Source organism: Drosophila montana, unplaced genomic scaffold (genome assembly GCF_035044405.1).
Source record: "Drosophila montana isolate Dmon_TW-CO22-7 unplaced genomic scaffold, ASM3504440v1 contig_2438_1, whole genome shotgun sequence".
Taxonomy (NCBI): domain Eukaryota; kingdom Metazoa; phylum Arthropoda; class Insecta; order Diptera; family Drosophilidae; genus Drosophila; species Drosophila montana.
The window spans coordinates 2,341,141-2,413,229 of NW_026997315.1; the positions used below are offsets into that span (position 1 = coordinate 2,341,141).

Consider the following 72,089-nt stretch of genomic DNA (forward strand, 5'->3'; position numbering starts at 1 on the left):
TCCTTCTTATATAGAGTATGTATATACCAAGTTTCCAGACTCACTAGAGCATGGCACAAAACCAAATAAGCTTGCTCTTACACTCTGTGAACAGTGTATGCAAATTTTTGGTGTGCCGACCATTTTTTTTGGACTGCAGATTTCTCGCGCGACTGCTGCAGTTGAAATCCTTTAGCACTCAGGATAATTAGCGGCAATTTACTGAGTTTTGACGTTTTGCAATTTATGGTACACTTTAAGGACATTCGTCAGAGCCAGGGACTTGGCGGAAATTGAATTCAACTTAAACTGCAAACAGTTTGTGGCAATTTGCCTGACCGAATCATTCATAATGCAAGCTGTGCGGCAAAGCTGTGTGGCAAAGCTGTGATGGCACATGTGGCATGTGGCATGTGGCATGTGGCAAGTGGCATGACGCTAGCTTGACGCTGGCCAATTGACATGCTGCAGGTGCGCCCCGTTGCACGTCTCGCCCAGCTGTTATTCATCTAAGCCGCAAAACTTTGGCCGCTGTCGCTGTCGCTGGGTAAAAATTCATTGAATTTCAAATGTGCACTTGGACACTGGGTGCATCCCCCCCTGCCACCCTTCCGCCCTGCCCCCCTTCCGCAGTCGGGCGCTTGAAGTGCTCGTCAATTGGGCAGCCACGTTGGCCACTTGGCCACTTGCAATTTGCATTGATATCGTGTCCCGAGTCCTGTGTGTGTTGGCCATGTCCTGGCTATTCATGATTCATTGGCCAAAGTTGGCAGCTGGTTTAAATTTAACTCTCGCAACTGCCACACAATTTCGCAACACAATGCGCCGCACTTGACAACAAAGTCAGACGACAGCGTCAAGTGTGAAGACTCAACACAATTTTTATTTATTTCTTGTGCAACAACAATCACACACACACAAACACACACACACGAGCAGATATTCACACAAAACACACACAACAACAGCAATTAATTATTTTCAAGCCTGCGGCTGAATTTCAACACATCAAAGTTAATTGAAGGCAAACTTTTTCGCTTTTTCACCTTTTCTAATACCCTGGCAAACAGCCAGCGAGCTTATGGGCTAGTTTGCAGTTGAGCTGAGGCATGTAACAAGTGGAATTTAAGGCTAAGCTAAACATTGCCTCTTGTTGCATTTAAGTATACACAACGTATAACCAACAGAATCTCCCTTTTCTCTATTTTAAAGAAATTAAATTAAAGGATTTAAAATTTCTTTAACATTTTTTTAAAGTTTATGGCTTATATTTTAATATATGCTGCCATACTCTAGAGCTTACTTGATAATATGCTAGTAACATTTTTGTCCTGGCACTTAACTCGAATCTTTTTCTTGGGCATATTATTCCGCGAAAGAGAGGCTTAAAGGTTATATTGAGCTAAATAAGAATGACTGCAATTAAATTTAAGCTCAAGCAACAGCAAAATTAAAGCGAGCGTAGCAGAGTCTTAATCGGCAGTTGACGCTTGTAATTCTCAACTGGTTAAAGCTTTGCAAGGCAGACAAAGCGGTTGCCATTCGAAAGTCAATAGAAAAGTCTGCATTTCAATTTGTTGCTAATTATTGATTAAATAAATGTTTCACTCTTTATAGACCTTTAATTGACCCTCGCTTATAAATGGTAACGGATTTTTGCGTACAGCCAAAAGGTGCAGTGCATAAGAAGCTGACGTGCAGCCCAATTACAGTTAAGTGTTGCCACATCTAATTACAGGGTAACTGCTAGTCGCGCAGCCATGCCAAAGGCAGCTTGACTTGCTTGCTTTGAGTTTTGTTTGAGTGCTCGAAGGTGTCCTCTCACGGGCTGAGTATCCCAGGTTGCCAGCATCCTCGCAGCTCGCTCTCCCTCTCCCACTCTCTTTCTCTCTCTCTCTCTCTCTCTCTCTCTCTGCCTGTCTCTCGTCGTGTCTCTGTCTATCTCAGTTGCTTTAGCTGTGAGTCCCATTGCCAGTTGTCATGAAATATCGCATGTTACGTATACGCAGCGTAGGCCCCGCACATGTCCTCAGACACACAGCTCGAGCGCAGCTGGTGATGAAGACTAATGATGTTAGGCCTGTTGTCAGTTCTTTGTTGTTGTTCTTGTTGTTGTTGTTGTTGTTAGGTGGCATCTTCTGCTTTTGGCTCGCCCTCGCATCCCACTCTCTGTCCATCTCAAATATGCATGCCACACCTGCGGCATCTATTAGCTGCAGGGGCATCAAGTCAGCTGCCTTTTATGAGCGCGTGTGTGTGTGTGTGTTACTGACCTCATTTGCAGCCCTAATGCCACAAAATGTTGCGCTTTAATCAAGACACGCAGCACGCGCCGCACTCACGCTTGCAACATTCTTTCATATATCAAACTTCAGTTGTTTTTGCTCTTTCTGAAGCAGAAAATATGCGTCAGAAATTTTTGAAATATGATGCACAACATTTTTCATGGACAACAGGCAGAAGCAGAGCAGCGACAGCGACAGCAACAACAATGCGAACTTCCGCATTTGGCATTCAATAATTTAAGCTCAGAGCCGTCACTTGTTAACAATTAAAGTCAAGAGTTGTAACCTTTGGCCCGAGCAGCGCTCAACAATAAATAAAACATGCAAAAGCCAGCGAAATATGAAACTATGGCACACAGCTTCTGCTTCTGCTTCTGCCTCAGCAACAGCTCCTGGGCCAGCAGCTTCTCCTGCTCCTGCCACAGCCTTAGGTCTTGGGCTAGTTGCTCCTCCTGCTCCCGCCTCCCGCCTCAGCAACAGCTCCTTGGCCCGCGACTCCTTCTGCTACTTGCCAGCTACTTGTCGTCCTTGCCTTCAGCTGCTGCTGCTTGTATTATGAGCGATGATGATGCTGGCTCCTTTGCTGACGGCTGCCGCTGCTTCTTGTTGCCACATCTCAACCTGCTGCTGCTGCTGCTTCTTAGCCCACTCGTCGCATCTTCTTCTGTTCCTGCAGCCGTTGACAGCGTTCAGTTGAATTGTTTATTTGACTTTTAGTTGTTTTTTTCCGCTGCTAAAATGCGACACAGCCTCAACGCGGCATAAGTTTTGTGTTTTAATACCCTGCTGTCAGACGGATGCGGGGCTTCTTAAAACCTTTCTCAAAGTTGAAAATGTATTTAATTATGTTATATGTGAATATTAGGCTTAAGAAAGACATCAATCCCATTAGGCACACTTAATCTCATTTGTATTACCTACTCGAACTCGGCTGTTAAGACTTCCTACTCATTCTAGTCTTTTTTTATCGCCTTAATAGAGAGTATCTAGCAGTCGAGCACTCGCTTCACTTGCTTTTATTTTGTTTGGCCCCCGTCAACTTGGCCGGGTTCAAAATTCAAAGGGCTGCGGCAACTTTTCTCGCTGTTCTTTTCAAAACAAATATGCAAAAGTATTTCCCAGGCATCAGTTGCCGGGGCCAACTTGCGAGTTGCCCCCTTCCCCCCCGGAACATGCCGCAAAAATGCAACTGTTGCTTCGGGGCACAAGCAAACGTGCCGCGCACAGAGTTTATCACACATCATCAGAAGAATTGAGTTTCATAAATTTTATTGAATTGTTGTGGTTTTTTACTTGGCATACAAATCGATCAAAGCAGCTGAAACTGTAACGATTTTTGGCTTTATTTCTGTTCTTTTTAAATATAAAATATTTAGATTTTATTTTAAAACAGTTTTATTTTGTTTTAATATTAAGTTTATAAAACTAAACTTCCTTTTAATTTCTGGAATAATTATGTTTCATTTATACATTTTTTTCATTATTAATTGTTTAAATTAATTTATTTTATGCGGAAAACACAAATTTAAAGAAATTTGTGTTTCTTTTTGTATTAAATAAAACACCGAACCTCGAGCCAGCTAAATAAATGTTTATAAAATGGAAAGGTCGCCAAAACCAGCATTTAAAATTTAATATTTATTATTTTATTAGATATATAAATTATATAGAATGTTAACTTTTTAATTGATATTGAATATATTTTGCGCACATTTTTCTTTATTTATTTATTTGTTTCATTAATTGTTTTTTAATGGATATTTAAATTATATAGTATGTTAACTATTTAATTGAGATTGAATTGATAGCTTGCCTTAATCTAGTCACTCTTTACTGCCTTAAACTATAGAACTTGAGCTGGTATATTTTTGTCTTTATTTAATTAATTTTTTTTTTTAGATATTTAAATTATATAGTATGTTAACTATTTAATTGATATTGAAAATTTCTTATATATATATTTTTCTTTATTAATAAAAGATTTTGTTGTGTGTTATTTTTTGTTATTATTCTTTATTTGATCAATAATATAAATTTTGTAGTGTGTTCACTTTTGAATTGATTCTTAATCTAATTTGAATTTATTACTAGCTGATATTACTCTGCACCCAACTCCACCAACTTCTCGCTCTGTTAAGGGCATTTTTATTCTTACGTAGGATTTCTTCTAGTTATGTGTTCCACTCATAAAATTTTGGTAATGAAGCATAGTTTTTGTGTTATTTGTTGTTAGGCAACACTTGCCGCAGTTGCAGATGCACATACACCTACACGCACACACTCACACTAAGCAGCCAAAACCTGAACCGTGTGTCGCTTATTGCTTTCGGCATGCCTCCAAGTGCTGCAGGCTCTCTGGCAGCCAGGTCGCAGATGCCAGCGAAAGTATCCTGAACCGCACACACATAAGGTTCCCCGCAGCGCCCTCTAGCAACCGCAACCCCCTCCCCTCCTTCTGCTTTGGGGTCTTGCAGGTAATTGATTTGCATATAAGCAAGTAAAATTTTTTAATTAACAAAAAGAAAACAGAAAAAAAACAGAATGGCAGCACTGGCTGTTTGCATGGGCGGCAGGGCGTGTGGGCGTGGCTATGCGGCTGAGTGGCAACTGAAACTTTAGACAGTGGCATATTTTCATTGCATAAATCTGCGGGCGGCCGTGTGGGCGTGGCAGGATGAGGGAGGCAGGGCTCAAAATGGCGACCACTAAACGCGCGCTAAATGCGGTTTAGCTTCTGGAAGCTGCATGAAGTGTGGTTAAGGGGGTGTGTGGGGTTGCCACCTGGTTAGATAGTTACCTGTGTTTAGTTAGCTGCGCAGCTGGTCGAATTGTGGGCGTGGCAGCAGCTGCTGTGCCGCATTTTGTGTATCCTTTTTTTTATTCGGTTTAGTTTTTGCCTGTTTTTATTTTTGCGTGCGACGCAGCATATGAAAACACGTGCAGCACTAAAGTGTGCCGCAAGTGTGTGTGTTCGTGTGTGTGTGCGCTTGTGGCAGCCACGTCTGCGGCAAGCCGTGCAAACAACGGTTTAAGATGATTAAGTGCTTTTCTGGCCGCACTTGTGTGGCTAGCACAGAGCTCAGGCAACAAGCTACAACACGAACCCCTCCCCCACAGCCCCCCTCCCCCTTTTCTACCATCCCACGTTATTGCTCCTGTTGCTGCTGTTGTTGTTGTTGTTGTTGTTGCAAGTTTTCATTTTCTAAAACCCCACAGAAAATGCCTACGAAAACTTTACCCAAAAAATGCTGCAACGAATATTTTTGGGCGCTTTTCTTTTCCTATTGTTGTTTTTCTCTCACAGTTGTTGTTGTTGTTGTTGTTGTTGTTGCTGTGTAAATGTAATTTCCATATGTTTTGCATGCTGCCAGCTGGCGGCAACTAAACATTTTCTGCTGATCTGCAGCGTTTTTTGAAGCAACAACGGGCCAAGCGAGCAGCAGAGGCAGCAGCTAAACTAGGGCCAGAGCGAATGCACTGAGAGAAAAAAGCCACGAGATAGAAAATTCAATGCAAATACAAATTTCTTAAATTTCTTAATCTGCGAAGCTAGCTCTCGTTTTAAGTTCTTAGTTAAATTATTAAATCACGAAGCAAATTCTATATTGAGAACTGTTTTAGGTTAAAGACTTAAGGACTTCGTTACGCCGAAGATTTAATACCCTTGCAGACATTTGCCTTACGTTTTCGCAGATTTGTGAGAATAATGAAGCTCGTAAATACTGAGTTTGATCAAAAAATCTTTTTTAGGTAAAATAGAAAACTATAGTAATCATAAAATAATCCAATATAATAGACTCAAACACTGAATTCAACCTCAGAAATGGTTTAAATTAAATTTAATAATATTCACACTTAATTAAAATATACAAATTCTTTCATATATACTCTGCATTCAATTAATTTTTTATTGAAAATATCAAAGAATAGAACAAATATGAAAGGCAGTAAAAAAAACGTGAAAAACCATTAATAATTAATAGATTGAACCATAGTTGAAAAGTTTATAGTTTTATTTATTACTATATTATTAATATCAAAGAAAGAGCACATTCAAGCTAAGCTGAGAACATCTAAAATAATTATTAAGAGAGATTGTTCTGCATGCTTTTCTTATTTACTTAAATTATTCATTCTGCAAGACAAAAAAGCTGGTGCTCGCGTTAGCGAGCTTTCACTGTTCTTTCCAAGCCAATCAGCTTAGAGTTAGCAATAGCTTTTTTCTCTCAGTGTGTGCATACAAACCGTCCCCCCGTCCACTGCTCCTACCTCTCTTCAAAACATTGTGCTGAGTTTGTCAACCCGTCTGTCCTCCCCACTCCCCCCCTCCCACACCACAGTCCATGCCCGCCTCCCTCGCCTGATTTGTTTATATTTGCATTGAATCTTCAGCGCTTTTCAGTGTGTCAAGTTTTTTGCGGTTGCCTGTTAACCCATTTGATGTGCTGCCCGACATTGAAGTACACAGGCCAACAGGAGAACTATACACACACACACACACACACGCACATCCGCTGTCTGTTTGTCTGAAGATTAAGTATACGTCAAGTTGCACGGCGTGCAACGCTTTTCAATTAGCTCCAAATGTCTGCCGCCTGCCGGAGTCCCGCAGTCCGCCGGAACAGCCAGAAAGTTGCGTATGACACCTGTCAGCCCCCATTTGACACTTGACATTGGTTTTGCGGCCAACTGCTCTGTCATTAAGTCAACACTTTGGCATTGTGTTTTAGCCAAAAAGCCACACGCAGTATTTATTTCCAAACATCCTCGAAAGTGAGTCTCAACTAATTCGATTCCGACAAGCAAGGATTTAATTAAATCAAGCCAAATATGGCATTGTTCATTAAAGTTTGGCAGCTACTTTAAAGTTTTTAATTAATTGAATTATTTGAAAGCATACGTGAAAGTTAAGCCGGACTAAGTTGAAGTAGAGGTGGATATATAGGTGAGAGGTTTCCAAAAGATTTAACACTATCAAAAATATTGTCAACAATTATAAGGAACTATCAAAAAGTTGCTGAGGATACTCTTGTAGAGGGTATTATAGTTCTGTCATGAAATGTGTATCGCATAGAAGGAGACATCTCTGACTCCATAAAGTACATATATTCTATATTCGAGTTGATATAGCCATGTCCATTCGTCCGTCTCTCAGTCTTAAAACTATCGTCTTGAAACTGTGCATAGGTCCGTCTGCCTGCTGCAGGCAGTACATGGATCGGGCCACTATATCATATAAATTTCATAGGAACGATCCGTCGAAAAGTAGGTTTGTATGCCAAATATTCTGTTCTCCCAGTTATTTTCATCAAGCTCAGAAAATTCGTGCTTCAATATTCTCACATGTCTGCAAACCATAAGGCAAATGTCTACAAGGGTATTCAATCTTTAACAGATTATATGCTTACCTTCTCGTTTTTAACTAAGATTAACCCAGCATTTATTAGTTAAGGTATGCTGCGTACATATGAGCTAAATTTATTCAATACCTTCTCATTATAATATATAAGTCTATGGAAAAATCGGTCGATGAATGAGTTTGTCTATGTCAAAATATTCTGTTTTCCAACGCACGAGTCTAACGTATCTGTGAAAGTACATATATGATATACTAATAGGGCTCTGAAAAGATTTAGCTATGAAGTTGGGTATTGATGAGCTTTGAAAAAGAAACACAAGAATTGTGATTTCAAACAATATTCAGGGGTTCGATCCAGCTCGGCTTTATCTTATCCCTTGAATCTGTTAATTTCTAAAGAAAATATAAGATCTGTTAAAAAGGGTAATTCTAATAAGGCTTGGATGAGGAATTAGTGTTTCGAAATGTGGAAGCAAGAAGAAAAATCTTAATGAGAATGGACTCGAGCAAAATGTAATAGGAGTTTCTAGTTTAGCGTGGGGCTTATTCCCAGAAACAAGGAGCTCAAGGAGTCAAGTTTTTTGTTAATTTGAAAATAAAGCAAATGCTAAAAACGGCAACCCCACAAAATATAAATACATATATGATATCTGATAGAGCTCTGAGGACTAACTCAACTATAAAGATTACCAAGCACTTGTAAGCTCTTCAACTACCAACCACTGCCCCGCCCCCCGCTGCCATAGATCCCTTTTAGCCCCATCGTGTGCATAATTGAAGTCAATTTGTGAACTTGCGTTGAGCATTGAGTGAATGGTCATGTCAATCAACTGACTACTGTCAGATTGGGTCCTGCTCCAGACTAAATGTCTGATATTGCAATTTGGGGTTTTTACCAGTTAACTGAGGGGTGCTTGGCTGTTGGGGGGGTGGGGTGGAGGGCGGTTGGGAAGTGAGCTGGCGATTGTCACTCTGTTGCTGGTCCTCGGAGAGGCTGACAATGCCAGCGCACTTTATGCTAATGCGGCTATTAATGTGCGTGTCCTTTTGCAGCCCCCCTCCCCGGCTATACTAAGCCCCCTTCCCCCTGCCCCTTCGCTGCATCACTCTCCCTCTCATTGTATATCTAGTGTGCAATTAGCTCAATTTGTGCCCCAGCCGCGTCCCTGGGCGCAGCCCCCCCTCCCTCAACCCACCCTTTCTGCTCCTCATTTGCATCTGATCAAAGTTAATCCATTTGAATATTACGAGTGCGTGTCGCGCGAGAACGAACGCTTCGAATGATATTTTTGGACACCCTGTATAAGCGGAAAATGTCTGGTTTGGTTTGAGACTAAGCTGTGAAATAGAGTTGAGGTAAAAAGACATTTGATAGCCTAAACATATGTAAGCGATATGAAATTAAACTAACATAACTTATTATCTGAATATATCCAACTGTTTGTCTTGACTGACTGACTGACTGACGGACTGAATGACTAACTGATCGACTGACGAACTGACTGACTGATTGGCGCTACGAATGTGAATTGTTCAGTGCAGTTACCTTATGTGATGCAGGTACACGTATAGACGGGGCTTGGCAAATTCCATTTTTTATATATTGGTAACCTCAACGAACTCAGAAGCTATAGGAGCTATAGGCTACATACACCTAATTTGGGTTGTGTTATAACCAGCATCAAGTGCTGTAACAAAGATATAAATAAAAATAGCACTATGAAATTTACTCTACGTTTATTTAGGCAGCTATATAGCTATGTATATTCAAATTTTTCGAAAGATCGGATGATATATACTCAGAATAAACTTTTATAAATCCTTGTTGCGTATAGTTATATATAGTTAAGTATTTGCTTTATCTATTCGAAGAATGTTTCCCAGTGCTTCTATAAAATTTATGCACTATGGGGGGTATCTCTCAGTCGTCCACTTGCATCTCCCACATTCTTATTGGCTTTATTGCTTTGTTTGCATTCGGTATTTTTCCAAGTGTTTTCAAGTGCAAGTAAAAATATTCTATACAGGGTATCTTTCAGTCGTCGACTTGCAGGTTAAACATTCTTATTAGATTTGGTAATATTTTTGTTGGCGGATATCTTTCCAAGTATATTGAATCTATAAACTATACAGGGTATCTAACAGTCTTCGACTTGCATCTCCAGCATTCTTATTAGCTTTGCTGTTTTGTTTGCATTCGGTATTTTTGTTGTCGCATATCTTTTTGTGCATTTTTGCCCGGTTATACTATAAAATGCTCATATTTATTTAGAATACATTTGAATATTTTGCGCATATTTTGCACATCTAATGGCCGCGCCGCATAACTTTAATGCAGGCTTTTAGTATAGTTTTTAGCATAGAATATTGCCAGGGGATCGTCTGATTAGCATCGTTTTAATGTTTAATTTAGGCTCTGGTGGCCGTTGCGCCATGTTGCCGCCATTAGTTGCAAATGAAATATTTTATGCCCCATACACAAATAAATACAAAATATTTTTCAATATTTTTGCCCCCGTTTTTTCTTCCGTATTTTTTTTTTTCTGTGTCTGTTTCTGTTTCTGTTGCTGTTTCTGTTTCTGCTGCTGTTGTTGTAATTTATTTGCGCCCGGCAATTGCTCGGCTTTGTGGTAATGGCGTTGCCAAAAATTGTAAATAATTTATATTTCATTGCTAATTGCTGCCAACTTCTTGTTACTCGCGGCGGTGCGGGCTGTCGCTGCTTTCAATTTTGGCAACATAATTTTTGGTTTAATTGCGAGCAATTTTCCGGCGCGCGCTCAGCGCAAATATGCCCGAATATTAACATAAACAAGTACAACAAAAATATGCTCCAAGAGTCTAATTGATTGGCATATACCCTGTAAAAACAAATCGGAAGCATTACAATTCATTTTGAATTGTTTAAATGTTGTTGCACTTTCCTTAGAAATTTGTGTATCTAGGAAATGAAGTATAAAATTGGTTTATGTGCTTAAGTTTTAATAATTATATCTTAAATGTGCTGCAAAAAATGATATTATTTTAGATAAATTACTTACGCGCAGCCACATACCAAGTTTGTCGTCTCTAGCTCTTTAAGATCTCGAGTTTGTTTGGTTTATATATAGAAAAAATTCGATCTAGAGGGTAATACATTCTTTATAGACATCAATTTGACTAGCTCATATAGATCCTGAGATTCAACAGATCTTAGGGCTTAAGTTCAGGATCTATTAGAGGGCATATATATAGAGAATCCTATATAAAATGTGTTCTTATGTACCAAATAGTATTCAAGCTATATCTATATCCATTGGCAATACAAATTTCGTTGTCCATAAAATAAACAACCAAATGCAGCACAGAAATCTGCGTGCTGCTGGCCAAAAAACCTACACAAAAGCCAACATTAAACCGGAACTCAATTTAGATACAAAATACCTAAAATGCTGTTTGGCAAAATCGCCAATCTAATGTACAAATACACGAACACAGATACGATGATGCACACATTTACACCTACAGACAGAAAAATGTCTAGTTTGAAAAATAAATATAAATTGGAAAGTCATGTAAACATCTCTGAAAAGGTGAAATAAATAAGATTATAGAAACTTATATAATTATCTTCCCTTTTTTATTTTTTCTATATATGTATATGGAGCAGTATACTTCAACTGAACAAAAAACTAAAACTATTGATTAACTTCAACCAATTTAAGAAAAGCGTCATATAGGAACTAATATTTGTGATTATTATAATTTTAAAGCCGTTTTTGCTCGTTCTAAGATACAAATTTAATTACACGATATTTTTATTTTTACATTTAAATCGGTTCTTAGGTTTTGTATTGGCTCAAACCGAAACTTAATACAAATATGTAGAAAATCGTATACCAAATTTGGTGGGTAACTGTAGCTCTATTGTAGCTCTATGTAGCATTAGATCCAGAGATTGAACCCTACGAACTGTTCTAACTCAGGATCTATTGGAGATAGAGTTAGGATATTTGGTATAGGATTTCCTATATGTCTACTGTAGGTCTACTAGATCCTGAGACGTAACCATATAATCTGCTTAATCTTATTAAAGTTTAAAAATATACTCTGAGATTAAACCCTGTGATCTGTTCAAACTCAGGATCTGTTAAAAGAATATCCTGTAGTTTGGTAAGGTATTTTCTATATGCCTAACAAATTAAAATTTGTTTAAGGTTTTGTCTAGATAATTGGAGAACAATCTTTAGTTTGGCATAAATTTGTAAGAAATTCCTCCACAACATTCTGCTTGATAAAGTTGAAAAGATTTGCGTGCAGTGTAAATTTTTGTTTGCATATTTTCGTGCATATCGAATATTTTGCAAATTTGGCATATGAAAATTGTGCGCGGTTAAAAGGCGACACAAAAGCTGTCAATGTGTGTGTGTGGGTGTCAGTTACACACACGAGTGTGTGTAATTGTGTGTGTGCGTTTAGTTTGTGCTTTTATTTTGTTGGCAAATTTAATAACAATTTGCAGTCAGACAAAGTTGGGCAACACTCGAAATTGGCTTCTAATTTAATTGTTGTTGTCTGGCGTTGCCACTAAAATTAAAGTAGCCAGAAACAGATGAAATTCGCAGGCCCTGCTGAAAGGGGCTTGAATTAATCAAGCGTCAAGTGTGGCAACAGCTTGATGCAGCCACATTCGGCTGGCTAATTAAATATTTGCATGCCAATTGCACACACACACACAAACACACGCACACTTGCATATCTACCGTTAAGTAGCTGTTCAGCTCAAGATGTGCTAATAATAATAATGAAAAGTCAGCGCCGAACATAAACTGCAGCAGGACTAAGGAAACAAACAAAAAGAAATAAAACAAAAAAAAAGAAGAGCACAAAATTCGGGGCGCAAATAATGATGAGGAAAGAGCCCGCAGCAGCAGCGGTGGCGGCGGCGACGACGGCGGTAGCGACAGCAGCAGTCATAAAATGTGCCCAGTTCCACTTTATGGTCAGCGGCAGCGCAGGCAGTGCGGCCAGCGGGAAGCGCAGGCATCTGCTTAAGCGCTAAAACACGATAAATCTAATAAGGCTAGTAAAACAAAGAGTGCGTGAGCGGGAGCCTAAGAGAGCGGGGAGCTGCTCCTGTCGGCAACTGCTGCTGCTCGTTATGCTGCCTGCCTGTCTGCTGTCTGTCGCACGCTGAGCGCCGCATGGCGAACGCGTCGCAACGTCAGCTCGCGTTACTGACCTGCCCCACGTGCCCAGTGAAGAGCATCGCCTTGACGCGCTCTTAAGTCCTGTGCGCTCTTCGCGCTCTTTGCAGTGACCACCCCCAAAGGAGCTGGGTTGCGTCGCCTCGGTCGCTGCTCAGCCGAACGGATGCACTGCAAAATGCCGGCTAAATTGAAGCTTTCCGTTTACTTCCGCTGATGGCGCCAGCCGACGCCGCTGCCGACGCTGCGCTCACACACAAGTGGCCTCTCTTTCGCGCTCTTCGTCTGGCTTTCTGTATATATACTATATATATTTTTTATATTTTTAAAATATTTTTAATTATTAGCTGTTCATTTAACATATGTATGATTTATGTGCCGCTGGTTGCGCTGGCCGCAGTAATAGTCCCAAAGTTGGAGGCAGCGCTGCCAATTTTGGGGGAATTCCTTTGTTGTAACTAACGTTAACGTCGCAGTCGCCGTCGTCGTCGCCGCCGCAGTCGCTGACTTGTTGATGAGCAACGAGCGTCAAGTGCGGCGCATCTAACGGCATTCGTTTACAACTACAATGCAAATGAGAGTTCGTCTGGCACTCTCTCTCTCTCTCTCTCTCTCTCTTTTTCTCTCCCTCTCTCTATTTCTCTATCTCTCTCTCTCTCTTTCTCCTTGTCTCGCGCGCGCACTGCTTGTAACTTAGTAACTGCAGGCGACGTCGGCGCCTCGTGCAAAGTTTACTATGCCAATGCACTCAACGGTACGTCGACGTCGTCGCCATCGTCGTCATCGTCTGGCGCCCAATGCTCGGCCTCGCCACTTGGCACTGCAGCAGCAGTAGCAGCAGCGCGCCGACGCAGCACTGTGCTCTCTCTCGCTCTCATTGATTGGCGTCACGGTTGTTCGTTTGTCTGCGCTGCGGCCCACCTTCACCTTCACCAGCTGTTGGGCGGACGTCGCTGCTGCGTCGCTGATTTTGCTTGCACACAGCAGTTCTCGTTGGGCAAGTCCCCGACTAGTTGGCATTCAGTCGAAACGCAACATTCGCCAGCTGCGGTTGCCCAGCGGCGACAAGTGCAGTTCAACCAGTTCAACGCAGCAGAGTCAGCAGCAGCCGCAGCAGTAGCAGAGGCAGCCACAGTCGCAGACGCTGTCGCACTTTCCTAGCAGTCGAGTTTGGCCGCTCAGCCGCAACGGTCGACAGCTGGGCAACTCTGCGTTGCGTTTTTATTGCGAAACGTTGCGCATACGCACACTGCACGCCACATCTAACGGTACAAACACGCACACACACAGTTAGACGTTTCTCGAGTGTTGCCAACTCAGCGCAAAAAGTTGACAAAAGTAATTTTCAAATTTTTGGTGATCAGCAAAATTGCGAGGCGAGTGAACAGAAATTAAATCAATATTATTAAATACTATATAAAAATATGTATGCATACATACATACATGTATAGAATCTATGTACTTATGTATGTATATGACTCCTCACAAGCCGTGTAACGCGAGGTCTTGTTATCAATTCGCCGTAAATCCATTTTCCACTTTTACGTCGCGTCGTTTTGCCTTATAAACAAAATATATAACGAAATGATAGACTGGAAAACAACAAAAACATTAAAGTAATGAAACTGCAATCGTTGGAAATGCCTGCATGTAATACACTTCATATGGATGGCCCCCGACAGGTGAGCATTGCGAATACGATATTTGCATTCAACATGATCTGTTTCTGTTTTGTTATGATATGTTACCGCTATGCGACCGTGAATGGGCGCCGCGAATCGAATGATTGAAACTTGAAGTTTTGGGCAATAGGAAACGGGAATAATGTTATATGCATGTGTTTTATAGGGATTTCATATGACATGTATCGGACAAACGGTCCCGTGACATAGGATTAAGACATTTATGGTTATTTTCATGGTATAAGTTAAATATTTGTTAAAAAAAAAGCAGACGAAACTATGTTTAGTGTTAGTAAAGCTTCGATCTAAAGTTGCCAGAATTCCACTTCACTTAAGAACTAAGTGAGACTTACTTCTATAAATATATATATCACATTGCTTGAAAATGAGGTTCCTTTCTCCCGGCTAGTGGTGCGCTTCTAGATGTTGTTCATGATAAAATAAATTTAACTCGGTTCAAGTCCGGTATGTTATATATATATATATATATATATATATATATTCATATAGTTATCCACAAATTGTCATTGATAAAGCTTCAAAATTGTGTCCATCTCTTCAAGTAAATGGTTCGCTTCTAGAATTGGTTCGCACAGGCATAAGAAATTTAAAGTTCCGGGATCGAACTTACTCAAGTCCGGCTTGCTGTCCTGCTTCTTCTAATATGTAAAAAAAATCCTCTTTTTCCAGACTCTCCAAAATCAAGATAAAATGAGGATTTTAGAAACAGTTTTCTGTCTCACAGAAATGTTTTTTGGACTTTAAGCCTCGGTCAAAAACCTAAGTTTATGGTTTCTATTACAGAGTTGTCTTTATCAATATTCCATTATTTAAAAATTTGAAGAACCAAACATTTTCTATTTAATGTTTTTGACTAAAATAACACTTTTATGAATTAGTTTGCATAATATTTACGATTAAGAGCAATACTCGATCGCAAATTTCTCGAGGCAGGCAACACTCTTTTCGTAATATCCGCTAAAAGGTCAAAGACCACAAGCAACTATTATTTATTTTATTATTATTCCATTTTTTGTGCCTAATCATGCTGTACCCCCTTTATTTTCTGCCTATTGTTTGCATCGAACGATAAATGGTGTTAAATAGTTCGACTGGAACTGGGAGCTACGATTTGGATGAATATTTCGCATCCAGTTTTGAACCCTTTTCCCCCATTCTACACGAGAATGATTTGCACTTATTTTTTTTTGGCAAGTCGAAACTAATTTAAAGTTTTTTTTTGCAAAATGTAAAAGATAGAGAAATAGCCTGTGTGTGTGTGTGTGTGTGTGTGGAGAGGAAGAGAGAGTGTGTGTGTGTGTGTGAAATGGTGTTAGAGGAGAGTATGGTTAGAGGGGAGACGCTCTTATCAGCGGCTGTTGCAAAATGACAATTTTATTTGGCGCGCATTTTACGTGCCCCTCTCCCCTTTGACCCCCATGGGGGGCGCTTTTCGCGCAATTGCATTTGCTGATAAGCAAATTAGCTTGCCAACTGGCCTAATAATTGACTTGCTGGTGGGCTCTTGCGGGCTGGTGTGCGGGAGGAATGGAGGGGAGCGGTGGTTGCTTACCTCTAAGGTGAGTGTGTGTGTGTTGGTGTGTTGGTGTGTTGGTGTGTGGGGGGCGTTAACCAGTCGAGCAAACTTCTAAGCCACCGCCTCAGCGAAGCTTTTTAGCCAAAAGCGGTTCTCACATTTGTCATGGAACAGCAGCACGCAAGGGGGGGGGGGGGTATCATAATAAAGAAAAGTGGCCGCAAAGAGTGCTTAAAAAATGGAAATAGATGAGTGTGCCAAGACCAAGAGAGGGGAAGGGTCGCAGGTGAGTCCGAGAAAAAAAATAGAAATAAAAACATGAGAGCTAAAAAGAGCGCAAAAAAATGAGCTAAAGAATTTCTACTTATAACGAGTTTTTATTACAAACGCGCGAAAGCGGCGCACAAACAAACCAAAAAAAAAAACAAGACAGCCCGCAAACCGTTAGCCGAAAATGTATTAAAAAAGAAGTAAAAAAAAATAAGTTAGCAAAAAAAAAACGTCTAGCAAAATTCCAAAAGGAGTGCCTGGCTGGTTGGGAACATCGGAATGGGGTGGGGAAGGTTGTGAGGCAGAGTGAGAGAGTGCACATAAAAAGTAACAGCATTTTTGCCTAGCAGACAAATGCACAGACAGACGACGAACAGAGAGACAGAGAGGCGTACGAACGAACGAACGGACGGACGGACGGGCGGGCGGACGGACGGAGGCAGATGAAGAACAAGACTGCGAAAGCATGAAGCAACATTATTCAAAAGAAAGTCAAGTTAAGGCATGCCGAGCATACAATCACACATATATAGAGAAAGAGAGAGAGAGAGAGAGAGAAAGCACACACACCCACAGACAAAAGCAGCATAATGCAGCAGAACTGCATGAGGCAGGCACAGTTACAACAACAATGGCGGATCGCAGCAAGCATTAAACATCAAAGCAGCAGCAGAGGTATCGGCAGCGGCATCGGCATCGGCAGCGACGCCGGCAGCAACAGCAGCAGCGACGCGAGCAGCGCGCCTGTAACCGCTACAACAACAAGCACATGCCGACATTCTTTCATTCGTACAACGACCTCGACTTTGATTTGCAGTTAAACGGCAAGAGTAAAGTAATTTTTGCTAGCGTGAGAGCGCAATGTTGCCTACAGAGAAACAAGGCAAACAGATGGCAGCCCCAACGGCCTCTAGACGACCTACACGCGTGAGCGAGAGCGCGTGAGAGAGCGCCAAACGTGCTCGTTTGCTCGTGCCGCGTCGTGTCTTGTCATTCGTACGCCGCCGTCGCCGACGCCGCTGCCGCTGCTGCTGCTGCTGCTGCTGTTACTGCTACTGCTCGCAGCGACAGCGACAGCGACAGAGGCTGCTGTATGCTATGCCATGTCGTTGGTTCGCCAACTTCATTCATTCGTGCTGCGCGTCTCGTCTGTGCCGGTCGTCTAAAGCTGCCAGCTCATACTTAACTGCGTTTCAAATGTCATAGAATGCCATAGACATACACACACACACACATATACAGTTAGTTAGACAGTGTTAAGCAACAAAGACAAAGCAGTGCTCCAAAGTGCCTAAGTGAACATTTGTAGCAATAAAGTAAAAAAAAAACACAAAGATGCCAAAATAAAGCTAACGCGTTGCTTGTGCAAAAAAAATAAAAATAAAATAAACTTGACTATCGCCAGACGCACACACACACACACACGCACACTCAAATATGAAGAGAGACAACAAACAGCAGCAGGCCGGCCAGACAACTCACACACACAACAACACACACACAGACACGCGGCTTCAGCTAGCAGTTAGCAGCTACAGTTATCAAATGCGGCCGCCGCCGGCCTGTTAACTTGCCCAGACAACGAGAGGGAGAGGGAGAAAGACAGAGAGGGCGAGAGTGAGAGCGACGAAGAGAAAGAGTGGGCAAGAGCCAGCGAGCGAGCGAGAGCGGGCACAGTATAAATTTCATATGTGCAATGTTTGTGCCTGGCTGCTGTGCGTCGTATCAGCTAACCGGATGTTGATTTGTTGGCCGCAGCAAACACACAACATGGCCCAAGCCAGCAGCAGCCATCTTAACACACGTACACACACCCTCTTGCAACACTGGCTCATCCTTTAAACCCGATGAAAAAGAATGCAAAATGATGCCAGATAAAAGACTTGCAACACGCATGAATGGGGCCAGAAAACAAAGCCCGCAAACTTCCGATGTACCCTCTCTATACTCCATTTATAAACAGTTAAAAGCAATAAGAAAAGCCCATAACAAAACGTACAAACGGAGCTGACAACACACGCTTCAAATAGGTAAGCCAGAAGCTAAGCTAAGATTCAGAAAAAATATGTATAATATAATTGGGACAAAAACTGAAAATCCCCTAGAATCATTCATTAAATTATGCTAAATATTATTATTAACCAGTACACTATAAGAGCTTAGTCTTTTGCATGCCATGCACTCTTTGATTCCAGATTAGTTCGAAAATCACATAAAAAATAGACAAATATAACAGTGATATGAGCCTATTTTTCTTAAACCCAAATCTTACAAATTTCATTCATAATCTTCAAATTGACTGAAATATACAAACGTAATTTTCATGTGCTTAAGACGTCTAGAATGTAATTCTATATTTAAACAGCTCTGAAAAAGAACAATTAAAATACTCATGTATATTTTACAAAAAAAACCATGTAATTATTTAAAAATTCCACAAAATATTACATTAAAATTTAGTTATTGAATATAAATTTGATTAAATTAATTTCTGGAAAAAAGAGGTTTACAGAAATCTTCATTATTTGCAAGTTGAGAACTAAAACCCATTAAAATCGTTTGAATTTGGAAGCTGAGTACAAAATCTGAGAACTAATATGGGAATAGACAATTTCTGTTCATTATCCCATTTTGCGGAAGTTCAAACTAAAAATATAATGCAAAAACTTTTTAATTGCTTTTAACTCAAATTATAAGAAATTCCATATATTTTAATTATTTTTTTTTTAAAAGAGATTACGACGATTCTTGAGAATTATAACGAGTATATTCAGTAGAAACTCAGATTATTCTCGGCTGAAGGCAAAGAAAAATACGATAGTAGCTAACATTAAATACGCACTTGAGTATGAACTAAATGAAGTTCAGTAGAATATCAGTTCTTGGTAGATGCGGTTGACCAAGTGACCCAGTATTTCAGGTAATTGAAGAATCACAATCCTGATTCCAATCCCATTCGATTGTTAGGATTTTTAAAGTAAGATTCTCTATACTTTACTCTCTTCAAAAATAATAATATAAGAAATAATGAGAGCTAGTTGCTCAGCTTTTTAGATGTTTTTCTTCAAATGCCCATAAAAACACACATATTATAGCTCTATATAGCATATTTTTTCCATTAGTCATGATTGATTAAGATGCTCAACTAATTTGCTATGCAAAATAAATCCATTTTTACTCAAGCAGAGTTTTTATGATCTGGTACCTTTTTTTCGGCATTTTGGAATCTCTGACAATGTTCTACACACACTTAAGCTTCTAAATATAACTAGTTAGTGTATATATAAATCCTAATTCCCAAAACCAATTAAACTATCAAATGCGCTTTCAAATCAACATAGAAGTCGCTGCTTGTTTGCAGTTTAACAGGCAGCTACCCATAGAGGCAACACAAAAAGGGGGCACGATAACACAAACACACACACTCACAGACACACACATGCACACACATACGGGGCGTGCCCCAGAAGCGTGCTAATAAAACATTTAATTAAAACATTAAGCGAAAACGTCGACGACGACGACGTCACATAATTAAACTGTAGCACCTGAACGAGCCAGTCGAGCGAGCTAACCAGAGTTGTCTGCCAACTCGCACACACACTCACACACACACACACACTAACACCCAAGTACAGTTAGGTTGTCGACAATTGTAGTAAAAGTTTATCGCCCGCATTAAAAAACCATGGATTAAAATTCTACTTCAAATGGTTGAAAGAAAAAAAAAGAGCATAAAAAACGAACAAAAAAAAAATAAAAAAGACGAACCTTTTGCTACAATTTTATGCAACATGTTCTCTAACGTTACTTTTTGTGGCACCCACATTTTGTGAGCGACCCCCAACGCAAACCCCAACCCCTCAACCCAGAGTCCTGTTGCAATAAAGATAAGCGGCGCAGTTAGCTCTAGATACCTGCATTGCCTTTGCTAGTGTTGGTTAACGAATGTTGTCCACTAATTGCAGCGCCAAACATTTTGTAAGGCAGTTGCTCGACTATTTTCGGTGCCATTAAGTGGGGGCGGTTTGCCATGGCTGGGGGCGTGGCAGTGCACCCAAAAAACAAATAAAAAAAAAACAAGTCAGTGCCAGACATGCAGACAATTTCATATAAAATGCATGAGCACGAAAACCAATTCAATAGCCAAAAATGGCGAGAGACGCGACAGAGGGACAGAGAGTCAGAGGCGTGGCTAAATAGTGGGCTTCGAGGGGGGGCGCACAACTGCCGCACTCTGCTTGTCGTTGTCGATTGATAAACCCCCCCACCTCCCTCCAAAAAAAGAGAGAAGAAGAGGCACAAATTACTCGGCAAACTTACAGATACAAGATACGAGTCGAATGAGGAGCGCAAAAAGTATAAAAAAGCGAGTGAAGAAAAATGAAAGAAATTTGCACGAAAAATTAAAAAAAAAAAGTACGAGAAGAAGTAGAACAAACGGGGCTGTGGTATGCGAGGGGTGCGTAGGGCTGTTGTAGAAGGAATGAAGGGGGGGGGGGGGCAGGGTAACTCAATCGGCATGGAAGCGGCAAAGTTTTCGAATTAATTTATTGATACGACGATAAGGAAATGGAAATGCGAAGCGAAGACAGGGCAAGAGATATAAAAGAAAAGAGATAAACGATGGATAAAGGGAGTTGGTGGGCGTGGAGTGGTGGAATGTGCGAAGAGAGAAGGGGGGAGGGGTGTTTTAATCAAATGGGCACGAAAATTTAAAAGCCAAATGAAAGAGCAGCGCCATAAAAATGATTTGTGATGTGTACAGCAGCAAGTGAAGAGAGAGCGAGAGAGAGAGAGAGAGAGCGAGAGAGAGAGAGAGCGAGAGAGAGGGATAGAGAGAGTTGGCTGGCAGATAAAAAAGAGATCGCATGAGTCAGACTACGTTGCTCATACGCAACGTTGTCAAAGGCAGCTGGCATTGAAAATATATACATTTTGTAGTATTTGTATTTGTATTTCTCTCTGTGTATTTACTTATGCAGAAGAAGAAAATAATAAAAAAAAAAAGTAGAAAAAGTTCACTTTGTATCTGATTAAAAGCGTATAAAAAGCCAGGCAAACAGTAAAAATAAATGTTAACGCGCCTCAGCCAAGTGGCAAATCGCAAACGAAGTTTGTAGACAAAGACAAATAAAAAAGAAGAACAGAAAAAAAGCTAAGGAAAAAATGCTCTCAAGTGTGAACAATTAAATACTCTTGCGTTTATAGCAAGTAGGTTAATTATATGATAAATATATATATATTTGTACATAGGAAGAAAAAAGATCTTTATATGGGTAAGCTTCTTTCGCATTCAAATGATAAATTGATTCGACATGCCCGGCTTTGACTTGAATACGCCAATTTAATGATAAGATAACTGCACTATCCAAATTGCGAGCAGCATTGAATAAAAATATTAGAGTTTGCTTGTAAGCGGAAAAGTTTCTCACAAAAAAACAAAAACGTGTGCAACAATTTTTATGATTTGTACATTAAAAGAATGAACCGACTTGTAATTATTTTATTATATTTATTACAATTTTATTCCTATTTTAATTTAACTCTGTCAATTTTCATCAGAACAATAGCTCAAATATCATGAGACACAAACAAAAAGAATATATCTAATAACTTATTACAAGATTTATATATTAATAGCAGATATTACCTGGCTTTGTACGTGCCATGTGTTTTTATTTCCTAATTAATATCTGTTTGACATAAATTTGTATCACCAAGTAAGCATATTTTCAGCACGACGAAGATTTAATACCCTTGTAGACATTTCCTTTTGCAGATGTGTGAGAATAGTGAAGCTCTGAGTTTGATCAAAATATCTTTGAAAACAGAATATTTTGCCATATAAGAACCTATTATTCCACCAATCTTTCCTATAGCAGCCATATAAGTGGTCCGTTTAGATTTTGTATATATGTGAGGATCAAAGTGGAACTAATAAACCCCGAGTTTGCTTTGTATATCAGAACCTACCTTTCTACTGATAGTTCCTATGACAGCTATAAGATATAGTGGTCCGATTCGGCCGGTGTCGACATATGTACTGCCTGCATCAGAAAGACGATCCTATGCAAAGTTTCAAGACGAAAGCCCTAAAACTGAGAGACTAGTTCGCATAGAAACTGACAGACAGATAGACGGATAGATGGATGGACGGACAGATGGACGGGCATGGCTATATCAACTCGACTGTTAATGCTGATCTAGAATGTATATACTTTATGGGGTCGGAGATGTCTTTTTCTATGCGTTACATATTACATACAAAAATGTTAATAACTTAGACAAGGGTACAAATATCGCAATCACCCTTCACTCGATCTGAACGTAAAGTAATTTCTCTCCAAAAGCTTGGAACATTTTAGAAGTTTCACAGAATCTCTGGCATTAATATTATAATAAAAGTGAGTTTTTGATTATTATGTCTGAGTCAAGAGGCTGAGAAAAATGCAGCACAGTAGCTCTTACCTTTTGACCTAGGAATTGATCTTGGGTCCATTAATCAATCAATCAGTCTTATATTACATACATGCATATCTATACATATATATCCAACAGTTATGTACTGTTCTGATTAAAATAGATTGAGTTTTAAACAAAGTAAACTTTACTAAAATAAAAAAGTTTAACTTATTCCCAAGGCGTTACACTTGCTCTCACATAACTGGAATACCCCTACTTAAAGTGCATCATTCAGAATCTATACACAATTCAATTGTTGATAAATACATATATGTATATGGCTTGCACTTGGGTATATTGTATATTCCAGTAAATATATGCGCATAAGTAAGAAAACAAGACGCATCTTCGCAACAGGAGGCGGGGTCAGCGCCCCCGCAACCCGCCCCCGCAGCTGTGTCGCTCACGTCTTTATCGCCGATGATGTTTCGTGTTCAATAACATTTCGATAACATTTCGCAGCGACTTTGACTTTGCGCTCTACTCTCTATATATACATACTTATATATATATACATATATATTCTATATAAATATACAATAGTTTGTTGTTGTTGTTGGTGTAGCTGCTGATATGACGCTTGAAAAAAAAAGAAACAACAAAAAATGCAAATTTTATTTCGCTTTTTATGCGCGTGCTTTTTTTCTCTGACTTTTATTTTTTGTGTGTTTTTTTGCGATTGGAATAGTCGTTGGATTTGTTCTCGTTGTTGTTGTTGTTGTCTTTCGTGTGGCTTTGTTTTTAAACGCTGTTCCGATTTATTTATTGTGCCATTCATGCTGCTTGTTCTGCGACTGAAACTGTATTCTTATTTGTATCTGTTACTGTTGCGATTGTAACTGTAACTGTATCTGCATCTGTATATATGTGCATAGATATATTTTTATGTATTTATACAAAGTATTTATTTATTGTTCTTGTTTTCTTTTGGCCGCATCGCAACTGCTGCAATTTATTGTTGCTCAATGCTAGGGCTAATAAAATATTGAAATATCAACAATTTTTCCATGATTTTTGGTAAAAGTTTCTCTCTCTCTATTTCTCTGTCTCCCTTTCAATCGTCCGCCTCGGCACATAAATAACATGCGTTGCCATAGTTTTCTCCACTTTAGTTTAGATAAATGCAATTTGTGCGCTTCACTGTGTGCAATTTAATTGACAACCGAAACTGGGGAATTGATAGAAGTTCAATTGTTTGAATTGTTTCGATATGTTTCGGGGATTAGCTTTGATATATTGTGCATGTATATTCTGTGCCTCTGTGCTCTGACCGTAGCTTACAATTGATTTATAATGCTGTCAGTGTGTCTTTATATTGAGAATTGGCTCAATGTTCGGGTGGATCTCAAATAAACCTAACGACAAATCAAGAAAAATAAAGAGCGAAAGTTAATAAATATTTACTGGCTTAAGGTTAATTTTCTTTAATTATATTTGTACTACTTCAGTCCCATAAACTCATTAAGCTCCTCTTTGTTTCTCTTTCCCTTTCCGTATCTCTTTTTTCGTGCTCTTAGTTATTGCATTCCTCCTTGTGTCACATTCTTAAACGTTTTATGGAGCTCGAGTTATCGTGCCTAGGCTTATGCTTAGCTTTTCGCTTATGCCTTTTTAGCATACTTTTTTATCTGTTTATCCTTTTTGTGTTGCATCCTTTAACGATTTACCCAGCTGAATAAATTTAATTTTAATTAAACTTTGCCGATGTGATCTTTATAAAGTCTATTGCTTAAAACGGAAACTTACCATATTGCATTATCTATTTGGTTTATCTATTCCTTCTTGTTTTGCATTCTTAAATGTTTTATTTACCTATTTATATATTTAGGTTCAATTATCCTTTAGCTATGTACTCTTTGTAAATTCTGTTGCCCACAACTGAATGTTAAATCAAAGTGATTATTAGTAGCCCACTTATCACTACCTCTTTGTCTTGCATTCGTAAACGTTTTAATATATGATTATAGCGTGGAATGCTTTGTATTTATAAATTCCGTTGATCAAAACTGAATGCTAGAATAAATTGATGATGCTTTATTTTCATTACCTAAACAAATCCTTTCTCTGAATTCTTGTCAAACCCAACTTGTTTGGAGGCTAAAATACACAGTTGTATTTACATTTCTGGTACGCTCTTCTGCACAGATAAATATTAATGTGCGCCATTCTGTGCTATTTGTAGCATAGTTTAGGGCTTTAAAGAAGCCCACTTAAAATTCAGCACTCCATTGACTGCTTGAAAATGCGGCAAATACAATTTCTAAAATGCTTTTTGCCAGCGAATTGCGGTGCGCGTCTATTTTCATAGGCATTACGTCAGTGTACTCTAACCGAAAGATACACGTTGCCGTAGATACATAGATACAAATTGTATCTCATACTCATACTATGCAGGCGGTGCCCACATGTTTGGCGTACGCTTTCGCATATGCGAATACGCAATTCGCGATACATAAAAACTGGCTGTAAACAAATAAAGACAAAAACAATACAACCGAACAGAGCGCCGCGAGAGCAAACAAAACATAAACAGACAACAGAGAATGAGACTATGAGACTATTAGACTATGAGGCATGAGCTATGATGACGATAAGCCCATAGTTTACACCTACCCAATACCGCGCTCCTTGCCCCTCATTGCAAATTGGCTCACAGTTGAAATGCCACACGCGAATGTGGCAACAAGCGGCGACAAGCAGCAACAGCTTGTCAGAGTTGTCAGCGTGGGCGACGCTTTAATATGCCGCGCACTTCTGCTTCCATTAACTTTTTTAACTCAGTGTAAGCACGCCCTGCTTTTATTTAAATCTATTGAATTTATATTGTTCTGATAAGTCTTTACGAATTAAACATATATTTTGTGGATTTTGGATAGCACTTTTTGCTATTTCTTTAAATGATCGTGCAACATTATATTTTAGGTGAGTTAAAAATATATATATACCAAGAAATTGGCAATGGGTTTGGGCTTAGGAATGGTTTAAAATGGGTTTCATAAATTATTTAATCAGAGTTTACGGATAAATTGGGGGTTATTTAATTCAAGTTTTTGTTGAAATGTTAAAATGTTTTTGTTGTTTGTTTTTCTATGTTGTATATGTTGGATTTTGCAGAAGTCGCATTAGGGTAAAAAGGGTGTAAGGTTTTTATGCTGTATGTATGTATGTAACAGGCAGAAGGAAGCATCTCCTACCCTATAAAGAATATATTTATTCTTGATCAGCATCGATAGCCCGGTCGATCTAGCAATGTCCGCCTGGCTATCCGTTCGTCCGTCTTTCCGCCTGTCCGTCGGTCCGTGGATGTGCTTGAAATGTACTCAAGAGTTTAAAAGGGCTAAAAACTCGTGCACAACATACGAAAATATATATGGTCGAAAAGGGTTCCTTATTGATTAAAGAAAAAAATATTTAAAAGGTGTTAGAAAATGATTTCAACATGGCTTAAAATCGGCATTGGAATGATAAGAAATTGTTTTTAAAATTTGAAAAAAATTGGTATTCAAAAGTGTTTGAATTGTTGATTCAAAAGGGGTTTTAAAAAAATTCGAATTGTGCCAAAGCGTGTTGGCTTTAAGCATATATCTTGTCGAGCATTTGAGCATATCAAAATGCGTGACACCTGTCGCCTGCTGCCCCGTTTACAGTTGCTGCTAAAATAATGTGCCTGTTGCTGCCTCATCTGCCCGCTGCTGCGTCTGCTGCTGCTGCCGTTCTGTGCGCTGTCTTTTGGATTTAATGTGGCCACATAAATTTAGCAAATCAAAAACGCGTTTTATGGTCCTTGCTGATGTGTTCCGTCTGTCTTTCAGTCTCTCTCTCTCTCTCTCTCTCTCTCTCTCTCTCTCTTGCTCTCCCTCTCTTTCTGTTGCTCAGTCGTTTGCTGTCTGACTTTGTGTCCGAACGTTGAAAGTTTTGCGAAGCGTAGCTAACAAAATTTATTGCATTTACAAGCATATTACAAACGCGAGGCGCAGCACAGCACAGCGCAGCGCGTCGCAGCTCACGTAGTAGTAGTTGCCACAGTGCCGCAATCTGAGGCGCAGCGTTGCCACGTTGCTGTTGTCGATTCGTATTCCCAGCAGCCACATAAAAGCCACGTTCGCCCAAATTGTGGCAGACGCTGCGGCACCAGTAAGCATGCGCCCCACACCCCGTACCTGCCCCATGCCCCATGCTTCGTGGCAACATGCCTCTGCTCGTTCCCCAGCTAGTTTGAAGATTGATGTTGCGTTGAATTGCTCGAGTAAGGAGCTGGGGCATGTCCAGGCGTTGCAGCAGCAGCTTACAATATGAATTACTCATTGCTCATTTTTGTTGCAATTTATTGTCATTGTTGTTGCTGTTGCCGTTGCAGTTGCAGTTGCTGCCCATCGCCATTGCAATTTCTCTCCAGCGCTTTTTTGTGGCAAGCTGCTTTTTGCTAGATTTTTCATGTCTGTCTGTCGGCAAGGTCCTTCTGCTTTATGTGCCTGGCATATTTTGTCGATATTTACTTAAAAATACACAAAGGACGCCTTGAAACAAGCTTTTTTTTTTGGCATGCCTTGGGGCAAGTTTTGCTGTTGCTTTTTGCTGCTTTAAAGTTGGGTTACTTTCTTTTTGGGGGGCATTTAAGGCGCCTGCCGCCGCAATTACAACTAATGCGGCAACTGCGTGTTCGCTGCAAACATGGCTGACATCATTAGGCGGCAAGACACTCACATACACACACTCACACACACTCTCACATGCGCACATATTCTACCCATACATTGCCCTGCCTGGCTGCTTCCGTTTTGACCAGCTTAATTTCCTGCCTGGCACCACATGGCGTATGTGTAATCAACTATATTGTAGCAGACTCCCTTTGCCCTGCGCTCTCTCTCCCTCTTCTCCCTCTCTCTCTCTGTTCTTCTCACTCTGCTTAATCACTGTAACTGCCATTTTTCATCAAAGTAATTACCCGCGGCCGTCGCCAGCGTCGCTTTCATTTCTCTTATGTGTAGCCAGCGCCTGCGACCACGCCTCTTGCTAACACAAACACACACTCATACGCGCATTGTGCCCCACATAGCTGCCACGCCCCTCTTTAAGCGACGTCCAGCAAATTAAATCATTTTATATGCATTAAAATTTTATGCGCCATTTTATTTGACAGCTTGTACAAAAAAAAAAACAACAAAAATCCCACAACCCCTGCAAGCCAAGCCAGTCCCTGGCCACCAAAATATTTTTTGTTTATTTGAATATGCCCTATTTCGAATAGACGAGAGGTATATCGGTTTTTCTAAGGTCTGTTCCTCTCTGTTAGCGAAATTCTATTTAATTTTTTCATTATTTCATTATTTGGGAATACACTAGTCCCATATTTCATTTATATATATCTGTATATACATCTCAATATCTAGCAAATTTTTATATAGCAGATCTTTTTGACACTCTTCTTAAGAGCTAAGATCAAAGAGTATAAAAATAACTTTATTTCTCTTATGAGTTTGTTCACTCAATAATTCATTTTATTCATTTCTTAAAATATATTTTAAATTATAAATAATTTAACTGATTTAATATTTATTATTTAATATTATTAGTTATTAATTATTAATTCTCATTAGATAATAATATATTTTTTAAATTTATTTATTTTTAGTTTATTATTTATTGATTTTTATTTAGTATTATATATTGTTATTGATATCCTTTTTCTGCTTCATACTCTTTACAGAGTATTTAACAGTCCGTGCATGCTTAGCTACAAAGCTTATAATTTTTTTATGATATACTTTTTGCTTGATTCTCCCCATTACTTGGCATTATTTTGGCGTTTTTACTCGCGTGTTGCCTACTTTTCTGCGTCTTTTGCATATTTTGCGCCTGCAAAGAAAAAATCGAGTAAAAAGTTTTACTTTTCTCTTTTGGCAGAAATTTATGAGCCTCAACATCGGAAAATTAATATTGCAAAATATTTGTTGGTGGGCGGGCGTGGCTGGCGTTACAGGTAGATGCTGTAAGCATCTTCCTTCTCTCTCCATCTCTCACACTCTCTCTCGCTCACACTCGCTCTCTGCCCTTTTCTCTCTGTTCAAACAGCCAGCGTATTATGTGGTATATATACATATAATTTTATGTCTTTGATTTGTTTGTTTGTTGGTTGCAAATAAAAGCTAAAGCTGAGCTGTGAGCTGCTTTTCTCTTGTTTTCAAATCCTGCCCGCCTCGTTTCCCTTGCCATGCCGGCTCTCCAGCTGCGCCAATAGGCTTTAACGAGTCAAAAGTTTCGTTTGGCTTGGCGCAGCGTTTGCCGCTTGCCAACAAAATTTTGTGTTAGTTGCGCCGTGCCACGCCCTCTTAGCCAAGCACCCCTCCCCCCAAACTCCCCTTGACCAGAGCCTCATCTGAAAGCGGTGCCAAGGTGGCTGCTTGTTTTTGGCCTCGCGTTACGTTTTGTTTGCCTTTGCCAATTGGCGTAGGCCGTGGCAAAAACCCGTTTAGCTGCCTGACCTAGCTGGCCCCTCCCTTCCACCAATGACTACCCCCCTACCACCCACTTAGCTTGCCACTGGGCTGCCTGCCAGCTGCCAGTTGCAAGGTTTTTGTGTGTTGCATGCATAACCAACTACAATGCCAGTCATGTTACCTCTCCTCTCTCACTCTCTATCTCTTTTTCTCTCTCTGCCTGTCTCTTTTGCAGTTTTTGGCTCGCCTGCCGCTTGTCATAATTTTTAAGTGACCCAAGCGCCGCATGTGGTCGCATGTGTGTTGCAAGCACTGGGTTATCACTGGGTTCGTGCCCTAACCCAACCCAACCTCACCCACATATTACTCGCTTAATGATTTATATCAGCTGCCGCATAATTTGTTTTGCTGCTGCAAATCTTCAAAATTAATCTTCAAACGCTTCAAAATTAAAGTTTTGATTGTGAAAATGCTTTTTCCTTCCCCTTTTCTACAAATTCACCCCGAGAAATTAGTCAAAATTTAGCTGGGCTTTAAACTTCTTAAACTAAGCACAAAATTGTTAAGCCTCGAACTTTATTTAAGCTCCAAATTCACAGAGGAAAAGTAATGCATTACTTAACTATAGAAATGTGGAGATTTTATTGGGAGAATTGTGCACTTAGTTTAAATCGAGAAAACCTTTTAAAATTCTTAATCTCAAACGATATTTTTCACAAAATTTTTTTTCAGATTTGAGTTTCCAGAATGCAGTACTTGATAACAAAGTACTTGATTATATAACTGCTTTACTTAAATTAAGAACGTTTTGTGTTTTTTTCAAACAAGTAAATTCTTTATCGTAGCATTTACTTCTTAGTTTTATTAAGTTTGCAAATAAGTATTGAGTTCTTCATTCCAGAATATTAAGGAAACAAAGCAATGTGAATTGAATGCTGGATCTGCTAGAATTTAGAAAGTCGTTTTTCTCTGATTCTGTGGTACCTCCCCTTCGCTATTTACCTTTTCGCTAGCTCTTTTATTTTCTTAACTGATTTCTTGGCGCCGCGGGGGGCACAATTTTCAAAGTGCCTGTCAGCTGGAGGCTTTGTTGCCCCAACCCGATCTCCCCTGGTGAAAATCTCACGAATTTCCTGACAGCTCAACAAGTTCAAAGTTCAGGGCAATTAACATTTGTTGCCTTGCGGCGCCAACTGTTTATTAATGTCCCGTTGCAGGGGCAACAAGTCAATTAGCTGCTCGAGCAATTCGAATTTTCCCGCTTCTCTTCGCCCCTTGCCTCTACTCAGCTACTCAGAAAGTCAATAATTCAGTTCATATTTCGTTTACTTCACGCCGCTCCGCATTGCAAATTTTGTGGCAAAAGAAATTTGCAACAGCTGTCGCTTGCCTTTTTCTATGCTGCAACAAAAGAAGACACACAACAACAACAACACACACACACACACACACCCGCCGCAACAAACATTTCAAACCAGACACATGCAGCTGGGTGCGGGTTATTGTCTTGCCGCTGCTGTTGCTGCTGCTGCTGCTTCTGTTGTTGCAAGTACAAAATGCAACGCTGTGCTTAACAACTCGCCGCATAGACAATGCGACAGCTCCTTCAGCTCCTGCAGCTCCTGCTCTGCTCCTTGTGTCTGTCTTTGCGCTCGGCTCCTGCTGCTCCTGCAGTCCAACACAAATGCGCCCAAGTGCATGTCGAGCGATACAACCAGCCAAAACTTTCATTATAGTTGTGCGGTTGTAGTTTTTATGTTGGGCATGCGGTTTTACATACCCTGTTAGTTGACAATCTTTGTGGGCAGGCAGTGTTAGACTTGGCAGAGCATTTTGACCTAAAGGAACTCGGTTGCCATAGAGGCTAGTGCTAGAAAATTTGGTATGTGGGCTTAAATATTTCTTGTAGGAATATGTTTTGTCTTGCGTGTTAAATAACTTTACCCGCTCTTCCATACTCAGGGAGGAATAAAGATTCTTTCAAGGATCTCGGGTGCTATAATAGCATAGCAATATTTCCTTATGGAATATATTTTGTTTAACATGTTAAGTAACTTCTCAAGGTCTAATAAAAATTGCCAGGAATGAATTTTCTTTCGCAAAGACCCCAAGGACCTCGGGAACTCTAAAAAGCAGTATCTTAATATTTGCGATATGGAGTCTTACAGACTATTCAATGATAATTTTGATTGTAATGAACCGCACATACGTTATCGTAGTGAGCATAAGGACACTTCCTCAAGGAACTCATGTGCTAAATAGATAGTGCCTGAAAACTTCGTATATACACTCAAGTATCTTTCAGGGAGTTAATTTTTCTATCTATGTTAAGAAATCAAACAAGCACTGGAGTGAATCAGTAAAATATTATATATCATAATACTCATCTCATAGAACTCAGAGTCTATAAATGCTAAGTAAAAAAAATTTGGGATGCGAACTCTTGTATACCTTTTAAAAATAAATATTGGTGTTAGAAACATGCTTAAAATAAAATATATTTAAAACTTTGAAGAAGTCTTTTTAGAATGTCTAGGGAATTATACTTGAAATGGGGCATATACTGTTCCATCAGTTTTTAATGCAGTCCTTTTACAAGTTTTCCTTTTGTATTGTTGTCGTCGACCCGTCTCGTCTGGTACTGAGCCCCACTGTTAGCGCTGCGCATTTGCAAGTTGTAGTTTTTGTAGTAGTTCGCTCGCCCCCGCGCTCAATGCATGTAGTTTTTATAGACTCCGCACTTGTCGCAGTCCATTGTCTTGACACACACACACGCACACACACACATTGGAAGACAGGGGGTATAGCGACAGCGAATGAATGAGAATGAGACTGGGATTGGGAGACTCGAGACTCGAGACGGAGACAACTTGCTTAGTGCTGTGACGTCTGCTGTTCCTTTTAGTTACTGTTTTCATGGTCCAACTGTTTTGTGTTTTTTGTGTGCTCTTCCCCTCAAACCCGCGCAACCCGCTCATGCCCGCACCGCGTTCCCTTTGTCTTTTGTCTGGCAGGTGTTTCGTTTTGTAGTTTCGAACAATGCCCAAAGAAAACATTACCTTTAAATCCTACAGCAACAAAAAAAAGGGAGAGAAGTAGATGAGAAAGTTTTTGAGTTTTAATTTTAAGCATATTATGAAACTTAAATGCGACGTAATTTGCTTGGTTACTCAACGCCGAGGCTAAGCCAGCTTAGAAGCTTAAAGTAACTTATATGAAGGCTTCCAGTTCTTCTTCAATCCTGAGCTGTATCTTCTCTGTGTGAGTGTGTGTGTGTGCGTGTGCGTGGGTGAGTGTCTTTATGATTGCGGTCGACAGCTGGTGGAGAGCTGCGTGTGACAGCTGAAAGTGGGCAAGCTGAAGTTGCCTCTAAAGCACAATGTCATTGTCCCAGAGCTGTCAGTTTTTGTGAGCCTTAAAGCGTTATCAAAAGAAACTATGCTTAAGAATACCCTGTAATAAAGTCTGAAGTACTGAAATTGATAGGAGGCTCGAATACATAGTGATAGCCGTCTGTAATATATCATTAATTTATGTATCTTATCCGAATTGTCCTTAATTTGATGCAAGTATCTGTAATGCTTATAAATATTAACAGAACCCACATACACAATTTATTAGATCTTGCTCTTAAAGAACATACATACCAATATTTGCTTACTTTAACTCCTAAAGATCCAGAACTTGCAGACTTTTAGAAATGCTTTGATTTATTATATGTGTGCATTAAATATGTCCCTAAGGAGTCCTTCTCAAGGAGCTTGGAGGCTACAAAAGCTGAGCCTAGAAAAATTGATATGTGCTTGCTTGTATATATTTAATTAGGATTAAAGTTGCTTTGTATGCTTAAAAGCGAGCCATACTATAATCGAAATTGTATATATTGATATAATGATTTACATTGATTTCTTTTATTACAGAGACTACAATGGAAGTCGATGTTTATCTACGCTAGAGTCTGAACTTATGGTAAGTATTCTAACATATGTATATTATATATATTATTTCTTGCAAATTTTTTAATAAGTGATAAAAAATAATTAAAATTCAAATTAATTATTTGTATATATTTGGAGATATTCAAAAAATATTATATTTAAATATAAATAACAGTATATACATTTAATATATATTTTCAATAATATTAAAATATAAATTTAATTAACCAAGGCCAAAATATATACGTAAATTTTTGCTTGACGAACTGTTTTACTTTGAAGTTGACCAATGTAATTAATATATATATATATATATTTAACTATTTAGACTTATAAAATATGGTATAGTAATTAACTTTGGATAAAGAAATAACAATTAAATGTATATATATTTAATAAACTAGGATGTTTGCATTTAATATAGTTATTAACCTTTGCTCGACGAAATGCTATCTATAATTGTTGACCAACACAATTACAGGGTATCACTGATTATATCTCCCTTATTAGAAGCTCCTGCTCCTGCTCCTGCTGCTGTTGTTGCCCCTGCGTCTCATGTCACACGCTTGACGTATATGACGCTGTATGCATGTTGACAGCTCGCCTGCAGGCCAGCGCTTTAGTCAACACGCCGCATCTCTGCCCTGCCACAAGCATTCTTTAATTGCTTGCGGTTGCTGCGTGCAGCATGAGAAGTTGCCACATCCTTTTTGTCTTCTGTTTCGCCTGTCTGTGTCTCTCTGTGTGTGTGTGTGTGAGACGCTCTTCACGCCAGCTCCTCTAATGAGGTCATTGCTTGACAATCGCATTTGCCATGCAACATTTGCTGTGGGACGCGCAACGCTTCTGATTTGTTGCATGCAACATCGTTCGTGGCGTTGTTGTCATTCGCCCGGCATCATTCGTTGTCATTCGTCGCTGTCTTTCGGCCGTTTTTCATTCTGCATTGCGCGTTGCTTTCATTTCCGTTTCCGCTGCCAGCTGCTTCATTTTGTGGTTGTCATTAGGCGCAACGCCGTACGACTTACCGTTTGCCACCCCCGCTCGCAACATTTCATTTGATTTTAGTTCATTTTAAATGTCTTTTGTTCTTTGTTTTGCGCTGCTTCGGCATCTTTTGCCGCTGCGTCGCTTTCATTAATTTCGCCCAACGCCGCTGACTGTGCCACTATGCTAGCCAGGCCAGGGGTTGTTAGTTAGAGGGGCTGGTGCGTTGGTGTTTTTGCCTCTTCGACATAATTTATGCGACAAGGCGTGCGAGAGATAAATTTCTGTCGTTTGCCATTTTTCGCTTGCGTTGTATTTGGTCTAAATAAATTAAAGTCAGCGCCTCGCAGGGTAGCGGAAAGTGCGGTGAGATCTGCCCCTAAATGAAGCTCCACACTATTTAGATGAAGCGGGAGAAGAGGTTGGTTTGCCACTCGGCACTCGCCAATCGCAATTTCCGCCGCGCAGCCTGTTGATTAATGTGCGCTTTTAATTGCAGCAGGCCCAAAAATTTTCTAGACCACCAAATGGCAAAAGCACAAAACAATGCGTCAGCCAAAGTGCCAGAAAGTAGGCTTCAGGCAAGTAAAATTTGTTACAATTGGCTTACCCCGACTGGACAATACTCTAGTATACTCTTCTAGTGATGTAGCAGCCGAAGTGAGCATGGCAATAATATTTTAGAATTTTCATGTAATTAGATTCTTATATTTTCACTTCTAAAAACGAGTCAAAAGTTTTAAAAATCTCTTTAATAAATTGTAATTAATTATTAAAATAATTTAATCCTGAAACTTGGCGAAGTTCCATTTACTTGTTTTCTTCTTAATTTTATTTCTAATTGTTTTCTGTTTTAATTTATAATTTAATTTAGTTTTTACTGACAATTAAGTCTCTCCGAAATTATAAATATTCTCTTAAATTTAAATCAGCTCTGACGCAAAAATGTTCTAATTTACACTCTGCCTTCGATTGCTGGAAAAAGTAGCTTTAAGAAACGTTGCGCCGGCTCAGCCGGCGTATACGCAATATGTAGCGCTTTAATGCACAGGTTAACCTGGCGTATACGCAACGCGAAGTGGAGTTGCGGCGATGGCTGCATATGAAATGCGACTGGTGTGGCATGCGTGTGCCTGTGCTTGTGTGTGTGCCTTGTAAATTAGTGCGCTCATGCAATGCACTCACACACAGACACGCACACACGCACACACAGACATGTAGCTGGGCAGACAGCGTATGCCACTTAACCCAACTCCAGTTCTCTGCGCTGTGACATGTCTCATGTAAAATAGCATTTTCGTGCGTTTGTTAATTAAAAGTGTAACTGAAAGAGTGAGAGAGGAAGAGACAGATAGTGTGCATGTGAGAGAGATAGAGAGAATAAGAGGCAGAGTGCCAGCGAGGGGGAGGTGTGTGTAAAAGCGGCTGCAATGCCAGTTGGTGCCCAACAGCGCCAATGCGTTTTCGACGAGGTAAACCATAAATAATGAATGAAATTAACAACGCAGCAGCAACAGCTACAGCAACAACTCAAGGGCGTGACACTAGCTTGTGTGTGCGTCTGTGTGTGCGTCTGTGTGTGTGTCTGTGTGTGCGTCTGTGTGTGCGTCTGTGTGTGTGTGTGTGTCATGTGCCTGACAGCAACTGACTCATCCTGTGAACTTTGTTCCCCTTCCACTCACTTGTGCAACTTTAGGAGCCTTTCGCTTAGAGCAATTCTTTACTTTATTTTTATCTTATATTTCTTGTGATTTAGCTGATGTAAAATATGAGCCAGACAGAGATATATATGCATATATAATTTGAAATATGGCGCCATAATTTATAAATATGTTGAAATTTTCAGATTTATGCAAATGAAAAACTAAAAAGTCAATTTATCTACATCAGAAACAGCACCAAAAAATGCTGTGCACAGTTGTGCTTGAGATACCACAGGAGTTTGTAATAGAAATCAATATTACAGCTTATAAAACTTTTATATAAAGCGCATAAGGCAGAGATATGTGCCTTTTATGATTTTGAGTATGCTTTACATTAATAAACAATATTGGTCAATCTTATAATTCGATCTGATGCTTGACATAATATTCGCATCTTAGAGAATCTTAACCAGTTTTAGAAGTTAGCTTTCGTTAGTTTAAGTAAAAATGTTAAGTTGTGTTAATATTAATTAATACTAAGTACACAACGTACTTTGGAATCGGGCGCGAATGAGAGTTGAGCAAAATCTTCAAGTTCGAGGCTATTCATAATATTATCCTCCTTGAGCGAGATTTTTGATTTCTACCCTAGAAAGTATAGTACAGTGGTCAAATCTAGAATTGCTTTTCTGTAAGTTTACAATCGATTTAAAAAGAACTGCTAAATGAAATCAAAGTCTGCCTCAAAACTGTTTTGATTTCTAAGAAAGTATTTGTCAAAACTTACCACAAACTTTGAAGCTTTGCTTGTGGTCATGCGTTTGCAAGCGCCAGCTGAAAGCCGAACCCTGTTAAAATGTGAGACCCAAATCGAAAAGGAAAGCTATTTCAGCTAAGCCGCAGACCAGCAACCACTTTTCGTTTAATAATTTCTTTGAAATTCCTGAAATCCATACAAATTAGGCATTAAGTTAATGGCAGCTCACGTAGTCGCTGTCGGCTTTAATGCCATTTAAATAGCTCAGCTTTTAAGTGGCAATAAAAGTGTTGTTCGTGCGTATTTCAAATCGTGTACATATTAAACTGAAACCTCGCTGTTGGCCACTCCCTCCCTCCTCCTACCCTTCCTCCATCCAATAGCCCAACCTAACTCGCCTTGTGCATTTCCGCTTGAGCGCGAGGCAAACAAAGCGCATAAACGACGCATTGAGTTATCAAAAGAAATTGCTGGCAACGTTGCAAGTCCTTGTGTTGCATGCCCCTTGCTCTCGACGACGACCCACCATCTACCCCACCCGTCCGCTTAGCCGCCCCGCAGTGACAGGGCGTCAGAGCAGACACATTATTTATGGGTCGCAATTACTCACAGGCGGCATGGGGAGCTTAGGGCTTGCCACTGAAGAAGAAGAATTGCCTTTTTGCATATACATTCATTTCATTCATTTCCTTGTGGAAAAACGTATATATATTCTGAGATGCAGTTGCACGCGTAATTTGCAATCACAACAGATATTAGATACGAGATACCAGATACTAGATACTATCTGCAAAAACTTGGCTCAAAATTCCACAGCTGACAATAATTTACAAGCATTTATTTTGTTGGCAACTGAGCAACAGCCACAGCAATTAACATGGTCAGGCAGGCGGCTGGGCGTGGTCAACTCTTTCTCTCCTCCTTCTCTCCCCCTCTCTCCATCAACTATCTCTCAACTGGTCGCTTGGCAGTTGCTTATCTACGCCTCGCTGCATTCTCATAATAAACAAATTTTCTGTTTTCTCATGGTAAATTACATTTACCAGCGGGTAGCAAGAAGAAGCAGCTCATGATAAACAAGCAGCAATGCTTGCGGTTGCCAGCCTGGGCTTTTGGGCTGGCCCGAAAACTAATGTGCGTTGCACTGGAAGACAATGCCAGCCACATTAAGCAGTTTATATGCCACACACACACACGCACGCACACACACTCACCCCTACTCATCCCCCTCCCCCAGCTTCCTTTTACAGCTGAGCAAGCAAGGCAATTATTTATATCTTGCTTTTTATTTTTGGTTCTTCCTGCGGTTTTAAGCCATAAAAGGCTAACTCTTTATTTTCGGCTGATAAAATTTCTTAACTGGGCCACGCCCACGGTTTAATAAAGAGGCGCGGTCAGTGTTGTTAAAGCCTGAAAATAATTGAACAAAGTAAAACGTGGCCAACAGCAAGGGACAGCACAGCTGTGCTGTGCCATGCATTTTATAGCATTCAAGACAAAAGGGCCAAACAAAGCAAAGGCACAGTTTTTGGCCTCACGTCACGTCTTCCACACACGTCCCGACTTTGGCCCAAAGTAGTTTTCATTGTTTTCTGCCTGCATATTTGACCGGCGTCTGTTTTGTTGTGGCCACAAGCAACAAGGACTTCTAATTAGCACACTGTCAGCCGCTGGTCGGGCCAGGACAATGACGACAAATGTGCTTAAATGGCCAAGTTAGTCGACCCGTTAAAAACGGGCAACGGCAAAAACCCCAAGCAGAAACGGAAACACCAATGGCAAATGGCGGCAGTTCGCGGCGGAACCAAACAGCAGACAGAGACAGGTTGACGAACAGAGAGAGATAGAGTGAGCAGGAAAGAGGCGGGCAGAGTAGAATGGCTTAATGCCACTAAAGGACATTACATTTGTTATTGCTTGGCAGTTATATATACACATGTATGTCTTGTATAGGCCGCAAATGTGCTCCTAGGCACAGTGGGTCGCAAAAGCTAAACATGTTGTGCTTAGATATATGTTTTATGTCTGTATTTAGTTATGCAAATTAATGCTGTGCCATAATTCAGTGCATATTGGGTTAGTTAGGCTAAAATGGGATGTACAAATTAAGAAATGAATCGAAAAATGAATCACTTATGTTAAATGTCTTAAAATAAAGCCAAAATGTTAGCAATTAGTATAGAAATGTTTTAAATATTTATCCACTCAGAAGCTTTCAACATGGAGAAGACAACGATTATTAAGTTGTTACAAGTTGCAACTTAAAGCTGCACTTAAAGCTCCCAATATACGTTGATCTGCAAGAGCTTTTACAGCAACAGCAGCAGCAAATATTAAGCTGGGCTTAAAGCTTTGTTTAAATTTTCTACGTTAGCTGCCGAGAATCAAAGCCCCTCCTTATTTATGCGTAGTTTGCTTAAGCTGTTGCTAATTGCTTAAAATTAATAAAAGTTTTTAATAACAGTTACTACCCCTTAACAAAAGCTTTTCTTATGCGAGAGAAATAAAATATAGCAAAGTTTCTTCTAGACAAATTCCTTTTTTCTTTCCAGTTTACCTGTTTTATTTAGGTTTCCACCCACTGAAATTTCCGACTTTTAAATAGAACCTTTCCGACTGATGTGGCTCATTGTTGTCGCAGTTTGTTACTTCTATTTTTTTTTTATACAAAAACAGAAAAATATTGTTGTCCCGACATTTGCACTGTTAATGTGTGTGTGTGTGTGTGTGTGTGTGTGTTTGCTGTTGTTTTTATTTCCATTTTGATTGCCATTGCGCTCGGCCTCTAAGTGAGTTTTTCTTTAATTTTTTTTCCTTTCGACGATTTTGCTTCTGCAAAGCGCACAAATGTATGCAACACATTTTGTATGCAATGGCCGCAGCAAATCCGCACGAAATGCCAACAGCTGGAGAGGGGTTATACGTTGCTAGCTGGGAAAAGGGGGGGGGGGGGGGGCAGGGGTTAACTCGTTGCAACTTCCGTGCTGGGTGAACGGAAATGGCGGCGTCAGGTCGCCAGACCGACAAACGACACCGACACCAACGGGGCCAAAAACTGTAATCCGAAGCGCCGCCAGAAACACATGCAGCTGGCCAATTGAATAAGCAGCAGCAGCAGCAGTATGTGCCAATGTATGTGCGTGTGTGTGTGTGTGTGTGAGTGTGTGCATGTGTGTATTTGGTGTGGCTCTGCTTTCAAGTGCCGCCACTCAACTAGCACTTATTGCATGCGACAAAGGACAAACGACAGCAGCAGGCGGCAGGCGGCACGAGGCAGGAGGAGAAACCAGGCCCAGAGACGGGGCCAACAGTCGCGGCCTGTTCCGGATGCGGTCGCAACTTTTTGTCGTTTTCAATTTTAATTTTCTCTTTTTTTTTGTTTTTTTTTTGGTTTGTACACATTTTTTTTGCGCTGTATTACTGTCAAACCGGGCGGAGTCATAGCCACAGTCACACAGTCGGCAACTTGCGACACACTTAAAGCAGTTAGCTCGATGACCATCAGTGGCATATCATGTTGTACTACACTGAGAGAAACTGTTGGTATAGATACACACAATTTAATGAAATTCTTAGGGAGTTTTAGAAAGCTTAGTCAGCTGAAGTTGAATGCAGTTATATTCATCCCTTTGAATTTGAATTCGAGACAGTTCTAAAAGCATCTAAAACAAAATACCCAGTTTTATACAAATTCACGCACACAACCGAAACATGAGTGGAAAATTGTTGTGGTAAATTATTTACAATAGTCGTTTTTTAATTAATTCAATATATATTAAATAATTGAGCAAAGCTTTCTTTCTTTAGCAAATTTGGACGATATCAAAATTATGTTTTTATGTTATTTATAAGATATTGTAAATCTTGTGATATCAACTATTCAAGATGAATGTACTGTATTTTGACCCAAACCCGTTTTGATATGGAGAAAATAAAGGATTCATTTTGTGCAATGTAGTTGTAGTTGTAGGTTCAGCCTTCATTTTGGTCATTGCTGCACATGCTGCGTGAATGTGATTTGCGGAATGCCAAATGTGGGTAAAAATACAGAAAGAGAGCGCGAAAGCTAGCTAGAGCGCGTGTGAGAGAGAGACTGGAAGAAACAGAGAACTAGCTGCTAGAGAATGTCACGTAATTGTTCAAGCAAATGGCACAGGCCGCAGCACTGCCAGTTGAAATGGCGCACATTACGTATACGTAATGCGCGTTACGTATACGCAGCATATGCAGCTGCGGCTGACGCCTAAGCGGCCCGAAGGCAAAAGATTACTGCAGCTGCGGACATGAATCCTGCAGTCTCACCTGGACTGCAGTTATTATGGCCATAACCATAACAGTTATCTGATTTCTTTGGGCTCCTTTTTTGCTTATGCTGGCTGCAGCTGCCGTTGACAGTGGGCCAACGAAAAAGGACAGAAAATAAATGCTCGCCAGCCTTTGGGGACGTTTTTTTGTGCCTGTTCTTTTTGGTTTTTTTTGTTCATAATTTAATATTTACAAAGTAGAGCACACAGCGTCGAGTAGTAACACAGAAAACTGCAAAATAATAAAACGAAATTACCAGAGACAGGACACCAGAGAGCGCCAGAGAGGCGGCGGGCAGACGGAGATGGAGAGGCCGCTCTCCGGCATGTCCTGGCGAAAAATCTGTGCGCTGCGCTGCATTAAAAAACGCTTAGAGCAGCAACTTTTGTCGCCTGCCTGGCGACTGCTGCTCCTGTCTGCAGACTGTGCTCTGCGCCGGCCAGTGTCCTGTTTGGCTGAGCTGCGCCATGTCCTGCCACGCCACCCTGCCCTCCGCTGCCGCATTGTTCATTGACAGTTTTTGGGCGCGGGGTGTGATTCTGTCGTGCATTTCTGAAATTTGTTTGTTTTTAATTAATTGCACGCGGCGACGCTGAAGTAAACCTACGTCCCCCACCATCACCAGCACCACCTGCCGCACCCTGCCACCAACAGCAAACCTAGCAACCCGCGGCCTTTTGCTGCTTTCACACATGTGCTGCTGCCGCTGCTGCTGCTGCCGTGGGCGTGGCTGCGTGTTGTGCTGTGATTAAGCCGCTGAATGGCTCGGCTGGTCACTGAGCTGTGGACTTGAATAGCGTGCCAGGATTTTAGATAAGCCTGCCCCCGGCCCCACTCGAGCAAGCCGCCAACCCGCCAACGCCTTAACATACCGCGTGTCGGCTGGGCGTGGCTTGTTAGCGCTGCGTCGCCACAAAGTATGTCATAAAAAATGTTCACAGCCTGTGAAGAAACTTTAATTTCGATTAATTTCTGTTGCACACACACACACACACACACACAGACAGACAATTACCAACACCATTAAATGACAACAAAGTTGATGTTGAAATCGGACTGCGAGTGTATGTGTGTGTGTGTGTGTGGCAATAACCATTTCCTGCACCATCACGAGAACCCTTTTGGGGTTGACAGCACAATTTGCATAAATTTTAAATTTCAATTTGCAAACCAAAAGAAAAAAACTGAAAAGTGAACTGAAATGAAATGAAAGAAATATTATGCATGAAACGGAAAGGCAAAAGTTCGGCAAGTGAGCAAAAATAAGAAGAAGCAGCAGCACAGAAAATACCAATAACAATGAGAAGTGAAAAAAAATACCGAAATTAGCAGACAACAAAGCGAATGTAGAAGCGGCTGGGGCGAAAAGTAGGTAATAGATGGGAGCGCAATCCAATGAAACCCCTTTTTTTGCTTGAATGAGAGAAAGAGAGAGACAAACGCACATTTTGTCAACGACGAAAGACTGAGAGGGTGAGTGAGGGGGGACAGTGGAGGCAGAGGGGGGCTGGCTGGCAGGTCAGCCTGTAGTTGACTGCTGAGCTGCCTTTTAGCTTTGCCAGCATCGCAGCAGTCTCTATCCAGAGGCAGCTGCATCTCTTTCTCTCGCCGCTCGGCTGGGCCCTGGCTCGTTTTACAAAATTCTTACACATCCGTAGCATCATGTATGTGTGCGGTTGTGTAAGTGTTTGTGTGTGTGTGTGTGAGTGTGTGTGTGCCTGCTATAACGGAACAGGAAACAACTGGCATTGGCAGCCATACGACGTTAAGGATAATCGTGATGACAGCATATTTGGCTGCCCCCAAAAACCCAAACACAAAATCGAACGACAAGTTTTCCCAACTGTGTGTGTGTGTGTAAGTGTATACACGAGTGTGTGTGTGTGTCTAACTTGAGGGCGCATCCTTTTTGTGTCAGTTTGTTGTCTTTAAAACGACATTAAAAATGGTCAAATGAGCTTAGAACGCCTGCTTAAACATCACTTTGATCCCTGCGCATTGCTTGAACCCACTCAACTAGGCAAAAGGGCGAAGAAAATCCAAAGAAAAATCCACAGGAAAAATGCGCTATTTCAGCTAAATCAGAACGCAAAATGCCGTCTAAAATGCTTCCTTTGAGAGACGTTTTGATAACGTTTCAGTTTTAGTTTTGTCTCTTACAAGTGGGCGTGCCCTCAAAACAGGGGCGTTTGGCTTGCTCTTCAACAATTTTCCACCCTTTTGTTTTTCCCTATATTTAAAGTTCTGACACGCATTTTGATAAATGTGATTCTTATGTTGATTTGAAGCAAAAACCAAACTGAACTTTGACAGTAAGAGAGGATGGGAGGAGTTAGATATAGAGTTAATGTTTTCCGCTGAGCCCATTACCAAACCAAATATTTAACGTCATATTTCTTTGCTATTGTTTCTTTTGCAGATCCTTTTGAGCTGACGACGCAGTTTGTCGCCGATATGCGAGGCCTTGTGAATGAGGTAAGTCTTTCTCTATATGCTATGAATTTGTACCTATATATATCTGTCTTAAAAATAAGAGAATATGTTGTCCATTTATACTCTGTAAACAAAGAGCTTTCCAACTTTTATAAAAATGTTACGTTTTCTTCAAAAGATGTTCATCAACTTATTTGAATACAAGCTTGAATCTGACTGAATGAATTGGTTTCCACCAATTTTCCAATGCAGCCGAAGCAGTTTTCCATTGATTATTAGTCAATCAATCAATTCATCAATCAATCACTCAGTCCGAACAGTTTTATATTTAAAGATCGCATATTGGCTTTTTATTATCTTTCGTGCAAATTGTATCCCCTTTCTCTATCGAGGACAGATTTTTCTCGTATAGAAACTTTCATTACTTTCCATATTCAGATTATATCATAAGTTTATAATATAAACTGAGCTCTGTGCTTAGCTAGGACATAAAAGTTAATAAAAGTTAAATACGAGCAAGAGAAAGAGGGACAGAGAAAGACCGAGCTAGAAAGCGTCAAACTTAGATTAATAGATTGAGAGGGCATCCCTTGGCGTATATTACTTTAACTTAATTTTTCTTCATACTGAACACGCGTTGTGTTTTTCTCGGTTTATTGCTGATGTGGCTGCTTATGATAATATGGCCAATTCTAGTGCTTCCTCTGGCCCCCGCCTATTACTACTCCCACTCTTTTAGCTTTTCTTTCCGTGGAGCACGTTGCGTATAGGCTCAGGGCACAACTACAAGCCGTTTTCTTTGGCCACATTAATTGAACGCTGTTTATTTATGGCTGGTAATTTAAATGCGGCCAAGTGGTTTTCGCCCATACTCGCTTGTCTATGGACAAAGCCAAAATGGGGCGTGGCTGTAGTTGGGGGCAGGAGTGCGCTATAAATTGTTAAGTTTTTCTGTTGTAGTTGTTGTTCCACTGGTTGTTGTTGTTGTTTTTTTATCAGCGCGGCCAACAACATGAATAATAATGCATGCACAATATTCCAGTGCTCATTTGCGTGTCCTATGGTAGCACACACACACGCGCGCACACGCACACACAGACACACACTAGCAGGCAGTCGCACAATTGAGGCGGAAGTGCGCATTGTTTCCGCTTTTAATAAGGGCTGTTGTTCTGGGGCCGCTTGAGCCGATACATTGCAAACGCATTATAAAGCCTGGCAACAGGCCATAAATTGCATTAAATTGCATTTAAATGTGTGTCGGACAGGTTAACAATACCGCTGCCACACCCATTCCCACTCCACCCTACCGCCCTCATAATTGATTGTAAGCCAAAGTTGTTTGCCAGCTGCAAAAAGCCTTTAAGCCCAGTTAGTTTCGAGCCAACAACAAATTATTTGCCAAGCAGCCCTCTGACATTTTCTCGCTCTGCTCCGCTTCAAGCTTTACTTTTGCGTGCAAATTCCGAAAATTCCAGAATTCTCAAAATTGCAAAGTTATGCTTATGAGCATGAAATGGCTAAGCCGTAAAAACTTTGCTCTTCTTATTCATTTCCTAGCTGGTTTTTTTTTTGTATACCCCGCAGCGACACGCGCTGGCGACAAAAACTTTAACTTGAGCTTGCAATTCGCTTAGCGGCCCAAAAGGGAGACGTTTGCCCAGTGCTTTTTGGCCAAGTGCATGCAGCCAGAAAGTTTAATGTCTGCCAACTGCAGAGTGCACAAGCAAAACTAATAACCAATTGAAACGACTAGAAGATATTCGGTAGATCGTTGATAGTTTTTGTATAGAAAAGGAGAAACTCGTAGATTTAAATGTATAAATAAAGATAGATAAAGATTATATATGTATGTATATATCTATATATATATATTTATATATATATATAGAGATGGAAGACTTTTAGAGTTTGGATTAAATGTTTTGTAGGTGACATGCTTAAGTTGTAAATATGAATCCAACATCATAGTAATTCTTTAACTTAATAGCTTGCACGTTGACTTAATTAAGAAATTATATAAAAATTATAGATATTATAGAAAAATATTAAAAGCTCATATATGTACATCGAAGTTAATATACATAATATTTTAAAAGGAGTATTCAAATATAGAAATTGTGTATCCAAATAAGTATTATCGAATAGCAATGGATGAAGTTGAATTATACAAAAGGTTCCTAAATTGCTTTCTTTTAATAAAGAACACAAGAGCCCACATATCAAATTTGTCAACTCAACTTCGTAATTTTAGGCTAAAGAGAGAGTTTGTTCGATTAGATCCCTTGATGTCTGTCATACCCAACACACACAGAGGTCAAGAGGTATTAAAAACCAACAAGCCAAGTCATTTCAAGCATTCCAAGCGCAATGCAATTAACAAGCACTCGTTACCAGCAGCCCACTTCTCTCCCCACTCTACCCAAAAGTTGAGGTTTTATGTGTGTGAGTGTGTATGTGTGAGTGAGTGTGTGGTGTATAAGTTATGGCATGCGAGTCGTCAATTAAACAAATTCTGCATACATTAATTGTGCCAAAAGTTGTGGCATGCGTGTTGGTAAAAGCACCAGAAAATCAACCAGTGCTGCAAAATTTCTCATTTGTAATGGTCGCACGACAAGCAGCTGCCCGACGGCGTATACTTAATTTTTTTGCGCTTTTGTATATATAAATACCATTTTTTTCTTTCTTTTTTTGGGGCACAGCTGGACCTGACTATGATATATGAATGTTTGGCGACGCTGTTCAACGCCATGTGTGGCATGTGGCAACTGGCAACTGTGCGGCATGTGTGGCAGGCAGGGCCAAGGGAGCTGCTTCTTTAAGCTTTTGTTCATCCACTTAATTAGCATTTTGCTTGGATTGCTCGCTTTTGTTTCGTTCGCTGGTGTCGAGTGCACGCGCGTGTCTATCGATGCGTGCTAATTGCGCAGCTTCAGCAAACAATCCCACCGCCCCACCCACACCCACCCACACACACACACAGACACCCCCCTGGCTGCTAGCGCCCGCTTCAATTTCAATCCTTGACTGCATTAGGTGCTATCAAGTGCATGAATGAAACTTTTGCGTACAAGTTTATGCCCAAGAGTTAGCTCTCACTCTCTCAGCCTTTTACTCCCTCTCTCTCTCTCTATCAAAGCAGAGCCTCCTTCGGCCCCTCGCTTCTCGCTGCATAACAAGGAAATCCGTTTCGAGTGGAGTCTGCAAGCGTTGCCTAGCTCGCAAATCTTGTGGACGTCGAACAGGCACTCGTGCAGTTTACTTAAGTGCAGCCAGCCTGCCACCACTTGGCCAGCAAGTCCGAGTGCTAGTAATACGCCGTATGTACTCTTCCTCTATATGTGTGTGTGTGTGCTATTGGCTTCGAGTATGCGGCTCAAGTGGGAGGTGGGCTGAGACAATGTCTCAATTGTCGATTGTAGCTGCTCAGCTAAACGCTTATTAACCTATTGTAATGCCCTCCCTTTAATATGAACCATAGAAAAACAAGTCATCTTAATTAATACTTATAAATTCTTAAAGCTTTTTGGAACAGGAACTTAACTCAAAAAGAGCTTGACGAACTTTCCTGAAATTCAAAAATTATTTTATAATTTTATTCAGTCGAGTCACACATGAGTCTATTTTAAATCACATTTTAACCACTTTTATGAGATTCTATAAACAAAAATAGAATCTAAAATCATTTTGTGGGCAAACTTGACGTATTGTATAATATTTAAAGTAATTTAGCGGCTTGATAATCATTTTAATCAAAATTAACGCGTTGTATAAAAGTTGAGAAACTCTTTCACGAAGTCACTTATTAAATTATTTTAATACAATTGGCAATTGGAGTAATTCATAACTGGAAATTAAAATGATTCTGCTGCATAAAATATTTCGAGCCTTCGATAGGATATTATATTTTGGATACTTTATCCTAAATAATTCATAATAATTTTCATATCAGCATCGAAAAACTTATAGGCCAGTTCTTAAACCATGATATAAACTGTTAGACAACCCTTTGATTGAAATGAACCCTTTTAAAATTTGACATGCTGAGTTCTAATATCATTCAGTTTGGCTTTGTAACATTTGCCTTGGCTTGTGGTCAATTATGTTTGACCTATGGTATAAGCTGACAGACACACACAAGTACTCAGCTCTGCAGCAATTTATTGTGGATTACGCTTTAAGTTTCACAATAGATCCAACAACAAATAAAATGAAGCCTGTCGAGTGTGTGGATAGATGTGGTCTAAAAACTCAACCACAGACAAGTCAATAAAAAACGTAGCTAACCCACTGACAGCACTTATCAAAACGTTCAATCAATCAATCAACTGTTGCCAGCAACTAAACACTGTACAAAAAGCAGAGAGGGTCTCTTCTACCTAAAGAACTAAAGAACTACCAAAAAAAAAGGAAAACAGGAAAAATATCACTCATACGCCCATTTGTGCAGAAAAAAATACACATAAAATCCACGTAAATCAGCTTAGGGAGCAGCACAAAAAAAGGAGGAAAATAGCAGTCAAAAGCACAGCGGCAACATCCAAAACGTTATAATCAAAACACACACAGACACACACTCACGCCACACACACATGCACACAAATAGGTTATGTGCCGCATTGATACAAAGGACATATGGCAGGACATGGACATAACAAACATAAAAAGGAAATGCCGCCAGGGCGCCTTCACTTGTGTGTGTGGCAAGTTTTTTGTGTGTGCCCCCGACCAGAGCCTACCCCCCCACCACCACCACCCTACCTCTTCACTCTGCGGCGCTGCCTGCTGACCCAAAGACCTGTACGCCGGAAAAAACAAGGCACATGACGCAGCGCCTGGGCAACAAATCAGCGCAAATCACAATAACAAAAGGCAGCGGCTACATTTTGTTGTTGCTGCTATTCGTTTGTCAAACTGTCGTCGTCGCAGGACAACAACAAGGACTTCACCTGCCTTTGACAAGCCCGTCAGTTAGACAGTTATTCAGTTAGTCACACAGTCGCACAGTCACATGTCAGCCGGAGCAGCATAGAATCTGGCAGAGGCGGCGACACGCCCCCCGGCCGCTGCTGCTGCTCGTTAGGCGTTTAGCTAGAGCTATATGCATGTATACATATATACATGCTTTTGAACAACTTTCTGACAGCGGCGACGCGTCTAATAAAGCAATTTAGAGAGCGAGGAAAAGAAGAAGCTTCTGTGAAAAGCTTGAAAAATGAAAAATGAAATATGGAAAATGAGACAAGCTGCAATGAAGTAAATAGCGTGTGAGCGACGCCATCTTGCACATGCATACATTAAAAAAAACAGACAGACACATTCACACACACACACACACACACTCATACATGGGGTAGACACACACTGCGTACACAAATTCGCAAATTCGCAGATACTTTTTGAGGCACATCCTTTAGATTGCGGCACATATTTGCATATGATGTCTATATGCAAATGCCAGGAGAAGCAGCAGCAGCAGCAGCAGTAGCTCTGCTGAGGAGCTGCTGCGGCGTGCTACATGCTGCATATTAACATATCAATCATTTCAAGAGCTACCCCTGAAGCCCCCAACGGCAACCCCCCACCTCTACACTCAGAGAAAACACAACGAATTTTGTACTCAACTGTCAAAACCACAATTTATAGAACTTTTTTCAGTCACAAATACCATTAAAAAAAATATCTACCCAAATAATGAAATATCGAACTTAAATTTAGAATTTCTCAAGCTGAGAAAACTTCAAAAACTTGTTTTACTTCGTCGTACCAACATTTTGATGTACAAGACTTAAACTCCAGACTAAGACTAAAAAATTATTTACTTAAATATTTATTTAAACGTATTCTTATTACTTATACCACATGCTTATTTTACAAAAATTCAAGAACGATTTGTTTCTTAAATGTAAATAATTTGGAAACGGCATTTAAGTAACAATTTTCTCTAAGTGTTCCTCATCTTGAGCTGCCTTTGGGCACTCTGCAAATATTTCGTTAATCTAAAGATGAGTTTTCTTGCTGTTGACAATGCGTTCCGCTGCGCCGTGCTACGCTATCTACCCATCCTTCCTTCCCCCTTCTTCACAATTATGTGGCAAGTTGTAACTTGCAACTAATTGGAATATTGTTTGGCTTTGTGCCTCATAAATTCCACAATTGCACTTGCAGTTTATTGTGCATTCGGTTACAATAAATTAATGCCACAAACTTGCTGCTAACATTGTCAGCGTTATCTACTTGCCTTGGCCATTATTTAAACCACACGCGCGCACACACACATTCACGAATACACGGCAACACACACACACACACGCACACGCACGGATCGCACAACATTGTCAACATTTTGTAATTGTTGTGCTGATTGTTTAATTGCGGCCATTTTGCGTGCACTTCCGACATTTGCGCTTCCACCCTTTCCGCCAATTCAATTGCTATTTCCACTGTTGTACCATAAAAATGTGCTCATATGGTGCAGTACTTAAATACCCTGTTAACATTCAATTGTTCAAAAGGGGGAAAGCTATGTTACAGATCTTCCTTTAGTGAGTAAAGATTATTTGTGAAATATTGTATTATTATACAATCGTTTTGCTATATATAGGAACTACTCTAGTATGTGCGCATAGTTTTTAAATACCCTACAAACACTGAGTTGTTTAAAAGGGAACAGAAAGGTAACAGATTACAGATCTTCCATAAGAGAGAAGAGAATATTTTGCGAAATGATGTATGATTAAAAAGTCGAATTGGCTTTTATAAGAACTACTTAAGTATCTATGTTATAAGTCGAGATGGGAATAAGGCAAGTTAAAATGTTATAGAAAGTCATTAGGAACAGGTTTATATTAAGTCGACCTCTAGTTAGTAGTCAGTATTATCAGGGAAAAGGAAACAATGCCTAAAACTAGTAGAGAGTAGGCTTAAATTGAATTTAGCTTTATATCTGCATACAGGGTATCTCCTAGTCGTTCACTTGACTGATTCTCTCTTGTTTTTAGTCTATATTTTATATTTTACTTGCTGGCCGCAAACAAATTAGCGCGACAATTTCATCAACAGCCATTTAAATCACATGCATTTTATGATTTATTTTTTATATATTTTTTATATATGTTCAACATTATTTTTTTGTTTTCTTTTTTCACACCTCTCATCATTTTATTTGCATATTTATATATTTAAATATATCGCAGCGGCATTTTAAATTGACTTTTTACAGTTTTGTTGTGCAAACAATTGACGTGCGTATTTTAAAAAAGATATTTACATATTTGCTGGCCAGATTTACACATATAATTGCCATAAATATATATTATTAATATATTTTTTGAGCATATCAAAATGATATTTTGATAGACATAATTATAAATTAGCATAATTTACAATTGACTTTTGTCGCACGGAAAATGCGCAAATATTTATACATTTATTAAAATCATTTAAAAGGACGCAAACTTTTTATGTATTTCATTTTTTATTAGTCTTCAATTGCTTAAAGCAAATAAAATTGCATACAAAATATGCTTCATCAGTTTTGCCTTGATTTATATTTCCATAATATGATGGTCCCGCATGTTACATATGCGGTTTTTGCACCGTTTGTTTATAATCCCTTTGTCATTGTGTCCTGCGGCCACATAAAACGGCTATTAAAAAGCCGCTGCGAGCGCTTTAATTGCATTTTATTAGAATTTATTGACACTTCACAGCAGCAGCTGCAAATTGCTTTTGATAAACACCACAAAAAAAAAAAAAAAACCAAAAAACACCAAATAAAAAAAGCAATAAAAATATAAAGGCAATTTAATTTTGTTGCGTTTTCACATTTATTTTGATTATTTGTTTATTTCATAAACTGTGGCGTTAAATGGTTGTTGCCAGGTTGAAATTGTTAGCTTGGTTTCAATATACCCAGTTTTTTTTCTGTAACTCATAGAGTCTCTCAGAGCGAGTGATTTATGCAAATAGACCACCTCTCTATGGTTTTTTATTTACAATATTATTATAAGACTCGTGTTTAGCTGGAGCTGCTTAAACAAATAACTATTATAATAGAACATTGAATAACATATGCGACTTGATCAAAAAAGTTGTATCACACAAGTGTTCACCTCGTTTCGATTCTAACGAAACTATTTTCAAGTTATAAATTATAGAAGAAACTGAACCACAATGCATTTATAATTCTCTCAGGCAAAGAAAATTGCGGTTACAAATAAATTAGTTACATTTCGTATAACAGTTTGAACACTCTTGAGCAACACTGTTTGCGTGGGGCCTAATGAAAATGGGAACTTGCCATATATCTCAACAGTTTACAACACACATTTCACTACGCCGCTCCGCGCGGAGCTATGACGTTTGAAAAGGACATACCTCCGCGGAGATATGACTTTTGAAAAGGACATATCCCCGCGGAGATATGACGTTTGATACGATATAGCTCCGCCGTTGATCATGGCGAGATTATCTCGTCTTAAAGCGACATAACTCCGCCGTCTTACAAGTGACATATCTCCGCACGGATATGAGAAGTTTAAAAAGCACAGAGTTGACGCGAAAATATGTCATGCGAAATCATGTCGCTACCTTTATTTTATATTGCCTAAAACACACTTTCAGCACTCATTACTCATTTGTTACATATAGTATAACAGTTAGTATAACAGTGTTCACTGTTTTTAAAAGCTTCAAGAAATTAACTACAGTGTTTGAACATTTAAACATTTTACAGTTTAATTGGCTTACAACTCAAGGTAAAACTATAACATTTTAAACGTTTCACAACATTGATTTTGTTTTATTTACTGCTAAATAAATGTTTGCGCTCACTTGAAAATAGCTTTTTATTTTTTTTTGTTTTTTGATTTTGATCTTCTCTGTTGGTTTTCTTAATGATTATATCATTTAGTTGACAAGAAATTTGGCCAAACTTTGATATTCCAATGACACCGCATTTTCTTCGCATGATGCAATGCGCATTTACAAACCAAAATATTTCAGTCTTATAGCACACTGATGTCATTCCATTTGAGTTTCTTCCAAATGTATATATATATATATGTATATAAATATATATATATTTGCAATGATTTCAAGCATTGAGCGAATGTTAAATTGCGTCATTGCCTCAATTTCGACTTGCCTTACTTTCGAACAAACGAGTTTTGAGCTCGTTTTCAACTTTGCTTTGTGATTTCTAATGCCGACGCGGATGCTGCTGTCTACAATGATTACCAATTAGATGAAACTAGATACCTGCCTCCGAGAGAAGAGCGCGAGCGAGATGCCATTGATACTTGACTTTAGCCGCCTATAGAGAGCGTTTCGGCGACTCCACCGAGATTGGCTGCGCCCCGCATGCTGCAATTTAATGAATATGTAATGGCAAAAAAAAAACCACTGCTGCATAAATTTTGAGCACCCCTGCTGGTTTTAGCAACAAGGAAAATATCATTATCATTGTTTGTGCCATCTGCCCCGGCACTTTCCACACTTTCCATCTATACCTTTTTCATTCTATTTCTCTCTCTGTACTTGGCAGCTGTTTTCCTGCGGGTGCGTCAAAAAATTATCTGGCTAAACTTTTGATGGCGTCTGTCTGAATTTTGCTCGACTGTGTTTGAAGCTTTGCTTGGGGCGCGCGTTTTTTTGCACCATTTTGCATATTTTTTCTGGTAATTGCTGCAACATGATTTGATTATTAAAATTTAAATATTAATTGAAATTGTTGTTTCTCTTTATTTTTTTGTTGACAAGAAACTGTTAAATTGCGCCCTTTACAAGGCTCGTTAAGTTCAACAGGGGATTGAGGTTATGTGTGCGTTTGTGGTTATGTTTGTGTTTGAGGTTAGGTGCGGCTTGTTAATCAATTAGTCGAAAAGCTGATGTTGCATTAAAATGCTGTTTGTTGTCGCAAGATTTATGCGGCTCATAAATGTCAAATGCAAATACAGACACGCACACACACACACACACACAGCACAGACACCTGGTCAAGCGCCTTGTAACTGTCGCATAAATATAATTTCAATATATATATATATATATATATATATTCAAAAGGAAACCTCAATTAATCTTGATAATGTCAGCTTACAAACTGCTTGACTTCTGGCTGGCTGGACGTTTGCGGGACTTGCGGGTAGTTGCATCAATAAATGCCCATCAGCTGCAGCAACTGTGGGAATAGAAACAAGTGGCAGGCAGTCAGGCAGGACTATACAATTCTATGTAGGACATATCAAATAAAATATTTCATGCAAAATTTACAACGCACACAGACAGAAACCGAAAACTGTAAAGAAACCATATGTCAATTGCACACACACACATACACAACCGTAACGGACAGCAGACAAGCAAACTTGAATGCTCAGCACCCAGCCCCGCACAACAGTCCCCCCCCGCCCGCTTTGGCAAACACAATGGCATGTCAAATGCAAAAACATACTGCAAACTGTAGGCAGGGGCAGTCAAGGAAGGTTGTCAGGATAACTACACAATGTTTTTGAGTGCCACCCGCAACCTCAGCCCCCCTTGACAGCCCCGCACACCCACCCTATGTTGCCTTTTTTTTGGGTGCGCTGTCGTCTTTGCTGCACCTACAACTTCCGGCCTTTGTTGAAATAACCATAAAATCAAGATAAGTTATTGGATTTGCTGGACAGGAAGCACGGTATAAGCACTTTTAACTCTCCATACGCAGAGAGCACAACCAAAGTTGCCAGACTGTGCGACTGTTCGTGTGTCTGTGCCGTTGCGCCTGTCCTTGCCCTCGTCTTTTGTGCCCGAAACCTTGTGCTCTGTGTCGTAGATTAATTGCTTTTTTTTTTGGTACTTTTCTTTTTTTTTTTTTGCTGCAAAAAAATGCCATTTTTCTGTAATATAAATACTACCTTTTTATTTGTATACCCTGTAGCTATAAAACGGGGGGGCAAAAATGAGATTAAATTCTAGAAATGTTTGCAAGGGACGGAACTAAAATGTAACATACAAATTATGGCATAAATTTGCTTGATAGTTGAGCAAAACTAGCTATAACTGCCTGTAGAGTCCTTAGGAACTCGGCCTTTATAAGCCAGATGCAACAAAATAATATTAAAATATTATATTTATCAAGTAGTTCTAACAAGCTATAAATATGTATAAAGAAAAAGCTCAAGAAAGTCTTTAAAGAGGATATTCATGTATTCAAGAAGCCTTTGGTTGGTTTATAGTGTTAAGAAGAAATTGAACAGGCTGAAATTATATTTAATTAGTAGTTAAATAATTCAAGAGCTATTGAGAAAATGGTGGAACAAAATATGATCAATATCCTATTAGATCCAATTACAGGGTAACTGCTGGCTTCGCATTCGGAACTGAAGCATTGGCGTTTGCTTTTTTGTGAATTTCGCCTGCCGCCTTTGAACTTTTGTGCGGCAGAGCAATTGCCCAGGCGACCTGGCACCACAGCGACGTCCTGCTAGCTAGCTGTAGTTTCAACATCTCTGCCCTTTTGCTCGTGAGCCCTCGACTGGCTTTTCTTTATATAAATAGTGGCGTTTGCGTTTGCGTTTGTTGTCGCCGTTGTTGGCGCCCACAATGCGCAGCTTAGCGCCTGTGCTGACTGTTACCGGGAGGCGCTACGCCCAGTGACTGCTGTGTGGCGCCACACAATCAGTTTTCGCACTTGCCGCTTGGAATATCGTTGTCGGTCGTCCGTTGGCACTTCAAGGGCCTGGGCCTGTGCCTGGGCCAGGGCACTGGTGGTGGAAAGCGGGGGGCACTAATGCGATTAAGCCGCTTGTTGTGGCTGTCAACGCGTTGACTGGCTGACTCTGCCCGCGTGCCACATGCCGCGTGCCGCATGCCCCTTTTGGCCCCTCCCCATTGCATAGAGCTCGACAAGCTGCCTCAGCAAGCTGCTTTTGTAATTCACTTAAGTGTGGCATTTTGGCCTGCGGTAAACGGCCGCCATTGTGCGCGTGCAACATGCCCCTCCAACTTGCCCCTTACACAGAGATCTCTTTAGCATACGGCCCTGGGCAGTTGGATAGCCGGAGCAGAGCTTACCTTTGACTATATAGTATTGCGTCTATGGGGCAAGGGCTTTAGTTTAATCATAAATTTCATTTCGCTCAAGTGCCGCCTGTTAAACACAATTCTCTATGCGCCACGCTTTCAACGTGCCACAAAGAGCCGCAACCCAAAGCTAGTGGCTGAAACAGAACACATCAAAGCCACTGTCTGAACTGGTCCTTAACCCGGCTAACTACAATTTATGATGACATTATGGCGTGCGACTGTAATCAGATACCAGCTTGCGAGTCACGGTCACAGTTAAACGTAAAAGTTATATTAACTAGCTTCAGAAAAGGGCTGGCAAGTGTGACAAAGGGACACGCCTTTTATTTAGATACCCTACAAAAAGAATTAAAGAGATTAAGAGTGCATAACAGGCATTGGCAGGCCAAGCTGAACGAACACTTAAACTAACTAAAACTTGTTTAAATGCTCAGCTAACCTCATGAAAAAAAGGAGCTATAGAAGCTCGAGTTTTAAAATTTGGTATGTAGTTTCTCGTGGGCCAACTCCCCTTGCAAGGCGTGAAATTTTAAAATAAATAATACAAGAATAGTGAAAATAGAAGATGTTTTATGGAAGAGGTCCAGTTAAACTGTTTTTGGGTTGCAGCAAAAGATCTTGAGTTACTAAAAATTAATGAATTATAATTATTTTTAGTAAACAAATATTACAGGGTATCTGCTAGTCAAACATCAGCTCTCCAGCGTATTTTGCGTCGCTTTGGCACACGCACCGCCTACAGGCAGGCGGGCAGGAAATCTTTATGAGCTCACACGCTCATCAGGAAGCCCCGGCGCCGGCAATCAGGCAAGCCTAGGGCTAAAAGCAGAGGGTATAGAATGTGCGGGTTTGAGGGGTTGCCAATTGGAGTTTATTAATTTGAGGCCGTGCGTGCTGAGTGCCACAGTTGAGTCGAGATATTTTCAATTGTTGTAAATATTTCCTTTATTATTGTAATTATATTTATAGCTATGTGGCGGATGCGGAATGTGGAACTTTCAGCACACTCTGTGGGGCACTTGCCACACTGGGCGGCACTTGCCACACTGGGCGGCCATTTCTGACATGGCTCATGACAATGTTGCGTGTCGCATTGGTTGGCTTTTTGTTGACTCTTTGGCTGCGCTTGTCGCATTAGCAGCATATTTCAACAGCTCTTTATTGGCCGAAAAAAAATAGAAATAAACACACCCGCTACATGCAATTAGTTAAATATTTTGTAAACAATTTTTATTATTTTAATGTGGCCAATTTTGTGGCAATTGTGCAAATGCCAGGAAAATCTGTGCTTTTCCACTCATTTCCCCCGGCTCTTAATGTTATTTATGCTATTTCTGCTTGTTTACTTTTACAGAGGGCACAATTTATGCCAAGTGCTTGGGGCGGGATGCGCACACTCTGGAGCACACACTTCCGGCACGGCCACATCAGGCCAGGCTTGACTTGACTTGACTCCACAAACTTGGCTAGTCTCTTGAAGAGGAGCAGCAGCGGCAGTTGGCAGCTGACTGGGCGTGGCTACGCCCTGATGTCTCAGGTAATTATGCATATTTAAGCAGTTTTGTCTACAACAGTTTTGCGAGCCTAAAAGCGTCCTTTCAAATGAATTATTTATGCAAACTGAGAGCGGTGCGGGCTGCAGCTAGGATTCGGGCATATGCAAACATTACCTCAAGTTGTTGTCAAGTGGATTTAATGGAGCCTAGGGCCCGACAGGCCGGGCCTTCTATGCGCAATGTGGTAATGTGTTTATGTGCTCCTTAAAGCCCATTCACACACTTTGACGGAGGTGCGTGGCCGTAATTGGGCCCCTAAAAGCATGCCATATATATAAATTTGAATACATATATTGCGCCCTGAAATTAATGCCACACTATTAATGCTAATGTCGTAACATCGCTCCAACGCACTCGACATTTGTCAATGACGAAACATTTACGCTTTCTATACCCTCTGCAAAGCATATTCAACTTGAGCGGCAGTGCGAAACAAGGCAAGGCTCAAATGCTATAAAGTGTTTTGTGTATATAAACCTTTAAGCCTCATTGACCTCAACGATTAAGGTAGCTAGAACCCTGATATTTAGTATGTCAGCTTGTCTGTGCTTAACATTTTTAAATTTCACATATATATATCATATCTATATAAGCTACTGCAAAAGTATGTAAGAATCAGGCAAAGGCACAACCTGGCTATAAAGCAGTTATATTATATATATGCCAATCTTCTAAGCTGCGCTAATAGGACACTTTGTGCGTGTAAAAACACTTTTACTAACTCTATCCAATATTGCCCTTCTATAGCTGCTCTGCAGTTCCACAAATTTGGGGTAATGATATACTAGTCTGTAATAGATCCTAGACTAGACGAGAGTTATCCCATGGTTCTCCTCATTTACAGCTTGATGATGAGTTACGTTAATTTAAATCTTGTAAGGACAGCTTGAGTCTATAATTCAAACAGATCTTAGACTAGACTAGAAGAATCTCATGATTTTCTGCTCACTTAACAGTTTGATGTATGAGTTATTCTAACTACAATCTTGTAAATCACGCTTTGCTCTACAATTCAAAGAGATCCTAGCCTAGACGAGATTCGTCTCATGATATTCATCACAATTACAAAAATCTTTTAACCAGCTGCTTAAACGTCTCTAAAAGATTTTGAATATATCATGACGCATTGGCAGTTAGATGGTAATTAAAATAAAGTGTGCCCACGCCTGCATAGGCTTAAAGTCACGCACATAAAAACATCATTAGGAATGAGCTGATGCCCAAAAATCTGCGCTGATTATTTGAATATATCTTGATGTATGATTGAAATGTTTTAACGCTTGCTTAAACCTGCCACAGAGCATTTTCCAGTCGTTTATTTTCAGCTGCATAACATTGGCCTGATCTTCTTCAATGTGATTTCATTTCATCTCATCTCTCACACACCACCCTCCACACACACACACACACACACCCACCCACACACCACCACACACTTCACTACACAGCTTTGCTTTCAGCTTAATTGTTTTGCAACTAAACATCACAGCCGAATGCCTTTCATCATTTTACCAAGGCCCAAAAGCCCAATGCCCAGTGCCTGCTCAATGCGCATTGTTGTTGGGCCACAGAAAATCGTGTCTAAGTAGCTTTTGTGCAAATGAAAAGCGGAAAATGAACGGAAAACGGAAACGAAAGAGAGCAAAAAAACTTTAGCACACTTTGAGGCGAAAATCAAAAGCACCATTGAGCCGACAAGCCAGTGCTTGGCTGGGGGGAGGCTGCCAATTGCCTTGGCAGCTAATTAAAATGTATTTAAATGCGTTGTCACCTACCCCAGGCCCCCCGCCTCTTTCCGTAGACAGTCGCGCCCCCCTCACCCACTCAGCTCTAAATCAGGTTTGTAATTTATGCCATTTTAATAGAATTTTCGAGGCGCACGCACACACAAAGGCAAACAACAAATTGGTTGGCTTAGGACTGAGGACAGCAAGGACATGTGTACGAGCAAGGACAACATTGAAACAAAAACAAACCAACAACAAAAGTCGGAAATTAGCATAGTTTAAGGCACTGGCCAACATTTGCCGTAGCATAGTTAGCGGGCCAACAAAAGTTTTTTGATGTTTTTGCCAATTTCCCGTGCAAACGATTTACGGCTCGACCAAAATTTGAAGAGGGGCAGGAGATGGCGGGCGGAGGGAAAAACTTGCGGCAAGAACTTTAAAAGCGCGTTTAATTTATTGATTTGGGTCAGCAGCAGGCGCAGCACCCAAAAGGGTAAGGGTCAACCTTTTGGGCGTTGCCCGGCCTGTGCAAATTTATATGTTTGCCCTAAATAGCAATCAAAGGCTTAACAATGACTGCGCCCCTCTCAATCTCTCTCTCTCTGCCCACATAAATGTTCACTTAATTGAACTTTGAACCGAAACGTTTCAAAATACCAGCGTATTGAATTCCAATTGGCAGCGAACTCTTGAGTGCTTTCTGAGTGAAATTCAAATAGTTGCGGCTGCCTAAATAAACTCGACGGCAGCTTAGGGCCTGGCTCCTTTGGACTGGGTGCGAGTTCAAAAGCTGATCTGTCATTTGTTGTTATTGTTGTTGTTGTCACTTTTTTTGTTGTGCGTTTTGTTGTTTCGCATTTGGTTGCGACTGATAAATGTGCCGCTTGGCAGCCGAAACCAAAAACAAACACATAAATCACCACCACGTGCTAGGCCTTCAGCTGGGGTGGTAATAGAGAAGGGAGGGGCCTGTAGAGAGACAGCCAGTTAAAGTTCCACATTATTTTAATTATTGTCAGCTTTAGCATTGAGATACTTTATGTTTGCATCTTTAGATTTAAGCAGCTTGGCGGTCCATGAAGTTGGCTAAAGGAGACATTTTCTAAAATTTAAACAGGCATAAAGTTAACTTGCTTGCAGGTTAACAAGCTTTATATCTGCGACAATTCTCCGTGAGTTCAAAGGGATATTTTCTATGATGAATACATCCATATTTCCCAAAATCTGCAGTCTCTATTATTGAAGTTATAAACTTCACACTTGGAATGTTTATTTATATATAGATTTGGCTCAATCAAAAATGTGCTTCAAAAATTTGCTCAGATTTATTCAGCCCTTATTACTGCTTACTGATGACCTCCTTCACAGATCATGCCTCACCACATTGCCTACAAATCGCCAAAAATATCAGTGTGTAGGGCACTGCGTTTCGTTTACAGTTTTACTCCAAGCAAACAATTTTTTCTAGGTGTTTTTAGAGTGTGAAAACCTGAGACCAACTTTCTTACCTTTTTCTTACTAATTTTTCACCTTGGAGAAGTTTTACAGAGTCTCTGGTCTTCTAATTTAACTTTTTTCCGCATTAAACTCTTTTATGCACAATTATTTTTAAGTTTTCATCAACTTTCTTATATCGTGTCCGCGCTTTAATCAACTTTTCTTATTAATAAAGCTGCCTTCTTAACTTTCCACCTGGCGGAAAGCCCTCCATGATTCCAAACTCTCGCTTCGTTTAGGACTTCCTGCATTGAACCAGTTCGCTCTCCCCTTTGACCACTGCTTCTGTCAAACTTTATGTTTTTGTTGTTTTTGATCAAATTGGTTAACACAAAACGCACTTGTGCCAACAATTTGCTGGCCGACAACGAGGTTGAAATTTCAAATTCCCAAATTCAAAATCCAAAATCCAAAAGCGAAAATCCAAGTACATTCTGACAGATGGCAAACAATGCAGCTAGGCGAGAGTGTGTATGCCAGATTGTGTGTGCGAGTGTGTGCGTGTGTGTGTGTTGCAAAAGCCAAATGAAATTTGGCCACAGTCGAGTTGAAGCAGAAGCTGTGCAACACACACACAGAGAGGGAGAGACTTGCTGCCAACCGCAACAGCCAAAATTTATGCCAATATTTGCATTCAATGCCCCAAAAATAAACCGTAAAATGGTTGTTGCCGCAGCCCTGAGAGTTGAGCCAGCACAGCAGGCAACATGGGCGTGTGGGCAGGGCCAAGGCTGCCCCGTAAGCTGGGCGAAGGGTGGCAACTGGAGGGGATTGGGGTACGCTGGCGAAGCTGTGGATAATATGCAGCCTGTGCGCCTGCATTACTATGTAGGCTCAAAATTTCATATTTATGATAGCAGCCAGCGGTGGTCGGTCAGAGGGGGCGGAATGGGTTATTGGGAGGTTTGCTTGTTTGTTTGGGGCAGTGTGAATGTGTGCATTGACTGCAATAATTCAATTGCACACCTACGCAATTTACTGGCGCCACAACAGCAACAACAACAACAACGAGAAGCACAACAATCAGCACGCAGCCTATCGGAATATTGAAATATCGTAGCAGTTGCTCTTCTGGTCTGGTCAGCAGTGGGAAAACGTTTAAAGCGCTTGAACGCACACTCCAACTCACACACACACAGACGCACACACACATGTCTGCGCATAAAGCAAACATGGTCAACATTTAGCATATTCCGAAAGTTAGAAGCTGAAAAGCTCTCCCTCTCAATCTCCAGCTCTCGGTCGGCCGACGACTCGGTACTCGGTTCGTGTTGCCTCGCTGCAGGAGTTGGGCATAATTGGATTTGTTTAGCTGTCAATATTATGTCAGAAGTTGACATCAAGAGTTTGACACATGACTGCAAGGCATAAAATAAAAGTTGAGCGTGGGCGAAGGGCGGCATGGAGGCGTGCCGCGACAGACAGGCGAGCCAGATAGACAAGCCGATAGAGGAATTGAGCTCAATAGCAGAGATACAGGCACTCAGAAATTAGACGGAGCAATCAGACGGCCAGACAGACCGGACAAGTCAGGCAACATGAATAGATAAGAAGTCTTTTGTCTATATTTAAATGCCCTGTTAATAATAAAATGGCTAACAAGGGCGTGCTGTGGCTGGTTCGAACGTTTGTGACGGAAAGAAACAGTTAACTGAATAAACGGAGGTAACTCAGGATGTTCAAGAGCTAGCGTTGGGCAATTTGGTAGCTTGAGACATGAATTAGGTAGATAATAATTAGCACTAGTTTTGATTTATCTTGCCCATAAAATGTTGAACTTAACAAGAGTTTAGGATGATTTGAAGGCACTTTAGATATGTATATAGTTCATCTGGTGGAGGTTTTAAAGAGATTTATTTACTATTTTAATATGCTTTCAATAAAAAGGTAGTCAAAGAGTGAAAAGTATGAATGTAGCAAGAGTTAGGCCTGCATTTAGCCAATCCCAGCTGCATGAACCCAATGCAATCAGGATGTATTCACGCTAGAGTAGGCAATTTTAGATGCACATCTATATTAAACGGATTATGAAAGCTGCAAGGATTAGTTTTATAACAGCACAATTTTAATATCATATTTACCACATTTAACTTGAGCCTTGACAACTTAGTACGGGGTAACTGCTAGTCTAGCACTCTCTATCCAAGCATTAACAAGTTTGAAGCTACAAATTGACTGACGCCGAAGTCAAGTGAATGATTCCAAAAGAAAAAAAAAATATTGACATTCGAATGACGTGATTCAAAACTTTTTATAGCACATTCACAGGCGGAAGTATCAAATTTTATAGATGTCAATAAAAGGGGGGCTAGCAGCTGCTTTTGACAGCGAAACTGTTTTGGTTTGTTTTTGTCAAGGTGTCGGTAGAACAAAAGCCAAAAAGAGGTAACACTCGAGTCGACACTTGACTGAGCAGCCATAGCAACCCCTGTCGCATTGCGAATATCCTCTCCAATGTCCTTTGCGCTGCGAACTTTACAGCTGATGCAAGCAATTTGCCAGCCAAAGCCACTCAAGTAGCCGCCTCGGGCCGTGCTCTGTCTTGACAAACAACAACAAGCGACTACACATGCTCGTAATACTATTAGTCCTCATATCAATTACCAGTCTTTAGCCAACTATATCCCATTTCTCATCTTGCGCTGCTTGCCTTTGGCAAATATTGCGCATACGTCACGTTGTCTCTGCGTTTTGTTTTGTTTGCCTGCTTGTTTGCTTCAGTTGGCATATATTTGGCTTACAGCTCAAGCCAAACACTTGAGCCATAAACCAAAATTAAAACAAGTGCACAAGAGCTGCTCATTAGCCACGCCCCCAACCTCGCCACACCGCCCACACACATCTGCCGCTCCTGCTGCTGCTGCTGATGCTGTTGTGGCACATGAATGATTTACATTTTGCTTGGTGGCGCCCAAACAGAGTTTTAATAAAGTATTTGCTCACTCGAGTGCAGCAACAGCAGCAAACAGCAACAACAACGAAGGCAAATACAGTCACGCAGCTGGGCTGATAGACTATGAGATACCATGTAAAATATTCTATTAAACAGTTCTACAATCTGCAATAGATATCATGCAAAGTGTTCTTTAGCTTCTCTTTTTGCTATGCATATAAAAAGTGCTTAGGTGCGCCTCTATTTTAATTATATTAGTGAAATATACATCTTTTCCTCCCATTTCGAATCAAAGAATAGTTTTAAAATGAAAACTCTATAAATGTATATCAATATTTGCTGTAGATAACTTTTCTAGATTCTAAAATTTATGTAGATCAAAAATCCATACGACAAATTTTATTTTTCTTTAGTTTGCAGAATTCAAAAATATGAAAACTCTTCAATTAACAACATTTGCTTATATTTGAACAAGTTATAAACGAAATTGCATGCCGAATTTGCGTACTACAGCTTTTGAATATCCTTTCAGATAAATAAAGAATCCATTTGCAAAATTTGAAAATTCCTGCTCTTAAAGATCCGCTGATATATAAAGCTAATATTTGTGTAAATATATAAAGCCCTTTTGAAGCATCAAATGTGTATAGGGCATATAAAGTGCAAACACTCAATGCCCAAAAAAACGAGAAAGAGATAACGATTGTATGACTGTGTACAAGAGAGTGAGAGACAGGCAGAGAGAGAGAGAGAGATGCAGAGAGACTGTAAGAGCTAGAGACAGTGTGGAGCCAAAAAGTTGACTTTTGCAATCAGCAAGAGCTGCAGACAGTGCAAGTTGCCTGCGCGCTGACGTTGATGGGTGAGCGGCAAATTTTCAAGCTGGCTGAATGACTGACACAGGGCATAAAGGGAACACTGGCTGTAGCGGGGGCGGGGGCGGCGGCAGGGGCAGGTGAATGTATGTGCCAGAGGGGGCTGGTTGTAAGTTAAGTGGCTGACTTGGCATAATTTACATATGCCAAACATGCAGCAGCAGAAACCAACAACAAATGAGCGCCGCATTGTTGGCAGTCACCTGCGAAAATGCACACACTCAGACACAGGCACACACAAACACACACACATGGATACACCTGGCAGCAGTCTCAGCTAGGGTTTATTTATATGAGTGATTAGCCACTGACAGAACTTTGCAGTTGCAGCCGGATCCCTGGAAAAGGGCTGCCTCATCTCTTCGGCTGCTGACTGACAGTTGCCGTGTTTATTTATTAGTGTGAGCTGTTGTTGTGTGCAAGTGTGTGTGTGTGTGTGTGTGTAGGTGCTGCCTGTCGTGCCGTCTGTCTGTTTGTGGCTGGCAAATATAAATAGCTGCAGCAGCTGCCACATTGCACGTGCCACAATGCCTGCAGGCACAGCTTGAGCTGCGCGCCTTAAATTCTTTAGCTGCCGCTTAAAGTAGCCAAAACTACAACACTTGCCTACACTATACCTCTCGCCCCTCTTCCCCCACCTAATGCTGCCTGTCAATATTTGAGTTTATTTGCAGCAGCTTCTGTTGCCGCTTTGCCGCTTGAGATTTGCTTTTTATGTTGCACACGTTGCACACGTCGCAGCTGCCTGGTAATTGAGTTGGAAAAATGTTGTTGACGCCCGCCCAGCGCAGCGCGACATGCTGCGACAATTGCAAGCAGCCACGCCCCCACCCAATCGCCTCTTTCAGTCGCACACATCTATGCCTCTGCAGCTTGTCGCCTGACACCGCCCCCCCCCCCCCCCCTTGCTCCATCACTGCCCTGCTGCCCGCTTTGCATATTATTACATGAATTCTTTTCGTTTGTTGCAATTTCTGGGTTTTTTTTTTTTTTTTTTGGGGTTTTCTCGCTGAGGCGCCATTTTTATTTCTCCTTCATCAATTTTTTTTTTTTGTGGCACGCTGCTGGCTGAAAACATGTGCGCAAACATTTAAATCAATTGTGCCCCCAAATGCTGCCAAAGAGGGCGGCGCCGCGTTTTCGCCCTTTTGCAATTGTTATGCAAAATTCGAGCCACGCGCGCAAATCAAGCAACAAAATGCGCTAAAATTGACACGGCCCGCAGAAGCTGCCATCAATTTGGTTACAGTCCCAAAGTGCCAAAAAAAAAAGAATGGTGCAGCTGCAATTGAAAAGAGGTGCGGGTGGCAACACTGAACGCAGCGTGTTACAAACAAATTTGATTATATTCATGCTTAGTACTTGAAAACCATTTTGAAGAGGAAAATCAATCCAATTTAAATATCATAAATGTATATGCTATATCTGAATCCAGAAGACATTAAAAAAGTCATATTAAAAAATCTACAAAATATTCCAGAATTCTAGAAAATACGATTTCTTTAGTCGATTAATTTTATATACATAGTCTAGACTTTAAACTATGAACAGAATGTTATTCATCGTAAACATTAGTTAAGTTTTAGTTATGTTATGAGAGTTTGATATTCATATTGAAATATTCCAAATTTTGTAAATTTGTTTTGACAGTTAAGTTGATCAAGCTTATCAAATATTTTCTGAGCAGACAAGCTTATCGACAATATATATAGCCTGGCTAGAAATTTTTTAGAAATATCAATTTAATTTAATAAGATATTAAACAAGTTTAAAAAGTTCAAAATATGCCTGTGGGATCCTGAAATAAAATACATAGATAGACACGTTTTATACTTTACAAATTCATTTTGAGATTCTGTCAAAAATGTTACTCCTTAAGAGAATCGTTTTCTTATTGGCAAATTTACGGAAAATTTCACTTAAACTTAATACTTGCTACAATTCCAAATATCGCCATGCAAATTTGATAAATCTAGGGAATTTTTTCCATTTTGCAATATGGCAAGTTAGGTCAATTTTAATATATTGTAGATTTCATTATGCAAATCGTTGCTTATTGATTGGATAGGCCGTTCGTGAGCAGCGTGAGGAAGTGGGCCGAGTTACTTGTCCGACAGTTTTTCAATTTCGATTTGTAGAGCGATTTAAATTTTAAGCCGCTGTCGTCGCAATTTTCCTTGGCATTTGCCGTGGCAAAATTGCATAAAAATTTCGCCTCGCTGTCTTGTGCTCAATTTCTATGCAGGAAGGAAGCCGACGGGTTGGAGCGTTGAATGGTTTCAGGGCTTTTGATGTGGCCCTCCTCTAGTTAGCTCTTGCTAGCTCTGTCTCTTTCCATTTGCTGTTGCAAGGTGCACAGTTTCTCACACACACACACACACACACACACACATACACACTCACACACAGAGACAGCGGCTCGGCGAAGGTCGCAGCGCAACGCCTATGGCGTGGCATGACATGGCATTATACGAGCTTTGGCTACAGTTAGACTCCTGAATAGCAAGACGAAGCAGTAGCAGCAGAAAATAAAAAGAATAACTTTTCCAACTAAGCCCACTCGAAAGCCAATAAGGTGGAAAGCAGCAACAGCAGCAGCAACAGAAATTGTACATTTTTCACATTTTGCAACTTGTTTTGTGGCAGCTACAAAAAGCCATCAGCATTTTAGATTTACAAATATGCACGTATAGTATGCAAATGATAGGGCCCGTAATAACATTTAATAATGCGACTCTTTAAGCTATCTAAATTAATACAATTTATCTAATTTCTGTCTTTTGCAGACATGCAGAGGAGAGCACTGTTAAAAATTCAGGTAAGTTTTAAGTTTGTAATTATTTTTAAAAAGCTGTTAACTACACTACGGATATAAAGATTGAGTTTAAAGGGTAGCCTACATCTTGATCTTAGGCTTGTAACAGACAGCAGAGAACAGCTTTGAATCCATTATGTAACATATATATTCTGATCAGCCTATAAAGCCGTCTCCGTCTGTTTCCATAGGAACATTGCTCGAAAAATGAGATTTTTTATAAAAATTTTTTTTGTCTTAAAATATACAAATCCATTCATAGATATGTTGTAATAAATTAAAAAAGAAATATATATTTCCTAACTATTGTCACATACCATACAACTTTGTTGTTAGCTAGTTAGTTCTTTAATCAAAGTCGGACAAGTATATCAGGTAGCTGCCACGAAAAATGGGAAACAATTATGAATTTTAGTTTTTAAGATATATATTAACCAAGTATAGTTTTCTTATAGTCATATGTTCTACTATAATCATAATATACTCTCTAAAAGAATAGATCAAAAAATGTAATTCCATATTGAAAACTTGTTAAGAGTTTCATGGCATACAATTGCCATATGTCTGTCCGGGTATATTAGCCTTAAGAGTTGCCCTGTTTCTAGCATTTTTTATAACCATATTAAATTTTTTATTTATTTTTGTTGTAAAGTTTCTTTAGTTGAATGCCTTTGGCCAAGTGGTCGCAATTAAATTTAATTAGTTTTACTTCAAATTGCAAAAACTAATTGCCCGATGCGTGCGCGTCTTAAATATTTTCCATATAATTTGCTTTTTATGACAAGTGTCGCATTGTTGTTGTTTCCACAGAATTTTTATGTGTGCGCAACGTGCAAAACTTTAGTTAAGACAAAAAAAAAAAGCGAGCGAGCACATTTAACTAGCAGTTTATAGCGTGGGCAAGAGAGGGGAGTGTGGGTAGCTCTAAGCTGTGGCATGATTTGCCACTAATTGGCCAGATAAGCGCTTTTTAGCCATGTTTTAATTGGCCGCAGTAGCTGTTAACTGTAAATTGTGGCACACACACAAAACTCGCGTTAGACATGCGGCAGGTGTGGCAAGTGGCATAGTTCCAGAAGCTCTAATCAGCTGATAGTTCTCGCTCTCTCTCTCTCTCTGCTCTGTGTGGCACTTGGAAGTTTTTGGCAACTGCTGCCGCACATGCAACTTGGCAAATTAAAAGCATACTTTTTGGCGACTTGCAACCGCACGACAATGCAATAAAAGTAAACTAGTTGCAACTACTTGCAACATGGCCAAACAATTGAGCAACTCGTTCAAGAACAAAATCAAAATGCACTGATATAAACCAATTGAAAGTGGGTTGGCCGGGCTCCTGGCCCACAACCTAGAGACAAAAGCAGCAACAGCACCAAAAAGAACACAAGGAAAAAAACTTTATCCTGCGACATGTTGCAGTGTCCTTACGCCATTGTATATTGAATGTTTATTTGCATGCAATGAGGCCGCAAGTGCGCGTGTGTGCGGGTGTGTGTGCGCGCGTGTGTGTCTGGCAAAACTTTAGACAGAGTTTAAAATAGGTCGTTGTAGTCATTCCGGCAACAAGGGGTTAACAGCGTTGTTAATATCGCATAAAAAGTGAACAGCAGCAGCAGCAAAAAAAAAAAACGAAATGAAAACTGCGTAACAAAGTTAAAATGAAACTTTCAGAAAACTTTGCAACACTGCTCGCAGCTTACGGCTTAAAGCTCTAGCTCGACAAAATGGCTGCCCGCCTGGGGAGAAAGGCGCGAGTCAGTGGGCGGCGGTGGAGGGCGGGGCGGATTTATTAAAGCATGGCTTAAGCAGAGCAATGCGCGCAGCGTCGCAATTCAAGCAAATCGATAACTTGCCACTTAATGCGGCACGTGTGTGCTATGGGTGGAGGGCGGAGAACGGGTCGCGCCTAATTCTGCGGGCCACTCTTTTTGCCGCTTGCGTGTGCAAGTTATGGCCCCAAAATGAAGTCGATAAATTCGTGCGGCTCATCAAATCTGTTGTTAATGTGCTGCTCAGCGATATATAAACTAAAAGATTTAACTAATTTTCGCTCAGCTTGAGGTAAGTTGTGACTGGCGTTAGAAATTATTAATTAAGTTCATGTTCATTAAAAGGAAACTCAAGTTTTGATCAAATATTTAAGTGAACTATGAAAGCTATCGATTGTTTCTTTATATTGGAATGATTCCTGATTGTAAATATGTAAAAAGTGTAAAACTTACATAAATAATTAATTATTGTAAGCGATTTGTATTCAATTCCATTTGTAAGTCTTTAAATCTTAAGTTTCTCTATATTTTTTCTTATATACCCTATATAATACCATAAATTTGCCTACGATAACGAATTTAGACAGCTGTCTCTTTCGCTTTCACATTTCTTCTAAGGTTTCTGAGAATTTAACTGATTATTAAAGTAGATTAATATCCTTCGATAACCAACCCTATATATCGCTCTCTTTCTCTCCTCTCTTTATGTCACTCGCAACATTCTTAAAAGTTTCACTAACAACACAGCTTGCATTTCAAGTCAGCAAATTATTTCTTTAACTTCCCTTCGATTCTCTTAAGCTTCCAAAAGTTAAAATTAATACAGGCTCAACCCGTGAAACGTGTTAATCAAACTTCTTCATTTACAATCCTCTTCGTAGACATAAAAAAATGTCAGACACTTGTTGAAAGTGCCAACAATTTTAATTGTCTGGCTGCGCGCTCATGTGAATTACGCATACGCCGTGTGGCACCAGTCAGAAGAAACAACATAAGAAAAACCAAAATGAAAAGGGTACAAAAGTGCAGAGAAGCGCAAGAAATGTCAACAATAATTTTTAATTAAGATTTGCTTTTTATTTTTCATATAAGAGCGTAAGACACACACACACACACATACAGTCAACACACACACCCGCACACACACAGCGTCAACGAGGAGTTAATTTGAATTTTATAGCAGTCAAGTTTGTGTAATTTAAGAGCCAGCTACAGGACGAGGCGTTGAGCAACACATGTTTGCCAGTGGGCGTGGCACTTGTGCATTGTAGCAAAGTACATATGTAATGCCAGCTAGTGTATGTGTGTGTGTGCACGGTGTGTGTACAGTGTGTGTTGTGTTTGCACTTTAGCGCTTTTTTAGACATCTCTTTTGCAGCTGCGCTAGCGCATGCTTCACTGCACACACACACAGAACACACACACTCACACACACAGCACACACTCAAACACTGTCGGAGCTTGCAAGGGCCATAGTCTGTCAGACAGTGTGTCGGACAGACCGACAACTCGCATGAACTTTGCATTCAAAAAAGAAAAGATAAAAAAGACGGCTAAAAAAGAAAAGGAAACTTTTTCAATTTCTTCAACTGCATTTTTGGGCACACGCCCCCGCACACGCCCCTCCACCCTTTCCCATGCTTTTCCACTCTTGCATGCTCGCAGTGCATGGCATGTTTGTTCTTGCCGCTGCTACAAGTTAATCTGCGCCATAGACTCAACTTGCTAACTGTCTGCAACGAGAAGCAAAACCCATCCACACCACCCACATCCTCAGCCCTCACTATTTCTGGCAGTTCATTTCCTTGAGATTTTCACAAGTTTTTGCCGGGTCTGAGCTGCAGCAAAAGTTCTAATTTCGTTACATTCTCAGCACAAATTACACATGTAATGCATATGTAAACCAAACCCACTTGAGACGCCCAGCCGCCCCTTCCCCACACCCTTTCCTCCTTTGTCCAGCAGAATTTCTGGAATTTATTAGGCATCTGGAAGCCTTTAGCTATCTGCTCCATTACAAGCTCAAGTTTTATCGGACTTGCGCCAATAAGGCCAAGTTTATGCGGCAATTAAGACTAAGCCCGTCCAAGGAAATGCCCAAAGAAAATGTGCAAAATTTGCACGCGTGAAAATGCTGCAAAAATTGAATATATGTACATATATATGCACACATATTCATTGTGCTGCATGCCACATTGCATTGTGGAATGTGTGTTGCACAAACGTTTGCTGCAACGTTTACTTATTAAATTATGTGCTCAAAGTTTTTGCAGCGCAAATGCCTTTCTGTCTGGCAATTATTTCATTATGTGTAAGCGACCTAAAACAAACTACCCCAAACTCTAACTCGAATTGCTGCACACGGCGCGGGCTTTTATGTTGCCGCCCCACTTCGAAACGGCGTCTGCCATAAAGACGCCTAAAAAGTTTGCGCAACATTCTTTTAGCTAGCTGCCGCCTACCCTTAACTAAGGGCTGCAGCTGAAGCTGGGGCTGGGGCTGGGGGCTGCCTCTTCTCATTGTTATTAACATAATTGCATAAAGTTGCAGCCGAGTTGTGCAAAGTGTGGCAAAGACATTTCTGAAGACAACGTTAAGCGCTTAATGCCATTTATTTGCCTTTACTTTTTTTATCTGCCCCTTCAGGACGAGGTCCTGTGCTGCGCGTTCTTCTTACACGCTGACGTTGCATACTTTTTGGGGCCGCATCGGTTTTAATTATTGTGCCAAAGTCAGCAACAACTGGCGTCGCTTGCTTGTTTCTTTTTTTTATTTTCACGCTCCCTTAAGCTCCATTAATTTGATATGCAGCGCATTCGTCCTACTGTCGCCTGGGTCAACGTTGCGTATACGCATCATTAAATTCGCCCTGGCACAAAGCGGGCCGCACGCAAATTAAAGTGCCATATAATTTTCTACCCAACCCTGGACACGCCCACGGCAAAGCAACAACACACAACTGCCTCTACTGAATGCCAGGAAAATTAAGTAAAACGTACCAAGCGCGCGGCTGTAAGATATCCTGTAACATGTTTACACAAATCACACAAGAGCTAAGGGGAAATCATCTTCAAATGTGCTCGATAGGGTGCATAACCTGAAGATAAGTCTTAGCAATTGCTCAAATCTTGTGCTAAAATTTTATTTTAATTTAACATAATAACAACTTTTACATTGATTGTAGCTATTAAACATACAGAAGGACCTGCATACCAAATGTACTAGCTGTTGCTTTAATAGATCCCAAGTTAAGGCAATAGGAAATAGGTAGCATATCTCGTCAATTGATGGCTATGAAAAACTTTATACATTGTATAGGCTTACAGTTGGCCACCTGAAACACAAACGTCGCCATGCATTGCCCCCTCGCACATTCGCTATTTACAGGGTATTAAAACTGTGTGTGTTTTGTGCGCCTTTCTTCGAGATTGAAGCGCTTTTTGTGCTATTCCAAGCGATTTGCTAGTCCGATCTAAGTGATTATAAATAAGAGATTTAGTTTTTGCCTTTACGGCTGAACCCCACACGCATACACACACACAGACCGAATGCTAATGCGCGAACGTGCGAGTCTGTATGTGTGTGTTGACTTCATCAAATTTCACTGCTTGGCCGCTC

The 72,089-nt window shown here is 40.2% G+C and overlaps 2 long non-coding RNA genes across 3 annotated transcripts; one reads left to right on the forward strand and one right to left on the reverse strand.

Annotated features, from left to right (window-relative positions):
• The first annotated feature begins 13,818 nt into the window (after positions 1–13,818).
• Positions 13,819–56,786, forward strand: LOC135428109 (uncharacterized). Of its 2 annotated transcripts, none has more exons than XR_010436196.1 (4): positions 13,819–14,492; positions 33,122–33,170; positions 43,251–43,306; positions 56,694–56,786. It is a non-coding gene; the product is annotated as an uncharacterized LOC135428109 (long non-coding RNA). The 2 variants fall into 2 exon arrangements; XR_010436195.1 differs by lacking the exon at positions 13,819–14,492 and adding an exon at positions 17,396–18,329.
• Positions 31,680–32,382, reverse strand: LOC135428172 (uncharacterized). Its single transcript, XR_010436219.1, has 2 exons — positions 32,344–32,382; positions 31,680–32,269 (listed from the first exon to the last, which is right to left on the reverse strand). It is a non-coding gene; the product is annotated as an uncharacterized LOC135428172 (long non-coding RNA).
• Positions 56,787–72,089: the final 15,303 nt, after the last annotated feature.